Source organism: Ranitomeya imitator, chromosome 1, assembly GCF_032444005.1.
Source record: "Ranitomeya imitator isolate aRanImi1 chromosome 1, aRanImi1.pri, whole genome shotgun sequence".
NCBI lineage: Eukaryota > Metazoa > Chordata > Amphibia > Anura > Dendrobatidae > Ranitomeya > Ranitomeya imitator.
Genome location: NC_091282.1, coordinates 541,503,265 through 541,575,353, shown reverse-complemented (window position 1 = coordinate 541,575,353; position 72,089 = coordinate 541,503,265).

Sequence of the window (72,089 nt, the reverse complement as noted above, 5' to 3'; positions counted from 1 at the left end):
ACGTCGCGGCTTGTGATTGGTCGCGTGAGCGGTCACGTGACCGCTCAGCGACCAATCACAAGCCGCGACGTCATCGAAGGCCCTTTACGCGCTCATTCTTCGGAACGAAAGCAAGGCGGTTGCAGCGGTGACGACCAGGGCACGTCAGAGGGTAAGTATATCAATATTTTTTATTTTTATTCTTTATTTTACACATTAATCTTAATCCCGATACCGATTCCCGATATCACAAAAATATCGAAACTCGGTATCGGAATTCCGATACCGCAAATATCGGCCGATACCCGATACTTGCGGTATCGGAATGCTCAACACTAATCATGAGCGCACTGATGCTAGAGCGAATAACGAGCAGTGACGAGCATGCTCTCTCATCAATAGCACTCAGATAACTTTGACAAAGGTTTCAGGCCTTAATTAGCCTGTTAGGATTATTGCTTGTTCACTACCATTGTTGGAAAAAAAACTCAGCCTCCTCAGAGGGAAGAGGCCACTAATTGACTGCAGGGCTCACGTGACATAACAATGTCACATGATTGCTGAGACACAAGGTGCCAATGTCACAGGAACGCAACTGCCACCACAAGTAAGTATAGGTGTTATTATTTTATATGGGGAAAACATCAAGATTCAAGATTCAATCTTGAAAACATACTGATTTAGAAGGGGTTGTCCTAGTAGTGGAAAACCCCTTTAAATTAATATTATACTTGCCAATTCTCCCAAAATGCAGAGGGGAGTCCAAGTATAAGAGGAGCTCTCGGTGCCTAGGACAGCACTAACTATAAATATAGCCCTGAGTATATGGAACATAAACTCTCAAATTAAAGCTTGTGGTTTTTAGAGAGTTTCTGCTTCAAAAATCCTAGAAAAAAACTCAGTGTGAACATACTCTAAGAAAAAGAGACAAGAAAGTGACACTATAGATCAAGAATTTCAGGGTGCTTCTTAATGTATTTCTCAGCTTTCTCAGTAAGTAAAGTAAAAGGGTGAAAAAAAGCATTGTTTGATCTCAATAATTTTATATAAAAGCCTCAGATATTAAATCATCAATGTTATGTCATTCTAGGAAATGAGGTTATTTTTATTCTTCACTTAGCACATGGCCAGCTGCTATTATTTTATGTGCCATTTGCTTAATGTGAACATATGGGCAGCCATATTTATAATATAAAAATATGTTGTTTTTCCTTAACCACTTTGGGACTAGGTGGACTACTTATGCTTAAATGGTTGGTTTTCTTATGGATTTTTTTTTCAATAATTGAATAGGAAACAGATATATTCATATCATTAAAGGTGTAGCACCTATCTTTCAGAGAGAAACCCTATTACTGTTTTGAGACACAAAGTAGGCACTAGTACTATATACTAGGCTCTAAATTTGTACTGGGACATATCAAACTTTGACTACACCTCTGCTCCTATTTGCTCTTCAGTGATGCACTTCACTCACAGGCATAGACCTCTCTACTCCCTTCTGTTGTGACAGTCGTCACCCTCCATATCAGCAATACTGGTGATCTCTTGTTCTATCTCCTCCACCAGGAAAAACTACACTCATGGAAGTACAGGCTCGAGATTTTAACATGCTGCGCTGTGACCCTATCTAAAGCACTCTGGTAGTGCATATTAAAAAGCAAGTGCTACTCACCCCTACTTGCTCGCAACCTATGAAACTGGTATTTTTCTCCTCTTCTTCCTGCCTAAACTGTCTTGATGTGTCTTATCTCCATCAATGGTGAGGAGGAATATTTTATGCTCTGTGGCCGACTCATTTTTAACCTTCACAAATGTCTATTTGTGAGAACATACTGTAATTGATAACTATAATGTGAGGCCATACTTTGGTTGATGAGGTTCCAAAAAAAAAAGTTAAAAAGGCCCGTTCTATCAGCAATAATCTTAGAATGATATCACAGACTAGTTCTGTACTATGTTAAATCTCTCTTTCTATAGATTGTATATTGTCATCCTTTACAATTGTAAGGGCTCCACCCTTGTACAATCATTTTAAAAAATCATGATTTAACATTTAGAATAGACACACTGTGGTGATATATATATATATATATATATATATATATATATATATATATGTGTGTATATGTGTGTAGGGACATATGTCTAGGGTTATATGTGTGACTAGTGAAAATGTAACATCTGTCCTGAAGGCAAGTCGCACCTAGGTGTTAATAGGTACTTCCTTGGGACTAGTAGAAATTCTGTCTCCATATCCCACCAGGAGGTCTGGCTAACGCCAAGAAGAAAGGAACACTTGACACCCAGGGGAGAGGCTAATTGCGGCTTGAGGGTTAGCTATCCCTGGGAACCATCTCACAAGTGTCTCCAGAGGAAAATAATATATATTCATTAGTAGAGCGGCTGTGGCCCAATCAAACAGACCGCAATTATGATATTAACCTGGGAGGCCGGTCTAGAAACCTGACCACAGACCAAAGTTATAAATTTAGGCTGCAGACAGAGAATTGTGTTCACATGTGAGGGCAGCCTGAGAAGCTGGTGTGATCCAATCTACATTCTTCCTTCCCTCAGGGAGCAGAAAGCAACTATCAGTTAGGTAATTTCTGTAAGTTTTCTCCTGTTTATTTTGACACTGTTTTGCATAAGTTGTATGTCTTTTTATTATCATATTTTTATACCTTTTTCTTAATGTAAGCATTGAACTTTTTGTTCTTAAAGTATAAAACTTTAACAAGTTGAACCTTGAATGTTCTAAAAGAATCCATAACCTAAAGGTGTGTGAGCCTTATGAGTGATACACATATTTTTATTAGTATTATTATTAGTCCAGGACTCATCGCTTGTGTATTCGATGAGTGGTGGCAGCGCGTATGAGCGGGTGTGTGGCCTGGGCCGGTGTGTGATTTATGCTCCCATTACGGCATAGGACAGAGGTTGAATGCTGGACTGAGAGTGGGGAGATAGATTAACCCTTGCAGGCACAACCCCAAGTCACGTGTGAGAGCAGGCACTGTTATGACCTGGTGGTTAGGAGCACCCGACCTGATAGTTAAACTCATACAGGACGAGCTCTGGGATGTGGGAGCTCTGCTAATCCTATCGCACACACTAGAAATAGCCGTGGAGCGCTCCTGACGCTCCCTAGGCGCCTCGTCACAGCCTAAGAGCTAGCTAGCCCTAGAGAAGAAAATAAAGCCTACCTTGCCTCAGAGAAATTCCCCAAAGGAATAGGCAGCCCCCCACATGTAATGACTGTGAGTAAAGATGAAAGTCACAAACGCAGAAATGAGATAGGTTTCAGCAAAGGGAGGCACGACTTACTAAATAGACAGAGGATAGGAAAGGAATCTTTGCGGTCAGCACAAAAACCTACAAAAGACCACGCAGAGTGTGCAAAAGGGTCCTCCGCACCGACTCACAGTGCGGGGGTGCCACCCTGCATCCCAGAGCTTCCAGCTAGCAAGACAAAATCAACATAACCAGCTGGACAAAGAAACAAGGACAATAATAACAATCAGGAACTTAGCTTCTGCAGGAGAAGACAGGACACCAGACAGATCCAGGAGCGAACTGAACCAATGCTAAAACATTGACAGCTGGCATGGAGAAACGACCTGAGTGGAGTTAAATAGAGAAGCCAACCAAAGGATAAACCACGTCACCTGTGTAAGGAACCTCAGAAGCAGCAGCTCCACTCACAGCCACCAGAGGGAGCCCACGGACCGAACTCACCGAAGTACCATTCATGACCACAGGAGGGAGCTCGACAACAGAATTCACAACAAGGCACATGACGAATAAGTGACACCACGGAGAAGGGATCTGTGACAATTGGTGGCGAGCGGTGGGATAGAATTATTTCTAGAGCATTAGTGCATGGTTTAAGCAATTATTCCCTGTACTAAAAAATTGGTATCCTTGCGAGGAGTGCACCAGTTCTTCAAGGTTCAACTCAGTGCATTCTTAGACATACTTGCAAACAGTTTTCCCTCCCAGTTTTTCTTTTCTATCTTTTATTTGGAAAAGGCTGTTCATCGATATGGCAGCCCAGAACAAGAAGCAGAACAAAGAAGCTCTGACCGACCTCTGTGAGCAGAGAGGAATAGAGACAGCCGACAGATCCAGGGAGCTGCTGATACGCGCCCTGGTCAAGCAGGACATAGAGCAAAGTGCTGGAACATCTGGGCAAGGAGAGAGCCCACCTCAGAGAGACCCAGCAATGCCAGCTCTTGCACTGGAGATGCCTGATGGAAATGTCAGCAATGCCAGTGCTGAGGAGCCTATGGACTGTACTTTGCAAATGGACTTACAATGGCTGGGAAAAAGTGATCCCAATCTGCGCATGCAGCTGATTCTACAGTACCGACAGGCTGCGGCTGCAGAACACCGGGACCGGGCTGAGAGAGAGGCTGCAGAACACCGGGACCGACAGGCTGAGAAAGAGGCTGCAGAACGCCGGGAGGAGAGAGCTTTCCAGCTTCAGATAGCTCAACTAGAATGGGGTATCAGACCTCAGATAACCCCCTCCCAGGACACAAATCTAAGGAGGCCACGTCTTGAAAACTGATGGAGAAGGATACGGACTTAAATACTTTCCTTCGGGGATTTGAAAAAACCTGCAGGCAGTACCATCTACCCCGTGAGCAGTGGGCACAGTATCTAACCCCAGGGTTGAGTGGCCTCCCACCAGAGCTAGATGCGAACTATGAGGCCATAAAAGAGGCCCTGAAATACAACCTGACACCAGAAGTGTATCGTAGAAAGTTCCGGAACCTACAACGTGGATCAACTGACAGCTATGCGGATGTTGTGAGCACCTTGAGGACCACATTCCACCAATGGATTAGGAGACTTTCTGTTAACAGTTTTGAGGACGTAACGGATCTTATGGTCAAGGATCAATTTCTTCACATGTGCCCCACGGATGTACGACAATTTGTGTGTGATCGGGAGCCACAAACTGCGGATCAGGCTGCAAGGATTGCAGACTGCTATGTGGCTAACAGGATGCCTGAAGTGTGGAAGCCATTGGGATTCAGCTGGAGGGGAGGTAAGCCAAACGGGGACCCTTCTCCCTCTGCCGGCCGCTTACCAGCGCTGTCCAAGCCCACCTTCTAGGGGCCCCGGGAAATAGACATTCTCTAGGCGATGCACGTCGGTGCTTCTCCTGCAACAAAGTGGGACATGTTAGCGCTGTCTGCCCTGATAGGGAGAAACGCCCAACTACCACCACAAAGCCGTCTGTGCCCCCACCGTCTGTCCTCTTTGTAGCCGTCTCTGATGCGAGGGCAAATGAGAACTGTCAATCTGTCACTGTTTCTACTAGGCACTGCTCCTGAAAGCCAGTTTCCTACTCCACACTGATGAGGGGCAAAAACCCCGAAACAGCTGTCTGTGGATGGATACCATGCTTTGCATAGGTGGTTTTCCTTTATTGGATGTTTTCCTTTATTGGATGCTGCCCTTCCCTTGGTTGTTCCTTCCCGGGGAAAGGCCTGGCTATTCACAGCCTGCGTTGAGAAACACGTGATGGTGTCTCTGCAGCTCCTCTACATGAATCTGTCACTGTTAGCAATAAAGTCACCATTGGTCTGAGACACTGGGGCAGAGGTGACCCTGGTGCATCCAGCCATGATAACCCCTGCCGATATCATACTAGGAAAGACTATGTCTATAATCGGGATTGGAGGGGTCAGGCCTGCCGTGCCCATGGCCCGTGTGTACCTGGACTGGGGAGCAGGGAAAGGACTGAGAGAAGTGGGAGTATCAGAGGCTATTCTCACCAATGTGTTGCTAGGCACGGACCTGGGGAGGATGGTGTCCCACTATGTTCCTCCCTTGCAAGTAAATGATGCAGAGAAGGTGGAAGAAAGAGACCCACCTGAGATCCCGTGCGAAGAGGGAAAATGTCCCAATGCACAGGACTGTAATTATGTGGCAGCTGTGACCCGGAGTCAGGCTGCGGCTCAGACTCAGGCCCAGAGATTAGAGGATGAGTCTCAGACAGAACTGCGAGAACAGGAGGCCCATACTGTGGTCCCGGAGCCTCCATACATGGCAGACCCACCAAGGTCCCTGATAACAGACACTGAAAACTTAGCTTCAGACCAGGGCCTGGCAGTCACACTAGGCCAGGGCCTGCAGGCTGACCGTCAGAGCTTCCAGCAGGCCCTGCAGACAGATGTCAGTCTGGAGGAGCTCAGATGTCTTGCAGACCGACCCCCTGCTGCTTCTGACAAAGAGAGAGTATACTGGGACCAGGGCAGACTGTATACAGAGACTATCCCCACAGATACTACAGAATCTTGGGACTATGAATGGCGGCTGATCGTCCCTTATCCATTTAGGGAACAATTATTGAGAATTGCCCATGGAATTCCTTTGGCCGGACACCTTGGAATACAAAAGACTAAAGCTCGCCTGACTCATAACTTCTATTGGCCCAAGATGGGGACAGATATTGCCAATTACTGCTGATCGTGCGTAGTTTGTCAGAGAGTTGGAAAGTCTGGGAATATACAGAAAGCTTCATTGATACCACTGCCTGTGATCGATGAACCTTTCTAGCGAGTGGCTGTGGATATCATAGGGCCACTTGCAATCCCTAGCAGCTCTGGTAAAAAGTACATCCTCACAGTGGTGGACTATGCTACACGATACCCGGAAGCTGTGGCACAATCCTCCATCTGAGTAGACAAAGTGGCGGATGCTTTACTGACTGTGCTCTCTCGTGTGGGTTTCCCCAGGGAAATGTTGACCGATCAGGGAACCCAGTTCATGTCTGATCTGATGGAAAGCCTCTGTGAAAGAATACAAGTACAGCATTTTGTGGCCAGCACCTATCATCCCCAAACCAACGGACTCTGCGAGCGTTTTAATGGAACGCTAAAGCAAATGCTCAAAATGTTGGTGGAGACTGAAGGGAGAGACTGGGAGCGGTACCTCCCCCATCTGCTGTTTGCCTACAGAGAGGTACCCCAGGCGTCTACTGGATTCTCCCCCTTTGAACTGGTTTATGGGAGGAGGGTCAGGGGGTCACTTGATTTGATTAAGGACTCTTGGGAGAACTACTGGAGTCTCAGTGGTCGAATATGTACTGCGTCTCAGAGAGAGAATGCAAAAACTGAGCATCCTGCACGGTGGCGCAGTGGATAGCACTACAGCCTTGCAGTGCTGGAGTCCTGGGTTCAATCCCCACTAAGGACAACATCTGCAAAGAGTTTGTATGTTCTCTCCGTGTTTGCGTGAGTTTCCTCCGGGTACTGCGGTTTCCTCCCACATTCCAAAGACATACTGATAGGGAATTTAGATTGTGAGCCCCAACAGGGACAGTGACAATAATGTGTGCAACCTGTAAAGCGCTGCTTAATATGTTAGCGCTATATAAAAATAAAGATTATTATTATTATCCTGGCCCATGAGAACGTGACCCAGGCCCAAATCAACCAGAAGGTCTGGTATGACCATAATGCCAGACTAAGGGCCTATGAGGAAGGGCAGAAGGTTTGGGTGTTGGTCCCTATGTTACAGAATAAATTGCAGGCCACATGGGAGGGACCATATACTGTACATAAGCGGCTGAATGATGTTAATTATGTGGTGACACTAGATGAGCATGCAAAGCGTCAGAAAGTGTTTCATGTGAAATATGTTGAAGGCACATCGTGCCGGGGAGGCCTGTGTCTTACCTGTCTGTAGCCTGCCTGAAGAGGGGGAGGCTGATCTGTTACTGGATGTGGAGTCCCTGGAGTCAGCAGAGTTTAACCCTGAGCTATCCCACAGTCAGAGGTCTGAGCTGATGGGGGCGCTCAGCGAGTTCACTGAAGTCTTCACAGGGGAGCCTGGGAGGACACACTTAGCAGTTCACCATGTGGACACTGGTACTAATTCCCCAGTACGGGTCTGCATACCGTGTGTCAGCAGAGGTGAAGGCACACATGAGGGAACAGGTAGAGGAGATGCTGAAACTCAAGGTGATACAAAAATCCCAGAGTGCCTGGGCCTCGCCTGTGGTTCTTGTCCCAAAAAAGGACCGTACTACCTGGTTCTGTGTAGACTACAGGAAATTAAATGTACTGACTACATGTGAGGTCTACCCTATGCCGAGGATAGATGAGCTGTTAGAGCAGCTAGCTAAAGCATCGTACCTTACCATCATGGACCTGAGTAGGGGATACTGGCAGATACCCCTGACCAGAGAAGCTCAGGAGAGGTCTGCCTTTATAACGCCATTCGAGCTGTTTGAGTTTCTGGTGATGTCCTTTGGTATGAAGAATGCCCCTGCGACCTTCCAGAGGTTGGTCCATCACTTATTGGAAGGATGTGATGGTTTTGCCATCACTTATCTTGATGATATAGCCATCTTTAGTGATTCTTGGGAGGAACACCTCGTACATCTCTTTCAGGTGTTGCAAAAGCTTAAAACTGCAGGTCTTACTGTTAAGCCAGGGAAGTGTCAGGTAGACATGCGGGAACTACAATGCCTAGGACATCAGGTGGGTGGAGGACTGCTAAAACCTGAGCCATGGAAGGTAGAAGCCATTACAGCCTGGGCCACCCCACGAACAAAGAAGCAGGTACTGTCCTTCCTGGGTACGGCTGGCTACTATAGGAGGTTTGTACCAAACTACAGTGCTCTAGCCAAACCGTTAACTGATCTGACCAGGAAGAGACTTCCTAAAATTGTCTCCTGGAGTCCTCAGTGTGAGGAATAATTTTCTGCCCTAAAGTCGGCATTGGTTAGTTCACCCGTCCTGCAGGCCCCAGATTTCACTCGCCGGTTTGTAGTGCAGACAGATGTCAGCACCTTTGGGCTAGGTGCAGTTCTCAGCCAGGTGAACCAACAAGGAGAGGAACACCCAATTCTGTACCTAAGCAGGAAACTCCTGCCCAGAGAAGTGGCTTATGCCACCATTGAAAAAGAATGTTTGGCAATTGTGTGGGCTCTGCAGAAGCTGCAACCATACCTCTATGGGTGCAACTTCAGCGTGATCACAGATCATAACCCATTGAGTTGGCTCAACAGAGTAGTTGGAGACAATGGGAAATTGCTTAGATGGAGTTTGATACTCCAGCAATATGATTTCATAATTCAGCACAAGAAGGGAGTTGATCATGGCAATGCCGATGGCCTGTCTCGCCAAAATGGAGCAGAACCAGACACTTGCTCAGGAGCTGACCTGGAAGTCAACCCCATGCACGTTCATAAGGCGGGAGGTGTGGTGAAATATGTGTATATATATCTAAATGTGTGTAGGGACATACAGTTAGGGCCAGAAATATTTGGACAGTGACACAATTTTCGCGAGTTGGGCTCTGCATGCCACCACATTGGATTTGAAATGAAACCTCTACAACAGAATTCAAGAGCAGATTGTAACGTTTAATTTGAAGGGTTGAACAAAAATATCTGATAGAAAATGTAGGAATTGTACACATTTCTTTACAAACACTCCACATTTTAGGAGGTCAAAAGTATTTGGACAAATAAACATAACCCAAACAAAATATTTTTATTTTCAATATTTTGTTGCAAATCCTTTGGAGGCAATCACTGCCTTAAGTCTGGAACCCATGGACATCACCAAACGCTGGGTTTCCTCCTTCTTAATGCTTTGCCAGGCCTTTACAGCCGCAGCCTTCAGGTCTTGCTTGTTTGTGGGTCTTTCCGTCTTAAGTCTGGATTTGAGCAAGTGAAATGCATGCTCAATTGGGTTTAGATCTGGAGATTGACTTGGCCATTGCAGAATGTTCCACTTTTTGGCACTCATGAACTCCTGGGTAGCTTTGGATGTATGCTTGGGGTCATTGTTCATCTGTACTATGAAGCGCCGTCCAATCAACTTTGCAGCATTTGGCTGAATCTGGGCTGAAAGTATATCCCGGTACACTTCAGAATTCATCCGGCTACTCTTGTCTGCTCTTATGTCATCAATAAACACAAGTGACCCAGTGCCATTGAAAGCCATGCATGCCCATGCCATCACGTTGCCTCCACCATGTTTTACAGAGGATGTGGTGTGCCTTGGATCATGTGCCGTTCCCTTTCTTCTCCAAACTTTTTTCTTCCCATCATTCTGGTACAGGTTGATCTTTGTCTCATCTGTCCATAGAATACTTTTCCAGAACTGAGCTGGCTTCTTGAGGTGTTTTTCTGCAAATTTAACTCTGGCCTGTCTATTTTTGGTATTGATGAATGGTTTGCATCTAGATGTGAACCCTTTGTATTTGCTGTCATGGAGTCTTCTCTTTACTGTTGACTTAGAGACAGATACACCTACTTCACTGAGAGTGTTCTGGACTTCAGTTGATGTTGTGAACGGGTTCTTCTTCACCAAATTAAGTATGCGGCGATCATCCACCACTGTTGTCATCCGTGGACGCCCAGGCCTTTTTGAGTTCCCAAGCTCACCAGTCAATTCCTTTTTTCTCAGAATGTACCCAACTGTTGATTTTGCTACTCGAAGCATGTCTGCTATCTCTCTGATGGATTTTTTCTTTTTTTTCAGCCTCAGGATGTTCTGCTTCACCTCAATTGAGAGTTCCTTTGACCGCATGTTGTCTGCTCACAGCAACAGCTTCCAAATGCAAAACCACACACCTGGAATCCACCCCTGACCTTTTAACTACTTCATTGATTACAGGTTAACGATAGAGACGCCTTCAGAGTTAATTGCAGCCCTTAGAGTCCATTGTCCAATTACTTTTGGTCCCTTGAAAAAGAGGACGCTATGCATTACAGAGCTATGATTCTTAAACCCTTTCTCCGATTTGGATGTGGAAACTATCATATTGCAGCTGGGAGTGTGCACTTTCAGCCCATATTATATATATAATTGTATTTCTGAACATGTTTTTGTAAACAGCTAAAATAACAAAACTTGTGTCACTGTCCAAATATTTCTGGCCCTAACTGTATGTCTAGGGTTATATGTGTGACTAGTAATAATGTAACATCTGTCCTGAAGGCAAGTTGCACCTAGGTGTTAATAGGTACTTCCTTGGGACTAGTAGAAATTCTGTCTCCATATCCCACCAGGAGGTCTGGCTAACGCCAAGAAGAAAAGAACACTTGACACCCCCTAGTGCTTGGAGGGGAGAGGCTAATTGCGGCTTGAGGGTTAGCTATCCCTGGGAACCATCTCAGAAGTGTCTCCAGAGGAAAATAATATATATTCATTAGTAGAACGGCCGTGGCCCAATCAAACAGACCGCATTTATGATATTAACCTGGGAGGCTGGTCTAGAAACCTGACCTCAGACCAAAGTTATAAATTTAGGCTGCAGACAGAGAATTGTGTTCACATGTGAGGGCAGCCTGAGATGCTGGTGTGATCCAATCTACATTCTTCCTTCCCTCAGGGAGCAGAAAGCAACTACCAGTTAGGTAATTTCTGTAAGTTTTCTCCTGTTTATTTTGACACTGTTTTGCATAAGTTGTATGTCTTTTCATTATCATATTTTTATACCTTTTTCTTATTGTAAGCATTGAACTTTTTGTTATTAAAGTATAAAACTTTAACAAGTTGAACCTTGAATGTTCTAAAAGAATCCATAGCCTAAAGGTGTGTGAGCCTTATGAGTGATAGACATATTTTTATTAATAGTACTATTATTAGTCAGGTACTCATCGCCAGTGTATTCGATGAGTGGTGGCAACGCGTATGAGCGGGTGTGTGGCCTGGGTCGGTGTGTGATTTATGCTCCCATTACAGCATAGGACAGAGGTTGAATGCTGGACTGAGAGTGGGGAGATAGATTAACCCTTGCAGGAACAACCCCAAGTCACGTGTGAGAGCAGGCACGTGACAAATAAGTGACACCACGGAGAAGGGATCCGTGACACACACGCATTAGAATTATTCAGAAGTTATGTTGAGCGATATCTTCCGATATTCGGAAATATCGGGATCGGATTGTATCGGCCGTTATACAAAAAATATCGGATATCGCCGATACCGATACCCAGGGCTGCCACTAGAAATTTCGGGGCCCCATACTGGCAAAATTTTCGGGGCCCCCTTGAAACTCCGCCCAGGCTCCACCCCAGCCCCGCCTCCAGGCTCCACCCCTCGAACTGTCCACAGTACCACTGCTCTCTCTTGGAAAATCTCCACTTCTCACCTATCACACATTGACAGTTCCCATCACCAGATCACACATATAGCCGGCAGCTTTTGTTTTGGCCAAAAGATTTTTTAAGCCGCCACCATAACACGGTAGACACTTTTGGCCGGGCCCTACTCTACTGTAACCTACTAAATATTTGTTAAAATATCCAATACAATTTAGGTATATTTTTATTTATTTTTCAATTTTTAAAATGACCTATAATATCACATACAAGGAACAAATACCGCTACACCATGACCAGATGACATATTACCACCACAGTGATCGAATAATATCACATACAAGGAACAAATACCGCAACACCATGTCCAGACCACATATTACCACCACATAGTGACTTAATACTACAATTCTGATCAGTAATTAAAAAAAAACCACAATACTATCACCAGCAGTGCCATTATACACAGGAGATCTGTAATTAGTATGCAGTGTCTGTGTACAGGTAATACAGTGATCACCGGTGACATTACACACAGGAGCTCTGTATATAATGTATAGGTAATACACTGATCACTGGTGACATTGTACACAGGACCTCTGTATATAGTTTACAGTGTATAGTGTCAGTGTATAGGTAACACTGACTCACCAGTGATGTCTCTAGGTGAAGTCCTTCATCTTTCATCCAGCACAGACCGCCATCACTTCATCCAGCCAGGACTCGTCTCTGCAGGAAATAAAACAGTTATCTCGAGTTCCGCTTGTAGAACACATTACTTAACCCCTTCAAGACCCAGCCTATTTTGACCTTAAAGACCTTGCCGTTTTTTGCAATTCTGACCAGTGTCCCTTTATGAGGTAATAACTCAGGAACGCTTCAACGGATCCTAGCGGTTCTGAGATTGTTTTTTCGTGACATATTGGGCTTCATGTTAGTGGTAAATTTAGGTCAATAAATTCTGCATTTATTTGTGATAAACACGGAAATTTGGCGAAAATTTTGAAAATTTCGCAATTTTCACATTTTGAATTTTTATTCTGTTAAACCAGAGAGATATGTGACACAAAATAGTTAATAAATAACATTTCCCACATGTTTACTTTACATCAGCACAATTTTGGAAACAAAATTTTTTTTTGTTAGGAAGTTATAAGGGTTAAAATTTGACCAGCGATTTGTCATTTTTACAACGAAATTTACAAAACCATTTTTTTTAGGGACCACCTCACATTTGAAGTCAGTTTGAGGGGTCTATATGGCTGAAAATACCCAAAAGTGACACCATTCTAAAAACTGCACCCCTCAAGGTACTCAAAACCACATTCAAGAAGTTTATTAACCCTTCAGGTGCTTCACAGCAGCAGAAGCAACATGGAAGGAAAAAATGAACATTTAACTTTTTAGTCACAAAAATTATCTTTTAGCAACAATTTTTTTATTTTCCCAATGGTAAAAGGAGAAACTGAACCACGAAAGTTGTTGTCCAATTTGTCCTGAGTACGCTGATACCTCATATGTGGGGGTAAACCACTGTTTGGGCGCACGGCAGGGCTTGGAAGGGAAGGAGCGCCATTTGACTTTTTGAATCAAAAATTGGCTCCACTCTTTAGCGGACACCATGTCACGTTTGGAGAGCCCCCGTGTGCCTAAAAATTGGAGCTCCCCCACAAGTGACCCCATTTTGGAAACTAGACGCCCCAAGGAACTTATCTAGATGCATAGTGAGCACTTTGAACCCCCAGGTGCTTCACAAATTGATCCGTAAAAATGAAAAAGTACTTTTTTTTCACAAAAAAATTCTTTTAGCCTCAATTTTTTCATTTTCACATGGGCAACAGGATAAAATGGATCCTAAAATGTGTTGGGCAATTTCTCCTGAGTACACCAATACCTCACATGTGGGGGTAAACCACTGTTTGGGCACATGGTAAGGCTCGGAAGGGAAGGAGCGCCATTTGACTTTTTGAATGAAAAATTATTTCCATCGTTAGCGGACACCATGTCGCGTTTGGATAGCTCCTGTGTGCCTAAACATTGGCGCTCCCCCACAAGTGACCCCATTTTGGAAACTAGACCCCCAAAGGAACATATTTAGATGCCTAGTGAGCACTTTAAACCCTCAGGTGCTTCACAAATTGATCTGTAAAAATGAAAAAGTACTTTTTTTTCACAAAAAAATTATTTTCGCCTCAATTTTTTCATTTTCACATGGGCAGTAGGATAAAATGGATCATAAAATTTGTTGGGCAATTTCTCCCGAGTACGCCGATACCTCATATGTGGGGGTAAACCACTGTTTGGGCACACGGCAGGGCTCGGAAGGGAGGCGCGCCATTTGACTTTTTGAATGGAAAATTAGCTCCAATTGTTAGCGGACACCATGTCGCGTTTGGAGAGCCCCCTGTGTGCCTAAACATTGGAGCTCCCCCACAAGTGACCCCATTTTGGAAACTAGACCCCCCAAGGAACTTATCTAGATGCATATTGAGCACTTTAAACCCCCAGGTGCTTCACAGAAGTTTATAATGCAGAGCCAAGAAAATAAAAAATAATTTTTCTTTCATCAAAAATGATTTTTTAGCCTGGAATTTCCTATTTTGCCAAGGATAATGGGAGAAATTGGACCCCAAATATTGTTGTCCAGTTTGTCCTGAGTACGCTGATACCCCATATGTGGGGGTAAACCACTGTTTGGGCGCACGGCAGGGCTCGGAAGGGATGGCACGCCATTTGGCTTTTTAAATGGAAAATTAGCTCCAATCATTAGCGGACACCATGTCACGTTTGGAGAGCCCCTGTGTGCTTAAACATTGGAGATCCCCCAGAAATGACACCATTTTGGAAACTAGACCCCCAAAGGAACTAATCTAGATGTGTGGTGAGGACTTTGAACCCCCAAGTGCTTCACAGAAGTTTATAACGCAGAGCCATGAAAATAAAAAAAAAAATTATTTTCTCAAAAATGATCTTTTAGCCTGCAATTTTTTATTTTCCCAAGGGTTACAGGAGAAATTGGACCCCAAAAGTTGTTGTCCAGTTTCTCCTCAGTACGCTGATACCCCATATGTGGGGGTAAACCACTGTTTGGGCACACGTCGGGGCTCAGAAGGGAAGTAGTGACTTTTGAAATGCAGACTTTGATGGAATGGTCTGCGGGTGTCACGTTGCGTTTGCAGAGCCCCTGGTGTGCCTAAACAGTAGAGACCCCCCACAAGTGACCCCATTTTAGAAACTAGACCCCCCAAGGAACTTATCTAGATATGTGGTGAGCACTTTGAACCCCCAAGTGCTTCACAGACGTTTACAACGCAGAGCCGTGAAAATAAAAAATCATTTTTCTTTCCTCAAAAATTATGTTTTAGCAAGCATTTTTTTAGATTCACAAGGGTAACAGGAGAAATTGGACCCCAGTAATTGTTGCGCAGTTTGTCCTGAGTATGCTGGTACCCCATATGTGGGGGTAAACCACTGTTTGGGCACACGTCAGGGCTCGGAAGTGAGGGAGCACCATTTGACTTTTTGAATACGAGATTGGCTGGAATCAATGGTGGCGCCATGTTGCGTTTGGAGACCCCTGATGTGCCTAAACAGTGGTAACCCCTCAATTCTAACTCCAACACTAACCCCAACACACCCCTAACCCTAATCCCAACTGTAGCCATAATCCTAATCACAACCCTAACCCCAACACACCCCTAACCACAACACTAACCCCAACACACCCCTAACCCTAACCACAACCCTAATTCCAACCCTAACCCTAAGGCTATGTGCCCACGTTGCGGATTCGTGTGAGATATTTCCGCACCATTTTTGAAAAATCTGCGGGTAAAAGGCACTGTGTTTTACCTGCGGATTTTCCGCGGATTTCCAGTGTTTTTTGTGCGGATTTCACCTGCGGATTCCTATTGAGGAACAGGTGTAAAACGCTGCGGAATCCGCACAAAGAATTGACATGCTGCGGAAAATACAACGCAGCGTTCCCGCGCGGTATTTTCCGCACCATGGGCACAGCGGATTTGGTTTTTCATATGTTTACATGGTACTGTAAACCTGATGGAACACTGCTGCGAATCCGCAGCCAAATCCGCACCGTGTGCACATAGCCTAATTCTAAAGGTATGTGCACACGCTGCGGATCCGCAGCAGTTTCCCATGAGTGTACAGTTCAATGTAAACCTATGGGAAACAAAAATCGCTGTACACATGCTGCGGAAAAACTGCACGGAAACGCAGCGGTTTACATTCCGCAGCATGTCACTTCTTTGTGCGGATTCCGCAGCGGTTTTACAACTGCTCCAATAGAAAATCGCAATTGTAAAACCGCAGTGAAATGCGCAGAAAAAAACGCGGTAAATCCGCCATAAATCCGCAGCGGTTTAGCACTGCGGATTTATCAAATCCGCAGCGGAAAAATCCGCAGAGGACCAGAATACGTGTGCACATTCCTAACCCTAACCCTAGCCCTAACCCTAGCCCTAACCCTACCCCTACCCCTACCCCTAACCCTAACCCTACCTCTAACCCTAACCCTACCCCTAACCCTAACCCTACCCCTACCCCTAGCCCTAACCTTAACCCTAACCCTACCCCTAACCCTAACCCTACCCCTAACCCTAACCCTATTCTAACATTAGTGGAAAAAAAAAATTTCTTTATTTTTTTATTGTCCCTACCTATGGGGGTGACAAAGGGGGGGGGGGGGTCATTTATTATTTTTTTTATTTTGATCACTGAGATAGATTATATCTCAGTGATCAAAATGCACTTTGGAACGAATCTGCCGGCCGGCAGATTCGGCGGGCGCACTGCGCATGCGCCCGCCATATTGGAAGATGGCGGCGCCCGGGAGAAGACGGACGGGACCACGGCTGGATCGGTAAGTATGATAGGGTGGGGGGGGACCACGGGGGGGGGGGGGATCGGAGCACGGGGGGGGAATCGGAGCGCGGGAGGGGTGGAACGGAGCGCGGGGGGCGTGGAACGGAGCACGGGGGGGCTGGAATGGAGCACGGGGGGGTGGAACGGAGCACGGGGGGGTGGATCGGAGTGCAGGGGGGGTGATTGGAGCACGGGGGGGTGATTGGAGCACGGGGGGAGCGGACACGAGCACGGGGGGGAGCGGAGCACTGGACGGAGGGGAGCCGGAGCAGTGTACCGGCCAGATCGGGGGGGTGGGGGGGCGATCGGAGGGGTGGGGTGGGGGCACACTAGTATTTCCAGCCATGGCCGATGATATTTCAGCATCGGCCATGGCTGGATTGTAATATTTCACCCGTTATAATGGGTGAAATATTACAAATCGCTCTGATTGGCAGTTTCACTTTCAACAGCCAATCAGAGCGATCGTAGCCACGAGGGGGTGAAGCCACCCCTCCTGGGCTAAACTACCACTCCCCCTGTCCCTGCAGATCGGGTGAAATGGGAGTTAACCCTTTCACCCGATCTGCAGGGACGCGATCTTTCCATGACGCCGCATAGGCGTCATGGGTCGGAATGGCACCGACTTTCATGACGCCTACGTGGCGTCAAAGGTCGGGAAGGGGTTAATTTTCCCAACTTCTACATTACACCACATGAAGAAGGCAACATAGTATCACTCTACACAGTAACAGGACCTCCCCCCCATTTAAAACAGTATACTCAAAAAATAAAATAAATACATCACTGCAATAATAATATCCCTTAATTAGCCCCTATGGTAATATTCGCCATCCTAGCCACCGTGTGTCTCATTCCAGGCTCCAGCCATATGTTCTCCCATCCTGCCCTCATGGGCATCCATTCTGCCCCATATGATCTCCCCATCCTGCCCCATCTGTCTCCATCGTATCCATCCTGCCCCATCTGTTTCCAATCCTGCCCCATCTGTTTCCAATCCTGCCCCGTCTGTGTCCAATCCTGCCCCATCTGTGTCCAGCACTCTGCCCCAGTCTGTGTGCAATCCTGCCCCATCTCTGTCCAGCACTCTGCCCCATCTCTGTCCAGCACTCTGCCCCATCTCTGTCCAGCACTCTGCCCCATCTCTGTCCAGCACTCTGCCCCATCTCTGTCCAGCACTCTGCGCCATCTCTGTCCAGCACTCTGCCCCATCTCTGTCCAGCACTCTGCCCCATCTCTGTCCAGCAATCTGCCCCATCTCTGTCCAGCACTCTGCCCCATCTCTGTCCAGCACTCTGCCCCATCTCTGTCCAGCACTCTGCCCCATCTCTGTCCAGCACTCTGCCCCATCTCTGTCCAGCACTCTGCCCCATCTCTGTCCAGCAGTCTGCCCCATCTCTGTCCAGCACTCTGCCCCATCTCTGTCCAGCACTCTGCCCCATCTCTGTCCAGTAGGGATGAGCGAAACGGGTCGTTCATTTTCAAAAGTCGCCGACTTTTGGCAAAGTCGGGTTTCATGAAACCCGATCCGACCCCTGTGCGGAGTCGGCCATGCGGTACGCGACTTTCGCGCCAAAGTCGCGTTTCAATGACACGAAAAGCGCCATTTCTTAGCCAATGAAGGTAAACGCAGAGTGTGGGCAGCGTGATGACATAGGTCCTGGTCCCCACCATCTTAGAGAAGGGCATTGCAGTGATTGGCTTGCTGTCCGCGGCGTCACAGGGGCTATAAAGGGGCGTTCCCGCCGACGCCATGTTACTGCTGCTGATCTGAGCTTAGGGAGAGGTTGCTGCCGCTTCGTCAGAAGCAGGGATAGCGTTAGGCAGGGTCCATTAACCACCAAACCGCTTGTGCTGTAGCGATTTCCACTGCCCAACACCACCTTCGGTGTGCAGGGACAGTGGAAGCTACATTTTTTTTTTCCCCCTCAGCGCTGTAGCTCATTGGGCTGCCCTAGAAGGCTCCCTGATAGCTGCATTGCTGTGTGTACGCCGCTGTGCAAACCAACTGCTTTTTTCAAAGCACAAATCCTCTTGTTCCTTCCTTTCTGCACAGCTATCTTTTTTGTTTGTCCACACTTTTTATTTAATTTGTGCATCAGTACACTCCTTATTGCTGCCTGCCATACCTGGCTGAGATTACTGCAGGGAGATAGTAATTGTTGGACACTCCCTGTTTTTTTTTTTTTTTTTTTTTTTGTGGGAGATTAAGATTGACATTTCTGCTAGAGTGCCATCCCTGTGTGTGCCATCTCTCACTCAGTGGGCCATAGAAAGCCTATTTATTTTTTTGCTTGATTTGGGTTATAAAATCTACCTGAAAAAATCACTACATCAATCAGTGGGAGAAAAATATTGGCCTCAGGGCTTGTGTGCCACTCTTGACTCCTGTGTGTGCCATCTCTCAGTCAGTGGGCCATAGAAAGCCTATTTATTTTTTTGCTTGATTTGGGTTCTAAAATCTACCTGAAAAAATCACTACATCAATCAGTGGGAGAAAAATATTGGCCTCAGGGCTTGTGTGCCACTCTTGACTCCTGTGTGTGCCATCTCTCAGTCAGTGGGCCATAGAAAGCCTATTTATTTTTTTGCTTGATTTGGGTTCTAAATTCTACCTGAAAAAATCAATAAATCAATCAGTGGGAGATTAATATTGGCCTTTGGGCTTGTGTGCCAGTCCTAAGCGTGCCATCTCTCTCTCTCAGATAGTGGGCCATAGAAAGCCTATTTATTATTTTTTTTTATTGGGTTTATAAATTTTCCCTGGAACAAAAAAAAAAAGTGGGAGATTAATATTGGCCTCTGGGCTTGTGTGCCAGTCCTGAGCGTGCCATCTCTCTCACAAATAGTGGGCCATAGAAAGCCTATCTATTTTTTTTTTTTTGGTTTTATAAATTCTCCCTGAAAAAAAAGAGGGAGATTAATATTGGCCTTTGGGCTTGTGTGCCAGTCCTAAGCGTGCCATCTCTCTCTCTCAGATAGTGGGCCATAGAAAGCCTATTTATTTATTTTTTTATTGGGTTTATAAATTTTCCCTGAAAAAAAAAAAAAAGTGGGAGATTAATATTGGCCTCTGGGCTTGTGTGCCAGTCCTGAGCGTGCCATCTCTCTCACAAATAGTGGGCCATAGAAAGCCTATTTATGTTTTTGGTTGATTTGGGTTCTAAATTCTACCTGAAAAAATCAATAAATCAATCAGTGGGAGATAAATATTGGCCTCTGGGCTTGTGTGCCACTCCTGACTCCTGTGTGCGTCATCTCTCACTCAGTGGGCCATAGAAAGCCTTTTTTTGTTTTATTTGTTTTCTAAATTCTCCCTGAAAAAATCATTTTATTTTATTTGGTTTCTAAATTCATCCTGAAAAAATCATTTTATTCTATTTTTTTTTTCCTAAAGTCTCCCTGAAAAAAAAAAAAAAAAAAATCAGTGGAAGATTAATATTGCCCTTTCTGCTTGTGTGCCAGTCTTGACTCCTGGGTGTGCCATCTCTCTCTCTCTCTCCAATTGTGGGCCATAGAAAGCCTATTATTTTTTTAGCTTGATTTGGGTTCCAAAATCTACCTGAAAAAATCACTACATCAATCAGTGGGAGATAAATATTGGCCTCTGGGCTTGTGTGCCACTCCTGACTCCTGTGTGCGTCATCTCTCACTCAGTGGGCCATAGAAAGCCTTTTTTTGTTTTATTTGTTTTCTAAATTCTCCCTGAAAAAAATCATTTTATTTTATTTGGTTTCTAAATTCTTCCTGAAAAAAATCATTTTATTCTATTTTTTTTTCCTAAAGTCTCCCTGAAAAAAACAAAAAAACAAATCAGTGGGAGATTAATATTGCCCTTTCTGCTTGTGTGCCAGTCTTGACTCCTGGGTGTGCCATCTCTCTCTCTCTCTCCAATTGTGGGCCATAGAAAGCCTATTATTTTTTTAGCTTGATTTGGGTTCCAAAATCTACCTGAAAAAATCACTACATCAATCAGTGGGAGATAAATATTGGCCTCTGGGATTGTGTGCCACTCCTGACTCCTGTGTGCATCATCTCTCACTCAGTGGGCCATAGAAAGCCTTTTTTTGTTTTATTTGTTTTCTAAATTCTCCCTGAAAAAATCATTTTATTTTATTTGGTTTCTAAATTCTTCCTGAAAAAAATCATTTTATTCTATTATTTTTTTTTCCTAAAGTCTCCCTGAAAAACAAATAAAACAAATCAGTGGGAGATTAATATTGCCCTTTCTGCTTGTGTGCCAGTCTTGACTCCTGGGTGTGCCATCTCTCTCTCTCTCTCCAATTGTGGGCCATAGAAAGCCTATTATTTTTTTAGCTTGATTTGGGTTCCAAAATCTACCTGAAAAAATCACTACATCAATCAGTGGGAGATAAATATTGGCCTCTGGGCTTGTGTGCCACTCCTGACTCCTGTGTGCGTCATCTCTCACTCAGTGGGCCATAGAAAGCCTTTTTTTGTTTTATTTGTTTTCTAAATTCTCCCTGAAAAAATCATTTTATTTTATTTGGTTTCTAAATTCTTCCTGAAAAAAATCATTGTATTCTATTATTTTTTTTTCCTAAAGTCTCCCTGAAAAAAAAAAAAAAAAATCAGTGGGAGATTAATATTGCCCTTTCTGTTTGTGTGCCAGTCTTGACTCCTGGGTGTGCCATCTCTCTCTCCAATTGTGGGCCATAGAAAGCCTAATATTTTTTTAGCTTGATTTGGGTTCCAAAATCTACCTGAAAAAATCACTACATCAATCAGTGGGAGATAAATATTGGCCTCTGGGCTTGTGTGCCACTCCTGACTCGTGTGCGTCATCTCTCACTCAGTGGGCCATAGAAAGCCTTTTTTTGTTTTATTTGTTTTCTAAATTCTCCCTGAAAAAATCATTTTATTTTATTTGGTTTCTAAATTCTTCCTGAAAAAATCATTTTATTCTATTATTTTTTTTTTCCTAAAGTCTCCCTGAAAAAAAAAAAAAAAATCAGTGGGAGATTAATATTTACATTTGTGCTTCAGTGACAGTCCAGCGTGTGTGGCATCTCTCTCATTTGTTGCCACCAACAACAGAGTGTGTAACATTGTGCCTGATTTTCGTTGTGGTCTCACTCACCTGTAAAGGGGTAGCTAAATCATACTGAAGTTATAGCTCACCGTGTAAGTTGTGTGACAGCAACAAATACCGTTAGTTTGTTTACGTTTTTAAAACAATGAGGAAGTCTGGTGGAAGAGGTCGTGGCCGGGGGCGTTCATTGTCAGCTGGTAATGAGGGTAGTGGTAGTGGTGGAGCATCAGCTGGTCGTGGGAAAAAAAATATTGCACCTAAGTCTGGAGCTGTGGAGCCAGGTTCGTCGTCTGGCTACACAAGGCCTCGAACGCTCCCTTTTCTGGGAGTAGGAAAACTGCTTTTAAAGCCGGAGCAGCAAGAGCAAGTTTTGGCTTATCTTGCTGACTCAGCCTCTAGCTCTTTTGCCTCCTCTCGTGAAACTGGTAAATGTCAAAGCAGCGCGTCGTTAGTGGATGTTCACGGTCAGGGACAAGTCGCTTCCTTGTCCTCTTCAGCAAAAACAACAACAGAGAAGAATGCAGCAGGCGACACAACGGGTTACTCCATGGAGCTCTTTACACATACCGTCCCTGGCTTAGAAAGTGAAGCAGTTAACAGTCCATGCCCATTACAAGTTGAATCTGACATGGAGTGCACTGATGCACAGCCACAGCCAGACTACTATGCTGGTCCTTTGACTCAGACCACAACATTGCCCTCGCAGGGTAATGATCAAGAATCAGACCCTGATGAGACTATGTTGCCCCATCACGAACGCTATACCACCGACCGACACGGTGACACAGACGAAGTTGCACACGAGCTACAAGAAGAGGTAATAGATGACCCAGTTCTTGACCCCGATTGGCAGCCATTGGGGGAACAGGGTGCAGGCGGCAGCAGTTCTGAAGCGGAGGAGGAGGGGCCGCAGCAGGCATCAACATCGCAACAGGTTCCATCTGCCGGGCCCGTATCTTGCCCAAAACGCGTGGCAAAGCCAAAACCTGTTGGAGGACAGCGTGGCCATCCGGTTAAAGCTCAGTCTGCAATGCCTGAAAAGGTATCCGATGCTAGAAAGAGTGCAGTCTGGCATTTTTTTAAACAACATCCAATTGATCAGCGCAAAGTCATCTGTCAAAAATGTTCAACTACCTTAAGCAGAGGACAGAATCTGAAAAGTCTCAATACAAGTTGCATGCATAGACATTTAACCACCATGCATTTGCAAGCCTGGACTAACTACCAAACGTCCCTTAAGGTTGTAGCACCCTCGGCCAATGAAGCTAGTCAGCAACGCAACATCCCTTCCGGCAGTGTAGGGCCACCATTTTCCGCACCACCTGCAGTATCTGTGCAGGTATCTTTGCCAGGCCAAAGCAGTCAGGGTCAGGGAATCACCAGTTTCGTAGTAGGAAACACTGCATCTAGGGCACCGGCGGCAACAATACCATCTCCCACCGTCTCTCAGTCTGCCATGTCCACCGGCACCCCCGCTAGTTCCACGATCTCCAGCTCTCCAGTCCAGCTCACCCTACATGAGACTATGGTTAGAAAAAGGAAGTACTTAGCCTCGCATCCGCGTACACAGGGTTTGAACGCCCACATAGCTAGACTAATCTCGTTAGAGATGATGCCCTACCGGTTAGTTGAAAGCGAAGCTTTCAAAGCCTTGATGGACTACGCTGTACCACGCTACGAGCTACCCAGTCGACACTTTTTTTCCAGAAAAGCCATCCCAGCCCTCCACCAGCATGTTAAAGAGCGCATCGTCCATGCACTCAGGCAATCTGTGAGCACAAAGGTGCACCTGACAACAGATGCATGGACCAGTAGGCATGGCCAGGGACGTTACGTGTCCATCACGGCACACTGGGTGAATGTTGTGGATGCAGGGTCCACAGGGGACAGCAAGTTTGGGACAGTTCTGCCTAGCCCACGGTCTAGGAAACAGTTGGCTGTAGCCGTTCGCACCCCCTCCTCCTCCTCTTCGTCCTCCTGCAGAAGCGAGAGCTCGTCCACAGACCGCAGTCGCACAACCACTCCATCCGCAGCTGCCACTGTTGCACACCAGGTCTCCCATTATGGGGCAGCTACTGGCAAACGTCAGCAGGCTGTATTGGCTATGAAGTGTTTGGGCGACAACAGACACACCGCGGAAGTTCTGTCCGAGTTCTTGCAGAAAGAAACGCAGTCGTGGCTGGGCACTGTAGATCTTGAGGCAGGCAAGGTAGTGAGTGATAACGGAAGGAATTTCATGGCTGCCATCTCCCTTTCCCAACTGAAACACATTCCTTGCCTGGCTCACACCTTAAACCTGGTGGTGCAGTGCTTCCTGAAAAGTTATCCGGGGTTATCCGACCTGCTCCTCAAAGTGCGTGGACTTTGCTCACATATCCGCCGTTCACCCGTACACTCCAGCCGTATGCAGACCTATCAGCATTCTTTGAACCTTCCCCAGCATCGCCTAATCATAGACGTTGCAACAAGGTGGAACTCAACACTGCACATGCTTCAGAGACTGTGCGAACAGAGGCGGGCTGTTATGTTTTTGTGGGAGGATACACATACACGGGCAGGCAGTAGGATGGCAGACATGGAGTTGTCAGGTGTGCAGTGGTCGAAGATTCAAGACATGTGTCAAGTTCTTCAGTGTTTTGAGGAATGCACACGGCTGGTTAGTGCAGACAACGCCATAATAAGCATGAGCATCCCCCTAATGCGTCTGCTGATGCAAAGTTTGACGCACATAAAGGATCAGGCGTCTGCAGCTGAGGAAGAGGAAAACCTTGATGACAGTCAGCCATTGTCTGGCCAGGGCAGTCTACAGGACGAGTTAGCGGGCGAAGAGGAGGAGGAGGACGAGGAGGATGATGGGGATGATTATATTTTTAATGAGGAAGCTTTTCCGGGGCCACTGGAAATTGGTGGCGCAGCAAGGCCGGGTTCTGGTTTTTGGAGGGACACAAGTGACGTGGATTTGCCTGAAACTGCCCCTCAACCAAGCACAACCGCAGATTTGAGAACTGGAACTTTGGCCCACATGGCGGATTATGCCTTACGTATCCTCAAAAGGGACACACGCATAACTAAAATGATGAACGATGACGATTACTGGTTGGCCTGCCTCCTTGATCCTCGCTATAAAGGCAAATTGCAAAATATAATGCCACATGAGAACTTGGAACTAATATTAGCAACCAAACAATCAACTCTTGTTGACCGTTTGCTTCTGGCATTCCCTGCACACAGCGCCCGTGATCGTTCTCACACGAGCTGCAGGGGCCAGCAGACCAGAGGAGTTAGAGGGGCAGAAATCAGAAGTGGCGTTGGCCAGAGGGGTTTTCTGACCAGGTTGTGGAGTGATTTTGCTATGACCGCAGACAGGACAGGTACTGCAGCATCAATTCAAAGTGACAGGAGACAACATTTGTCCAGTATGGTTACAAACTATTTTTCATCCCTTATTGATGTTCTCCCTCAACCGTCATTCCCATTTGATTACTGGGCATCCAAATTACACACCTGGCCAGAATTGGCAGAATATGCATTGCAGGAGCTTGCTTGCCCGGCAGCTAGTGTCCTATCAGAAAGAGTATTCAGTGCTGCAGGTTCAATACTAACAGAAAAAAGGACTCGTCTGGCTACCCAAAATGTAGATGATCTAACCTTCATTAAAATGAACGACAACTGGATTTCGAAATCTTTTGCCCCACCTTGCCCGGCTGACACCTAGCTTTCCTATGAAAAGGTCTTGCCTGTGGACTATTCTGAATGCCTTTTCCAATCTCGTAATTTTCTGCACCTGATTGTCCAGCATACGACATGTTTACACCTCACTAAATGGCCAAACTCCCCACACGGGGCCGTGGTATCGACACTTGGCGACAGCACCCGTGAGAGTGCTGTTTGTCTGAAGAGGTGGGTGTGCCCGCTTTTGGTCGACAGCACTGCCACTGGGTCCCTCCTAGTACAATAAAGTGTCTCTGGCGGTGGTGGTGCGCACCCAACGTCAGACACACCGTTGTAATATGAGGGGCCCTGGGCCTGTACCGCCGGCCACAAGACAGTTCCCCCCCCCAGCTCAAACAGTGCTCTACCACTTGCAAAATTATCTCACAGCTCCACCAATGTTTAGTCTATGCGCTGACATCCTTCAATGCCTGCCACTGACAATACCATTGTATTGACATTTTTGTTATGTTAGGCCTTCGAAGCCTGTCTGCGGTCACTCCTTCCACTATGCCTCCACTGACCACACCACTGCTGCCCGTGTACCCCTGGAACCAATTTAAAATTGCCTACAGCCAGCCCAATTTTTTTATTTTAGGCCTTTGATGCCTGTCTGCGGTCCGTTCTTTCTACTACTACTACACTGACCAGGCCACTGCTGCCCGTGTACCCCTGGAACCAATTTAAAATTGCCTACAGCCAGCCCAATTTTTTTATTTTAGGCCTTCGAGGCCTGTCTGCGGTCACTCCTTCCACTAGGCCTCCACTGACCACACCACTGCTGCCCGTGTACCCCTGGAACCAATTTAAAATTGCCTACAGCCATGTGTTATTATTTTAGGCCTTTGATGCCTGTCTGCGGTCACTCCTTCCACTAGGCCTCCACTGACCACACCACTGCTGCCCGTGTACCCCTGGAACCAATTAGAAATTGCCTACAGCCAGCCCAATTTTTTTATTTTAGGCCTTCGATGCCTGTTTGCGGTCCATTCTTTCTACTACTACTACACTGACCAGGCCACTGCTGCCCGTGTACCCTTGGAACCAATTTAAAACTGCCTACAGCCAGCCCAATTTTTTTATTTTAGGCCTTCGAGGCCTGTCTGCGGTCACTCCTTCCACTAGGCCTCCACTGACCACACCACTGCTGCCCGTGTTTCCCTGGAACCAATTTAAAATTGCCAACAGCAATGTGTTATTATTGTTAGGCCTTCGATGCCTGTCTGCGGTCACTCCTTCCACTAGGCCTCCACTGACCACACCACTGCTGCCCGTATACCCCTGGAACCAATTTAAAATTGCCTACAGCCAGCCCAATTTTTTTATTTTAGGCCTTCGATGCCTGTCTGCGGTCCGTTCTTTCTACTACTACTATACTGACCAGGCCACTGCTGCCCGTGTTCCCCTGGAACCAATTTAAAATTGCCAACAGCAATGTGTTATTATGTTAGGCCTTCGATGCCTGTTTGCGGTCACTCCTTCCAATAGTTCTCCACTGACCAGACCAATGCTGGCCGTGTACCCCTGGAACCCAGCTGAAAGTGCATGTAGCCTCCTTTTTTTCTTTGTTTTATATTTAGAAAGCCCAGATGAACTACGCTGTGCAACGGTTCAAGCTACCCAGTCGACATTTCTTTTGCGAGAAAAGCCATCCCAGCCCTCCACCGGCATGAAAAAGTCTGCATTGTCATAGCACTCAGGCAATCAAACAGTAGAAAGGTGCACCTGACAAGAGACGCATGGACCAGTAGGCATGTCCACAAAAAGTTACGTGTCCATTACGGCGCACTGGGTTAATGTGTTGGATGCATGGTCCACAGGGGACAGCCTACAAAGTCTGTCTGCAGTCCCTAATTCCAATTTTCCTCTGCTGACCACACCACTGCTGCCCGTGTACCCCTGGAACCAATTTTACAGTGTCTACAGCCTAATTTTGTTATGTTAGGCCTACTACGCCTGTCTGCGGTCCCTCCTTCCAATACTCGTCCACTGACCACACCACTGCTGCCCGTGGACCCCTGGAACCTATTTTTAATTGCATCGAGCATCCTTTTTTAATAGTAGGCGTACAAAGTCTGTCTGCGGTCCACTATTGAAATTGTCCTCCACTGCCCAGAGCACTGCTGCTTGTGTACCCCTGTAACTTTTTTAAGCTGCAGTGAGCCACATTTTTGGGTTAAGTCCTACTACCTGTGTCTGTCTGCGCCACTCAATTCAGCTGTGTTCCTTTGAAAAAAGCTGAGCGTCAATAGTCTTGTATTCAGCCTCTAGGAATTTTAAAACGGCATTGGGGGTACAACTTTGGTAGGGCCTACTAACGGTGTCTGCCTCCCCAAGGTGTGCCCCAGGTTTCCTCGCCATTGCTTCGATCTTAATGCTCTCGTTTAGTAGTTGTTGGAAACTACACTGCATTAGGCCTACAAATTGGGTATGGGGTGTAGAGAGATGGTGTGTTCCACTCCAAGGTGTTCTCCAGGTTACCTTTCCTGAGCTCCGATCTTCCGGCTCTCGTTTAGTAGTTCTTGGAAACTACACTGCATTAGGCCTACAAATTGGGTATGGGGTGTAGAGAGATGGTGTGTTCCACTCCAAGGTGTTCTCCAGGTTGCCTTTCCTGAGCTCCGATCTTCCGGCTCTCGTTTAGTAGTTCTTGGAAACTACACTGCATTAGGCCTACAAATTGGGTATGGGGTGTAGAGAGATGGTGTGTTCCACTCCAAGGTGTTCTCCAGGTTGCCTTTCCTGAGCTTCGATCTTCCGGCTCTCGTTTAGTAGTTCTTGGAAACTACACTGCAGTAGGCCTACAAATTGGGTATGGGGTGTAGAGAGATGGTGTGTTCCACTCCAAGGTGTTCTCCAGGTTGCCTTTCCTGAGCTTCGATCTTCCGGCTCTCGTTTAGTAGTTCTTGGAAACTACACTGCATTAGGCCTACAAATTGGGTATGGGGTGTAGAGAGATGGTGTGTTCCACTCCAAGTTGTTCTCCAGGTTGCCTTTCCTGAGCTTCGATCTTCCGGCTCTCGTTTAGTAGTTCTTGGAAACTACACTGCATTAGGCCTACAAATTGGGTATGGGGTGTAGAGAGATGGTGTGTTCCACTCCAAGGTGTTCTCCAGGTTGCCTTTCCTGAGCTTCGATCTTCCGGCTCTCGTTTAGTAGTTCTTGGAAACTACACTGCATTAGGCCTACAAATTGGGTATGGGGTGTAGAGAGATGGTGTGTTCCACTCCAAGGTGTTCTCCAGGTTGCCTTTCCTGAGCTTCGATCTTCCGGCTCTCGTTTAGTAGTTCTTGGAAAGTACACTGCGTTAGGCCTACAAATTGGGTATGGGGTGTAGAGAGATGGTGTGTTCCACTCCAAGGTGTTCTCCAGGTTGCCTTTCCTGAGCTTCGATCTTCCGGCTCTCGTTTAGTAGTTGTTGGAAACTACGCTGCATTAGGCCTACAAATTGGGTATGGGGTGTAGAGAGATGGTGTGTTCCACTCCAAGGTGTTCCCCAGGTTTCCTCGCCAATGCTTCGATCTTCATGCTCTCGTTTAGTAGTTGTTGGAAACTACGCTGCATTAGGCCTACAAATTGGGTATGGGGTGTAGAGAGATGGTGTGTTCCACTCCAAGGTGTTCTCCAGGTTGCCTTTCCTGAGCTTCGATCTTCCGGCTCTCGTTTAGTAGTTCTTGGAAACTACACTGCATTAGGCCTACAAATTGGGTATGGGGAGTAGAGAGATGGTGTGTTCCACTTCAAGGTGTTCTCCAGGTTGCCTTTCCTGAGCTTCGATTTTCCGGCTCTCGTTTAGTAGTTCTTGGAAACTACACTGCATTAGGCCTACAAATTGGGTATGGGGTGTAGAGAGATGGTGTGTTCCACTCCAAGGTGTTCTCCAGGTTGCCTTTCCTGAGCTTCGATCTTCCGGCTCTCGTTTAGTAGTTGTTGGAAACTACGCTGCATTAGGCCTAAAAATTGGGTATGGGGAGTAGAGAGATGGTGTGTTCCACTTCAAGGTGTTCTCCAGGTTGCCTTTCCTGAGCTTCGATTTTCCGGCTCTCGTTTAGTAGTTCTTGGAAACTACACTGCATTAGGCCTACAAATTGGGTATGGGGTGTAGAGAGATGGTGTGTTCCACTCCAAGGTGTTCTCCAGGTTGCCTTTCCTGAGCTTCGATCTTCCGGCTCTCGTTTAGTAGTTGTTGGAAACTACGCTGCATTAGGCCTAAAAATTGGGTATGGGGTGTAGAGAGATGGTGTGTTCCACTCCAAGGTGTTCCCCAGGTTTCCTCGCCAATGCTTCGATCTTCATGCTCTCGTTTAGTAGTTGTTGGAAACTACGCTGCATTAGGCCTAAAAATTGGGTATGGGGTGTAGAGAGATGGTGTGTTCCACTCCAAGGTGTTCTCCAGGTTGCCTTTCCTGAGCTTTGATCTTCCGGCTCTCGTTTAGTAGTTCTTGGAAACTGCACTGCATTAGGCCTACAAATTGGTTATGGGGTGTAGAGAGATGGTGTGTTCCACTCCAAGGTGTTCTCCAGGTTGCCTTTCCTGAGCTTCGATCTTCCGGCTCTCGTTTAGTAGTTGTTGGAAACTACGCTGCATTAGGCCTACAAATTGGGTATGGGGTGTAGAGAGATGGTTTGTTCCACTCCACGGTGTTCCCCAGGTTTCCTCGCCAATGCTTCGATCTTCATGCTCTCGTTTAGTAGTTGTTGGAAACTACGCTGCATTAGGCCTACAAATTGGGTATGGGGTGTAGAGAGATGGTGTGTTCCACTCCAAGGTGTTCCCCAGGTTTCCTCGCCAATGCTTCGATCTTCATGCTCTCGTTTAGTAGTTGTTGGAAACTACGCTGCATTAGGCCTACAAATTGGGTATGGGGTGTAGAGAGATGGTGTGTTCCACTCCAAGGTGTTCTCCAGGTTGCCTTTCCTGAGCTTCGATCTTCCGGCTCTCGTTTAGCAGTTCTTGGAAACTACACTGCATTAGGCCTAAAAATTGGGTATGGGGTGTAGAGAGATGGTGTGTTCCACTCCAAGGTGTTCTCCAGGTTGCCTTTCCTGAGCTTCGATCTTCCGGCTCTCGTTTAGTAGTTCTTGGAAACTACACTGCATTAGGCCTACAAATTGGGTATGGGGTGTAGAGAGATGGTGTGTTCCACTCCAAGGTGTTCTCCAGGTTGCCTTTCCTGAGCTTCGATCTTCCGGCTCTCGTTTAGTAGTTCTTGGAAACTAAACTGCATTAGGCCTACAAATTGGGTATGGGGTGTAGAGAGATGGTGTGTTCCACTCCAAGGTGTTCTCCAGGTTGCCTTTCCTGAGCTTCGATCTTCTGGCTCTCGTTTAGTAGTTGTTGGAAGCTACACTGCATTAGGCCTACAAATTGGGTATGGGGTGTAGAGAGATGGTGTGTTCCACTCCAAGGTGTTCTCCAGGTTGCCTTTCCTGAGCTTCGATCTTCCGGCTCTCGTTTAGTAGTTCTTGGAAACTACACTGCATTAGGCCTACAAATTGGGTATGGGGTGTAGAGAGATGGTGTGTTCCACTCCAAGGTGTTCCCCAGGTTTCCTCGCCAATGCTTCGATCTTCATGCTCTCGTTTAGTAGTTGTTGGAAACTACACTGCATTAGGCCTACAAATTGGGTATGGGGTGTAGAGAGATGGTGTGTTCCACTCCAAGGTGTTCTCCAGGTTGCCTTTCCTGAGCTTCGATCTTCCGGCTCTCGTTTAGTAGTTCTTGGAAACTACACTGCATTAGGCCTACAAATTGGGTATGGGGTGTAGAGAGATGGTGTGTTCCACTCCAAGGTGTTCTCCAGGTTGCCTTTCCTGAGCTTCGATCTTCCGGCTCTCGTTTAGTAGTTCTTGGAAACTACACTGCATTAGGCCTACAAATTGGGTATGGGGTGTAGAGAGATGGTGTGTTCCACTCCAAGGTGTTCTCCAGGTTGCCTTTGCTGAGCTTCGATCTTCCGGCTCTCGTTTAGTAGTTCTTGGAAACTACACTGCATTAGGCCTACAAATTGGGTATGGGGTGTAGAGAGATGGTGTGTTCCACTCCAAGGTGTTCCCCAGGTTTCCTCGCCAATGCTTCGATCTTCATGCTCTCGTTTAGTAGTTGTTGGAAACTACGCTGCATTAGGCCTACAAATTGGGTATGGGGTGTAGAGAGATGGTGTGTTCCACTCCAAGGTGTTCTCCAGGTTGCCTTTCCTGAGCTTTGATCTTCCGGCTCTCGTTTAGTAGTTCTTGGAAACTACACTGCATTAGGCCTGCAAATTGGTTATGGGGTGTAGAGAGATGGTGTGTTCCACTCCAAGGTGTTCTCCAGGTTGCCTTTCCTGAGCTTCGATCTTCCGGCTCTCGTTTAGTAGTTATTGGAAACTACGCTGCATTAGGCCTACAAATTGGGTATGGGGTGTAGAGAGATGGTGTGTTCCACTCCAAAGTGTTCTCCAGGTTGCCTTTCCTGAGCTTCGATCTTCCGGCTCTCGTTTAGTAGTTCTTGGAAACTACACTGCATTAGGCCTACAAATTGGGTATGGGGTGTAGAGAGATGGTGTGTTCCACTCCAAGGTGTTCTCCAGGTTGCCTTTCCTGAGCTTCGATCTTCCGGCTCTCGTTTAGTAGCTGTTGGAAACTACGCTGCATTAGGCCTAAAAATTGGGTATGGGGTGTAGAGAGATGGTGTGTTCCACTCCAAGGTGTTCCCCAGGTTTCCTCGCCAATGCTTCGATCTTCATGCTCTCGTTTAGTAGTTGTTGGAAACTACGCTGCATTAGGCCTACAAATTGGGTATGGGGTGTAGAGAGATGGTGTGTTCCACTCCAAGGTGTTCTCCAGGTTGCCTTTCCTGAGCTATGATCTTCCGGCTCTCGTTTAGTAGTTCTTGGAAACTACACTGCATTAGGCCTACAAATTGGTTATGGGGTGTAGAGAGATGGTGTGTTCCACTCCAAGGTGTTCTCCAGGTTGCCTTTCCTGAGCTTCGATCTTCCGGCTCTCGTTTAGTAGTTGTTGGAAACTACGCTGCATTAGGCCTACAAATTGGGTATGGGGTGTAGAGAGATGGTGTGTTCCACTCCAAGGTGTTCTCCAGGTTGCCTTTCCTGAGCTTCGATCTTCCGGCTCTCGTTTAGCAGTTCTTGGAAACTACACTGCATTAGGCCTACAAATTGGGTATGGGGTGTAGAGAGATGGTGTGTTCCACTCCAAGGTGTTCCCCAGGTTTCCTCGCCAATGCTTCGATCTTCATGCTCTCGTTTAGTAGTTGTTGGAAACTACGCTGCATTAGGCCTACAAATTGGGTATGGGGTGTAGAGAGATGGTGTGTTCCACTCCAAGGTGTTCTCCAGGTTGCCTTTCCTGAGCTTCGATCTTCCGGCTCTCGTTTAGCAGTTCTTGGAAACTACACTGCATTAGGCCTAAAAATTGGGTATGGGGTGTAGAGAGATGGTGTGTTCCACTCCAAGGTGTTCTCCAGGTTGCCTTTCCTGAGCTTCGATCTTCCGGCTCTCGTTTAGTAGTTCTTGGAAACTACACTGCATTAGGCTTACAAATTGGGTATGGGGTGTAGAGAGATGGTGTGTTCCACTCCAAGGTGTTCTCCAGGTTGCCTTTCCTGAGCTTCGATCTTCCGGCTCTCGTTTAGTAGTTCTTGGAAACTACACTGCATTAGGCCTACAAATTGGGTATGGGGTGTAGAGAGATGGTGTGTTCCACTCCAAGGTGTTCTCCAGGTTGCCTTTCCTGAGCTTCGATCTTCTGGCTCTCGTTTAGTAGTTGTTGGAAACTACACTGCATTAGGCCTACAAATTGGGTATGGGGTGTAGAGAGATGGTGTGTTCCACTCCAAGGTGTTCTCCAGGTTGCCTTTCCTGAGCTTCGATCTTCCGGCTCTCGTTTAGTAGTTCTTGGAAACTACACTGCATTAGGCCTACAAATTGGGTATGGGGTGTAGAGAGATGGTGTGTTCCACTCCAAGGTGTTCCCCAGGTTTCCTCGCCAATGCTTCGATCTTCATGCTCTCGTTTAGTAGTTGTTGGAAACTACACTGCATTAGGCCTACAAATTGGGTATGGGGTGTAGAGAGATGGTGTGTTCCACTCCAAGGTGTTCTCCAGGTTGCCTTTCCTGAGCTTCGATCTTCCGGCTCTCGTTTAGTAGTTCTTGGAAACTGCACTGCATTAGGCCTACAAATTGGGTATGGGGTGTAGAGAGATGGTGTGTTCCACTCCAAGGTGTTCTCCAGGTTGCCTTTCCTGAGCTTCGATCTTCCGGCTCTCGTTTAGTAGTTCTTGGAAACTACACTGCATTAGGCCTACAAATTGGGTATGGGGTGTAGAGAGATGGTGTGTTCCACTCCAAGGTGATCTCCAGGTTGCCTTTCCTGAACTTCTATCTTCAGGCTCTCATTAAATTGTGGTTAAACGGAACAACTGCATTTGGCGTACTAGTTGGTTTGGGGCCTACTATCGGTGTCTGCCACTCCTTGCTTTTCTCCTGGTTTCCTGTCCTGAAATTCCATTTTCAGGCTCTCGTTAAGTAGTTGTTAATGTTAGACTGCATTTGGCCTACTAGTTGGGTTGGGGCCTACTATAAGGTGTCTGCCACTCCTTGCTGTTCTCCTCCACTGAACAAAGCTGTGCCGCCTGTTTACTACGGTTGCCAATTTTGAACTGCATTTCGACTACTTACTGATTTGGGCCTACTCTCTGTGTCAGCCTCTCATTCCAGTTGTCCTCCACTGCAATGCCCCCTGGTTAGTCCTGTGTTACCAATTTTGAACTGCATTTAGCCAACTTTATTCTTTGGGCCTATATCTGTGTTTCCTCCTCATCCTGCCCATTGCCCAGCCAGTGATAGATGAGTCTGCTGGTACATTGACCCATAACGCAAAATTCCCCGTGCACGCTACACAGCAAGATTGTGACCCTGCTGAAAGTCAGGTTCCTCTTCCCGCATACCATACCACCTTACACGGGGACAAAGAGGAAGGTGCAGATGAAAGTGCAGGTTCCTTCATCAGGTGGGGGGAGGAATACTAGTTGGCGACGTCACTGGCACAGGGCCTCTCATAGTACGCAAAAGTGTTGCTGCCGGTGGGAGGCGCCCCCGCCATGCAAACACACCGCTGTACTTTGAGGGGCCCTGTGCCAGTGCCAATGCCAACGAGTGGGCCCCCCCTGCTTGCTCAGGATCACAGCACTTGCAAAGTTGAAATACTTACCTCTCCCTGCTCCACTGCCGTGACGTGGTCCAGATTTACTGGGCCCACTAATTACTTGAACCAGCCCTACCCCCCACAACTTTAGCCAAATGACCCCCAATTTCAAATGCCTTCCAATTATTATAAGGTAAATTACGATTGACAAGCTTCTTTAACAAGAATGGATGTTTTTGCCATTAAAATGGGCAGTGTAGGTGTTTTCCTGGCCTCCACTCACTGCCGACTATGCTCCCCCATTGACTTGCATTGGGTTTCGTGTTTCGGGCGATACCCGACTTTTCGCGATAATCGGCCGATTCCACTCGACTCGACTTCTAAGATAGTCGGGTTTCGCGAAACACGGCTCGACTCTAAAAAGGTCAAGGTCGCTCAACCCTACTGTCCAGCACTCTGCCCCATCTCTGTCCAGCACTCTGCCCCATCTCTGTCCAGCACTCTGCCCCATCTCTGTCCAGCACTCTGCCCCATCTCTGTCCAGCACTCTGCCCCATCTCTGTCCAGCACTCTGCCCCATCTCTGTTCAGCACTCTGCCCCATCTCTGTCCAGCACTCTGCCCCATCTCTGTCCAGCACTCTGCCCCATCTCTGTCCAGCACTCTGCCCCATCTCTGTTCAGCACTCTGCCCAGCACTCTGCCCCCCCGTGTCCAGCTTTACTGCCCCCCGGCCCCCACCCTGTGTCCAGCTTTACTGCCCCCCGGCCCCCACCCTGTGTCCAGCTTTACTGCACCCGGGCCCCCACCCTGTGTCCAGCTTTACTGCCCCCCGGCCCCCACCCTGTGTCCAGCTTGACTGCCCCCTGGCCCCCACCCTGTGTCCAGCTTTACTGCCCCCCGGCCCCCACCATGTGTCCAGCTTGACTGCCCCCGGGCCCCCACCCTGTGTCCAGCTTTACTGCCCCCCGGCCCCCACCCTGTGTCCAGCTTGACTGCCCCCGGCCCCCACCCTGTGTCCAGCTTTACTGCCCCCCGGCCCCCACCATGTGTCCAGCTTTACTGCCCCTGGGCCCCCACCCTGTGTCCAGCTTTACTGCCCCCCGGCCCCCACCCTGTGTCCAGCTTTACTGCCCCCCGGCCCCCACCCTGTGTCCAGCTTTACTGCCCCCCGGCCCCCACCCTGTGTCCAGCTTTACTGCCCCCGGGCCCCCACCCTGTGTCCAGCTTTACTGCCCCCCGGCCCCCACCCTGTGTCCAGCTTTACTGCCCCCCGGCCCCCACCCTGTGTCCAGCTTTACTGCCCCCCGGCCCCCACCCTGTGTCCAGCTTCACTGCCCTGGGCCCCCACCCTGTGTCCAGCTTTACTGCCCCCCGGCCCCCACCCTGTGTCCAGCTTTACTGCCCCCGGCCCCCACCCTGTGTCCAGCTTTACTGCCCCCTGGCCCCCACCCTGTGTCCAGCTTTACTGCCCCCCGGCCCCCACCCTGTGTCCAGCTTTACTGCCCCCGGGCCCCCACCCTGTGTCCAGCTTTACTGCCCTCCGGCCCCCACCCTGTGTCCAGCTTTACTGCCCCCCGGCCCCCACCCTGTGTCCAGCTTTACTGCCCTGGGCCACCCCCCCCCCCTCCCCCCCGCATCGCCGCTCTCAAAAAAACAAAAAAGTTCTACTTACCTGCCGCGCTCCTCTCTCCACGCAGCTGCACCGTGCACTCGCCGGCGACTGACGTCAGACGCCGGCGACCTGCACGCTGCGGCTGGTGGCTGTTAACTATTGACGTGCGGGCGCAGGCCCACACGTCAATAGCGTACAGCTGTAGCGCCGGCCGCCGCTAAGGGCCCGGTTCTGCCTGCGGCTGCCGGTAGGGGCCCGGTGAGCAGGTAAGAGGGGGCCCGATGCGGGCCCCCTCTGCTCACCGGGCCCCATACGCCAGTCACGGCTGTAGTGCCCTGATGGCGGCCCTGCCGATACCCAATACCAATGCAGGTCAATGGGACACAAATATCGGAATTAAAATAAGCCCTTTCTTTTCATGTACATCCTGTTCTGGAGGGGGGAAGAGTGTGGGCGGTGCATGGGCGGAGACTGCGTGTCTGTGTGGGACCATGGAGGGTCGGTGCGGGCCTGCCGGGGGTCTGTATGGGCCTCTCGGGGGTCTGTGTGGCCTTCCGGGGGTCTGTGCGGGCCTCCCAGGGGTCTGTGCGGCCTGCCTTGGGTATGTGCGGCCTGCCGGGGGTCTGTACGGGCCTCTCGGGGGTCTGTGCGGCCTGCCGGGAGTCTTTGTTTGTGTGCAGGCATCGTCCGATGGGACTACAAGTCCCATCGGGCTATGCCTGCTACAATGGCAGTGATTGACACATTAGCCAATGATGGGACAGCAGTAGTCCCATCATCTGGCTAATGTGTTGAATGTAAAAAAAAACACACAAAAACCTACATACTACATACATATTACATACATGCAAACTACATACATACTCCATACATACTACATACATACATACTGCATACATACATACATACTACATACAACATACATACTAGATACATATGACATACATACAACATACTACATACATACTACATACTACATACATACATACATACTACATACATAGTACATTCATACATACTACATACATACTGCATACATACATGCTACATACATACTACATACATACTGCATGCTACATACATACTTCATACATGCTACATACATTCTACATACATACTACATGCATACTACATACATGCTACATACATACAACATACTACATACATGCTACATAAATACTACATACAATACATTCATACATTGCATAAAATACATACATACAGTACATAAAACATAGAGTACATACTCACCATTACTTGTCATGATCCACGAAGCCAGTGTCATATGTAAAAAAGATTAAAATAACAAACAACCAATATACTCCCTGATCCGCAGAAATCCACGAGTGTCCCACGACGATCTCCCGTGGAGAACGGCAGCATCCGCTGATGCAACCACTCTCTAGGGGCTCCAGGAATACAATGACAGGAGGAAGGTATCCTTCCGCACTGTATTCCTCCGTCGCTGTAAAAAAAAATAGTCCCTAGTCTCACTTTTGGCATTGCTGTGTGAGAAATTTTCCCACGCAGCAATTGCCATAAAGTGAGACTTTGAACTCTAGTAACCCCTCAGTGATGCACTGCAGGAGCCATTGTCTCCTGTCAGTATGTCACTGAGGGTCCTATAGAGCAGTGACATCACCCGATGTCACTGTTCTATAGGGGAGATCATCATGGGACACTCGTTATTAATTGGAATGCGTCAGACAGGGAGTATACGGTTTATTATTTTACGTTTTTTCCAGGCGCTGAAGTATGGTAAGTATGGTTAAATGAAGAATATTAAAATACTTTTTTTCTGGCTGTGTCTTTATTTTTTTTAAACTCTTTCACTACTGTAGGATTAATAAGTTGTCCATAACGATACAGGACAGACACACCAGGCATGTACCCTCCAGATTAAGTGCCTAATACAACTGTATGAGAAAAAAACGGATTCGGCGGAAAAAAAGGATCCTGCAAATGTGCACGCAGGATGTGTTTTTAACCCATAGACTTGTATTAGCGACGGATCGCGACGGATGGCCACGTCGTGCACAAATTTCACAACGTGCGTCGGCCCGACGCATAGCGACGGACAAGTACCGATGCAATGTGAAAGAGGCCTTAATGGGCGTTTAATTTAAAAAAACATACGGGAAAAAGCGACGTGGGCTCCCACACAATTTTCCGCGTCAGAGGGGGATAGCCGATGGCTGGGGGCCAATATTTGTAGCTTGCTATGAATATCAGCCCGCAGCTGTCTGCGTAGCCTTTACTGGCTATTAAAATAAGGGGACCCCAAAATAAATGACGTGGGGTACCCCTATATTTTATAGCCAGAAAGGCTACGCAGACAGCTGCAGGCTGATATTCATAGCCTATAAGATGCGCCCCTCTCTTCCCACTCACATGTAGCGGAGGGATATGGGGTAATAAGGGGTTAATGTCACCTTGCTATTGTAAGGTGACAATAAGCCGGTTTAATAATGGAGAGGCGTCAATAAGACGCCTATCCATTATTAATCCAATACTAGTAAAGGGTTAATAAAACACACACATTAGGAAAAAAGTATTTTAATATTCTTAATTTAATCATACTTACCATACTTCAGCGCCTGCAAAAAACGCAAAATAATAAATCGTATACTCCCTGTCCTCCATAGTCCAATTAATAACGAGTGTCCCACGACGATCTCCCCTATAGAACAGTGACATCGGGTGATGTCACTGCTCTATAGGACCTTCAGTGACACACACAGCAATGCCAAAAGTGAGACTAGGGACTATTTTTTTTACAGCGGCGGAGGAATACAGTGCGGAAGGATACTTTCCTCCCATCATTGTATTCCTGGAGCCCCTAGAGAGCGTTCGCATCAACTGATGCTGCTGTTCTCCACGGAAGATCGTCGTGGGACACTCGTGGATTTCTGCGGATCAGGGACTATATTGGTTGTTTGTTATTTTAATCTTTTTTATAGATGACACTGGCTTCGGGATCAAAATTACAAGTAATGGTGAGTATGTTCTCTGTTATAAGTACTGTATGTCTGTATGTACATATTGTATGTAATGTATGAATGTATTGTATGTAGTATGTATGTAGTATGTATGTAGCATGTATATAATATGTTGTATGTATGTAGTATGTATGTATGTATGTAGTATGTAGTATGTATGTACTAGGTATGTAGTATGTGTGTAGTATGCATGTAGTATGTATGTATTATGTATGTAGCATGTATGCAGCATGTATGTAGTATGCATGTATGTATGTAGTATGTATGTAGCATGTGTGTAGTATGTATGTAGTATGTATGTAGTATGTTATATGTATGTAGTATGTATGTAGTATGTATGTATGTAGTATGTATGTAGCAAGTATATATGTATGTAGTATGTATGTATTGTATGTAGTATGTATGTAGCAAGTATATATGTATGTAGTATATATGTACTGTATGTAGTATGTATGTAGTATGTTGTATGTATGTATGTAGTATGTATGTAGTATGTATGTTGTCTGTAGTATGTATGTAGTATGTAGTATGTATGTAGCATGTATGTAGTATGTAGTATGTAGTATGTACGTAATATGTATGTAGTATGTATGCATGTAGTATGCTGTATGTATGTAGTATGTATGTAGCATGTATGTAGCATGTATGTAGTATGTAGTTTGTATGTATTGTATTATTATTATTATTATTTATTTATATAGCACCATTAATTTAATGGTGCTGTACATGAGAAAGGGGTTACATACATAGTTATATATATCGTTTACAGTAAACAAGTTTACAGTGACAGACTGGTACAGAGGGTAGAGGACCCTGTCCTTGCGGACTTACATTCTATGGGATAGTGGGGAAGAGGCAGAAGGTAGGGGTGAGGCGATGGCGAGGCGGCGGCTCTGGCGATGGCGAGGCGGCGGCTCTGGCGATGGCGAGGCAGCGGCTATGGCGAGGCGGCGGCTCTGGCGATGGCGAGGCGGCAGAATGGTTATTGCAGGCTGTAGGCTTTCTTGAAGAGATGGGTTTTCAGGTTCCGTCTGAAGGATCCGAGGGTGGTGGATAGTCGGACGTGTTGAGGCATGGAATTCCAGAGGATGGGGGATATTCGGGAGAAATCTTGGAGGCGGTTGTGTGAGGACCGAATAAGTGTGGAGGAGAGTAGGAGGTCTTGGGAGAATCGGAGATTATGTGAGGGAAGATATTGGGAGATTAGTTCAGAGATATAGGGAGGGGACAGGTTGTGGATGGCTTTGTAGATCAGTGTTAGTAGTTTGAACTGGATTCGTTGGGGAATTGGGAGCTAGTGGAGGGATTTGCAGAGGGGAGAAGCAGGGGAGTAGCGAAGAGAGAGGTGGATTAGCCGGGCAGCAGATTTGAGGACAGACTGTAGTGGTTGCAGTAGTCGAGGCGGGAGATGATGAGGGCATGCACAAGAGTTTTGGTAGATTGTGGGCTGAGGAAGGAACGGATTCTGGCAATATTTTTGAGTTGGAGGCGACAGGAGGTGGCAAGAGTTTGGATGTGCGGTTTGAAGGACAGGGCAGGGTCGAGAGTTACCCCGAGGCAGCGGATTTCAGGTGCTGGAGAGAGCATGATGCCGTTTACCATAATAGATAGGTCAGGTAGGGGGGATACGTGAGATGGGGGAAAGATGGTGAGTTCGGTTTTGTCTACATTGAGTTTTAGGAAGCGAGAGGTGAAGAAGGAGGATATGGCTGACAGACACTTCAGGATTCTGGACAACAGAAAGGTGACATCCGGGCCAGAGAGGTAGATCTGAGTGTCGTCCGCATACAGGTGGTACTGGAAGCCATGGGACTTTATGAGTTGTCCTAGGCCAAGGGTATAGATGGAAAAAAGTAGGGGCCCTAGGACAGAGCCTTGAGGGACTCAAACAGAGAGAGGGCGGGATGAGGAGGTGGTGTGGGAGTGGGAAACGCTAAATGTGTGGTCGGAAAGGTATGAGGCAATCCAGGACAGGGCAAGGTCTTTGATGCCAAGGGAAGAAAGAATCTGTAGCAGCATGCAGTGATCGACTGTGTTGAAAGCAGAGGACAGGTCGAGAAGGAGGAGGATGGAGAACTGTCTGTTAGCTTTGGCTGTAAGTCATTAGTAATTTTTGTCAGGGCAGTTTCGGTGGAGTGGTGGGGCGGAAGCCAGATTGGAAGTTGGCAAGGAGAGAGATGAGAGGTGGGAGGAAATTTGAGCATGGACATGCTGCTCAAGGAGTTTTGAAGCAAACGGGAGCTGGGCAGTAGCTGGGCATAGCAGTTGGGTCAAGGTTAGTTTTTTTGAGGATGGGTGTGATGGTGGCATGTTTGAAGGCAGAGGGGAAGGTACCAGAAAATAGCGATAGGTTGAAGAGATGGGTTAGGGCTGGAATGAGTATGTTAGTGAGGTTGGGGAGCAGGTGGGTGGGGATGGGGTCAAGTGCACAGGTGGTGAGGTGCGATTTGGAAAAGATGCAAGTAAGCTCTCCTTCAGTGATGTTGGAGAGGGAGGTTATTAGGGAAGGGCAGAGGTCTGGTATATGGAGTGGTTGGGGTCGTGGAACAGTTAGGATTTGCCTTGTTTGGTCGATCTTGTTTTTGAAGAAGGTAGCAAAGTCCTCGGAAGAGATGAGGGGAGTTAGAGGTGGCAGTGGTGGGCGGAGGAGGGAGGTAAATGTGCTAAATAGTAGTTTTGGGTTGTAGGATAGTGAAGATACAAGGTTAGTGAAATAGGTCTGTTTAGTGGAGGTGAGGGCTAATTTGAAGTCAAATGTAGCTTGTTTGAAAGCAGTGAAGTTGTCTGGCAGGCGTGTTTTCTTCCAATGCCACTCCGCAACCCTGGATGCCTGTCGAAGTTTTTTTGTGAGATTGTTATGCCAAGGTTGCCTATTGGTTCATCGCACTGTGCCATGCATGAGAGGGGCGACTGAGTCTATGGCTGATGTGAGGGTGGAGTTATAGAAAGCGGTGGCACTGTCCGTGTCATGGAGTGAAGATATGGAGGAAACGGGTAGGAGAGAGTCTGAGAGTCTGTGGATGTCTAGATGTGCGAGGTTTCTGCGAGGATGTAGTAATGGCTGGACATAGGGGGCAGGTGAGGAGGACAAGGATGAGAAGGTGAGTAGATGGTGGTCAGATGGGGGAAGGGAGTGGTTGTGAGATTAGATAAGGGACAGAGGCGGGTGAAGATGAGGTCTAGTGTATGTCCGTCTGTGTGGGTGGCTGTGGAGGACCACTGAGTGAGTCCAAAGGATGAAGTAAGGGCCAGTAGCTTGGAGGCTGCTGGCTGGCGGGTGTCAGTAGGTATATTAAAGTCGCCCATGATGATGGTGGGGATGTCAGCAGAGAGAAAGTGAAGGAGCCAGGTGGAGAATTGGTCGATGAAGGCAGTGACTGAGCCCGGTGGTCGGTATATGACAGCCATTTGGAGATTAGAGGGAGCGTAGAAACAGACAGAGTGAATCTCAAAAGAAGGGAGGATAAGGGAGGGTGGGGATTGGATAGGGTTGAAGGAACAGTTTTTAGAAAGGATACCCACTCCTCCACCATGTCTGTTGCCAGAGCGAGGAGTGTGGGTAAATTGGAGGCCGCCGTAGGGCTGCAGGTGAGGCCGTGTCAGGGGTCGTCAGCCAGGTCTCAGTGAGGGCCAGGAAGGAAAGGTTGCAGGAAGTAAAGAGATCGTGGATCACGTGGAGCTTGTTGCATATAGAGCAGGCATTCCAAAGTGCCCCAAAGAGAGGAAGCAGGGGGGTGGGGGTCAGTGGCACAGATTTTAAGTGTGAGGAGTTGCAATAGTTTTCATAGTGTGAGAAGGATAGGGGTGAGGATTCGAGATGATTGAGGTGGGGGGCAGGATTGGGGGATGTGTCACTAGCAGTGAGAATAAGCAGAGAAAGAAGCAGGTGGGTGAAGGAGAGTGTTGTGAATTCTGCTTGTGGGTTCCCTCCGGTGGTTGTAGGTGGTAATGCAGTTGTCCCTGGGTTGCAGTCCTGGTCAGTAGGGTTGAGCGAAACGGGTCGGCCATTTTCAGAAGTCGCCGACTATTGGCAAAGTCGGGTTTCATGAAACCCGACCCGACCCCTGTGTGGGGTTGGCCATGAAGTCGGCGATCTTCTGAATCTGGTATCGGAATTCCGATGCCGAGTTCCGATATGTTTGCAATATCGGAAATCGGTATCGGAATCCATATTTAAGTGTTAAATAAAGAATTAAAATAAAAAATATCGCTATACTCACCCTCTGACGCGCCCTGGTACTAACCGGCAGCCTTTCTTCCTTCGAATCAGCGCTTGCAGGACCTTGCGGTGACGTCGCGGCTTGTGATTGGTCGCGCGACCGCCCATGTGACCGCTCGCGCGACCAATCACAAGCCGCGACGTCACCGCAAGGTCCTGGAAGCGCTGATTCTTAGGAAGGAAGGCTGCCGGAAAGAAGCAGGGCGCGTCCGAGGGTGAGTATATACCTAATAGGAATATACTCACCCTCGGACGCGCCCTGCTTCTTTCCGGCAGCCTTCCTTCCTAAGAATCAGCGCTTCCAGGACCTTGCGGTGACGTCGCGGCTTGTGATTGGTCGCGCGAGCGGTCACATGGGCGGTCGCGCGACCAATCACAAGCCGCGACGTCACCGCAAGGTCCTGCAAGCGCTGATTCGAAGGAAGGAAGGTTCCCGGTTAGTACCAGGGCGCGTCCGAGGATGAGTATAGCGATATTTTTTATTTTAATTCTTTATTTTACACTTAAATATGGATCGCAGGGCCTGAAGGAGAGTATACTCTCCTTCAGACCCTGGGAACCATTGGAAACCCAATGCAATGCATTGGGTTTCGAGTTTCGGCCGACCCCGACTTTTTTATAGGATCGGCCGATTTTACTCGACTCGACTTTTGAAAAAGTTGGGTTTCGTGAAACCTGACCCGATCCTATAAAAGTAAAAGTCGCTCAACCCTACTGGTCAGGTGTGTCTACTGATTGCATTTCTGACTGGGGTATTTAGGTGTGCAGGATTCATTAGTCCTTGCCAGTTGTCCATGGTTTTGGGAGGATTTGGATCTCTGTCTTGTTCCTCCTGCCTTGCTGCTAAATCAGCTAAAGATAAGTGGTTGGTTTTTGTTTCTTGAGCACACATGCTGTGTGCTTTATAATTCTGTGCTATTCATTAGTTTTTTCTTGTTCAGCTTAGATTGTGTCAGTATTTTCTCAGTCTTGTTGGATTTTCAGGAGTTGCAGATACACATTCCATGTCTTTAGTTAGATTGTGGAAATTTTTGTATTATCTGCTGTGGATATTTTTGGAAGGGTTTTAATACTGACCGCTTAGTATTCTGTCCTATCCTTTCCTATTTAGCTAGAGTGGCCTCTTTTGCTAAATCCTGTTTTCTGCCTGCGTGTGTCTTTCCTCTACTACTGCCTATCCTTTGGGGTTCTGCTCTGAGGCAAGGTAGAATTCCTATTTCCATCTATAGGGGTATTTAGTCCTCCGGCTGTGTCGAGGTGTCTAGGATTTGTTAGGCACACCCCACGGCTACTTCTAGTTGCGGTGTCAGTTGAGGATTTGCGGTCAGTATAGTTTCCACCTACTCCAGAGAAAGTTTCATGTGGCTCCAAGGTCACCAGATCATAACAGTACAACTGGCCAATAATGAGTTAAATGCATCTCAGAAGAAGGGAAGAAAGGTGTTGAGCCATTTTTTTTTCTGCAGTCTGTTTTTTTTTTGCCTCTTTTTCTCTGGGTGACTGAGGAGTCTTATGCTAGCATGAATGTTCAGGAATTAGCTTCTCGTGTAGACCAGCTTGCTGCTAGTGTACAGGGTATTTCTGATTATATTGTTCAGACTCCTGTTTTAGAGCCGAAGATTCCTACTCCTGATTTGTTTTCAGGTGACAGGTCCAAACTTTTGAGTTTTAAAAACAACTGTAAACTGTTTTTTGCTCTGAGACCTCGATCCTCCGGTGATTCCATTCAGCAGGTTAAAATCATCATCTCCCTGCTGCGTGGCGATCCACAGGATTGGGCATTTTCCCTGGAATTTGGGAATCCAGCTTTGCTTAATGTAGACTCCTTTTTTCAGGCTTTAGGATTATTATATGATGAACCAAATTCTGTGGATCAAGCGGAGAAAACCTTGTTGGCCCTGTCTCAGGGTCAGGAAGCGGCAGAATTGTATTGTCAGAAATTTAGAAAATGGTCTGTGTTGACTAAATGGAATGATGATGCTTTGGCGGCAATTTTCAGAAAGGGTCTTTCTGAATCCGTTAAAGATGTTATGGTGGGGTTTCCCACGCCTTTCGGTCTGAGTGATTCTATGTCTCTGGCCATTCAGATTGACCGGCGCTTGCGGGAGCGCAGAACCGTGCGCGCCGTGGCGTTGTCCTCAGAGCAGATTCCTGAGCCAATACAGTGTGATAGGATTCTGTCTAGAACGGAACGACAAGGATTCAGATGTCAGAATAGGTTGTGGTATTATTGTGGCGACGCTTCTCATGTCATTTCAGTCTGCCCTAAACGGACAAAGAGGATCGCTAGTTCATTTACTATCAGTACTGTACAACCTAAATTTCTGTTATCTGTGTCCTTGATCTGCTCATTGTCATCATTTTCTGTTATGGCGTTTGTGGATTCAGGCGCCGCCTTGAACTTAATGGACTTTGAGTTTGCCAGGCGTTGTGGTTTTCCCTTGCAGCCTTTGCAGAACCCTATTCCTTTAAGGGGCATTGATGCTACACCTTTGGATAAAAATAAGCCCCAGTTTTGGACACAGGTGACCATGCGCATGGCACCAGCCCATCAGGAAGATTGTTGATTTCTGGTGTTGCATAATTTGCATGATGCTGTCGTGCTGGGTTTTCCGTGGTTGCAGGTACATAATCCTGTGTTGGATTGGAAGTCTATGTCTGTGACTAGTTGGGGTTGTCAGGGGGTTCATAATGATGTTCCTTTGATGTCAATCTCTTTTTCCTCTTCTGAAATTCCAGAGTTTTTATCTGATTTTCAGGATGTATTCGATGAGCCCAAGTTCAGTTCCCTTCCACCGCACAGGGACTGTGATTGTGCTATTGACTTGATTCCAGGCTGTAAGTTTCCTAAGGGCCGACTTTTCAACCTGTCTGTGCCTGAACATACCGCCATGCGGAATTATATTAAGGAGTCTTTGGAAAAGGGGCATATTCGGCCATCTTCTTCACCGTTGGGAGCGGGATTTTTTTGTTGTTGCTAAGAAGGATGGCTCCTTGAGACCCTGTATTGATTATCGCCTCTTGAATAAGATCACGGTCAAGTATCAATACCCTTTACCTTTGCTTTCCGATTTGTTTGCTAGGATTAAGGGGGCTAGTTGGTTTTCGAAGATTGACCTTTGGGGGGCATATAATCTTGTTCGTATTAAGCAGGGTGATGAATGGAAAACTGCGTTTAATACGCCCGAAGGCCATTTTGAATACCTTGTGATGCCATTCGGGCTCACTAATGCTCCATCTGTTTTTCAGTCCTTCATGCATGATATCTTCCGGACTTATCTTGATAAGTTCTTGATTGTATATTTGGACGATATTTTGATTTTTTTCCGATGATTGGGAGTCTCATGTGGAACAGGTCAGGATGGTATTTCAGATCCTTCGTGACAATGCTTTGTTTGTGAAGGGGTCTAAGTGTCTCTTTGGGGTGCAGAAGGTTTCTTTTTTGGGCTTCATTTTTTTCTCCCTCATCTATGGAGATGGATCCGGTTAAGGTTCAGGCCATTCATGATTGGATTCAACCCACATCCTTGAAGAGCCTTCAGAAATTTTTGGGTATTGCTAATTTTTATCACCGTTTCATTGCTAACTTCTCCAGCGTGGTTAAACCCTTGACCGATTTGACGAAGAAAGGTGCTGATGTGGTGAATTGGTCCTCTGCGGCTGTCTCTGCCTTTCAGGAGCTTAAGCACCGATTTACTTCTGCTGGTGTTGCGCCAACCAGATGTTTCTCTTCCGTTTCAGGTTGAGATTGACGCTTCTGAGATTGGGGCAGGGGCCGTTTTGTCTCAGAGGGATTCTGTTGGTACCTTGATGAAACCGTGTGCCTTCTTTTCCCGTAAGTTTTCGCCTGCTGAACGCAATTATGATGTCGGCAATCAGGAGTTGTTGGCTATGAAGTGGGCGTTTGAGGAGTGGCGACATTGGCATGAGGGAGCTAAGCACCGTATTGTGGTCTTGACCGATCATAAGAATTTGATTTACCTCGAGTCTGCCAAACGGCTGAATCCTAGACAGGCTCGTTGGTCCTTGTTTTTTTCCTGTTTTGATTTCGTGGTTTCGTATCTTCGAGGTTCTAAGAATATTAAGGCTGATGCCCTCTCTAGGAGTTTTGTGCCTGATTCTCCTGAGGTACTTGAACCAGTCGGCATTCTGAAAGAAGGGGTGGTCCTTTCTGCCATTTCCCCTGATTTACGACGGGTTCTTCGGGAATTTCAGGCTGATAGACCTGACCACTGTCCAGTGGGGAAACTGTTTGTTCCTGACAGATGGATTAGTAGAGTGATTTCTGAGGTTCACTGTTCTGTGTTGGCTGGTCATCCTGGTATTTTTGGTACCAGAGATTTGGTTGGTAGGTCCTTTTGGTGGCCTTCTTTGTCACGTGATGTGCGTTCTTTTGTGCAGTCCTGTGGGACTTGTGCGCGGGCCAAGCCTTGTTGTTCCCGTGCTAGTGGGTTGCTTTTGCCATTGCCGGTCCCTGAGAGGCCCTGGACGCATATTTCTATGGATTTTATTTCTGATCTTCCAGTTTCCCAGAGGATGTCGGTTATCTGGGTTGTTTGTGACCGGTTCTCTGAGATGGTTCATTTGGTGCCTTTGCCTAAATTGCCTTCCTCTTCAGATTTGGTTCCGTTGTTTTTTCAGCATGTGGTTCGTTTGCATGGTATTCCGGAGAATATTGTGTCCGACAGAGGTTCCCAGTTTGTTTCTAGGTTTTGGCGGGCCTTTTGTGCTAGGTTGGGCATTGATTTGTCTTTTTCTTCTGCATTTCATCCTCAGACAAATGGCCAGACCGAGCGAACTAATCAGACTTTGGAGACTTATTTGAGATGCTTTGGGTCTGCTGATCAGGATGATTGGGTGGCCTTTTTGCCATTGGCCGAGTTTGCCCTTAATAATTGGGCTAGTTCTGCTACCTTGGTTTCGTCTTTCTTTTGTAATTTTGGTTTTCATCCTCGTTTTTCTTCTGGGCAGGTTGAGCCTTCTGACTGTCCTGGTGTGGATTCTGTGGTTGACAGGTTGCAGCAGATTTGGGCTCATGTGGTGGACAATTTGGTGTTGTCTCAGGAGGAGGCTCAACGTTTTGCTAAAAGTCGTCGGTGTGTTGGTTCCCGGCTTCGGGTTGGGGATCTGGTCTGGTTGTCTTCCCGTCATGTTCCTATGAAGGTTTCTTCCCCTAAGTTTAAGCCTCGGTTTATTGGTCCTTATAGGATTTCTGAGATTATTAATCCGGTGTCTTTTCGATTGGCACTTCCTGCCTCTTTTGCTATCCATAATGTCTTCCATAGATCTTTATTGTGGAAATATGTGGTGCCCGTTGTTCCCTCTGTTGATCCTCCGACCCTGTGTTGGTTGATGGGGAGTTGGAGTATGTGGTTGAGAAGATTTTGGATTCTCGATTTTCAAGGCGGAGGCTTCAGTACCTTGTCAAATGGAAGGGTTATGGCCAGGAGGATAATTCTTGGGTTTTTGCCTCTGATGTCCATGCTGCTGATTTGGTCCGTGCCTTTCATCTGGCTCGTCCTGATCGGCCTGGGGGCTCTGGTGAGGGTTCGGTGACCCCTCCTCAAGTGGGGGTACGGTTGTGAATTCTGCTTGTGGGTTCCCTTCGGTGGTTGTAGGTGGTAATGCAGTTGTCCCTGGGTTGCAGTCCTGGTCAGGTGTGTCTACTGATTGCAGTTCTGACTGGGGTATTTAGGTGTGCAGGATTCATTAGTCCTTGCCAGTTGTCCATGGTTTTGGGAGGATTTGGATCTCTGTCTTGTTCCTCCTGCCTTGCTGCTAAATCAGCTAAAGATAAGTGGTTGGTTTTTGTTTCTTAGGCACACATGCTGTGTGCTTTATAATTATGTGCTATTCATTAGTTTTTTCTTGTCCAGCTTAGATTGTGTCAGTATTTTCTCAGTTTTGTTGGATTCTCAGGAGTTGCAGATATACGTTCCACGTCTTTAGTTAGATTGTGGAAATTTTTGTATTATCTGCTGTGGATATTTTTGGAAGGGTTTTAACTTTCCTATTTAGCTAGAGTGGCCTCTTTTGCTAAATCCTGTTTTCTGCCTGCGTGTGTCTTTCCTCTACTACTCACAGTCAATATTCGTGGGGGCTGCCTATCCTTTGGGGTTCTGCTCTGAGGCAAGGTAGAATTCCTATTTCCATCTATAGGGGTATTTAGTCCTCCGGCTGTGTCGAGGTGTCTAGGATTTGTTAGGCACACCCCACGGCTACTTCTAGTTGTGGTGTCAGTTCAGGATTTGCGGTCAGTATAGTTTCCACCTACTTCAGAGAAAGTTTCATGTGGCTCCAAGGTCACCGGATCATAACAGGAGAGTGATTGGCTTATATTATGTTTTGGTGGTAGAGGTCTGAGGTTAGCGAGCAGGTCTGCAGATGAAGCAAGGTGGGGGGGTAAGAGAGAGGGGGAGACAGTTATGTGGTTTGAGGGTGCGAGGGTATGGGGTTAGTGGAGGAGAGTGAGGATTAGTGCAGCAAAAATGGTGGGGGAAATGTGAGCATGGTTAAAGAGCAGGGGAGAAAAAAAAGGCAAGTAAATTTAGAAGACAGTGATTAGTCTTACCGTCTGGCCGATTTCTGGACTATTTCTGGTATATTTCAGATCATACACTTAAAATATGTCACTTGAAATTATGTCACATCTTACTAAAGTCAGATCTGACCCGCTGCATGCAACTTATACCATTCAAATGTCCAAGAAATGAAGCCAGATGAGATAGGGAGGAGAGGAAGGAAGTGGAGGAGGACAGTCCACAGCAGGGGACAATTAGCAGATTGCAGTTAATACAACATTTGACTACCAAAAATGAAAACAGAGGCAGGATAAGATCAAAAGATGGGGCTAGGTGTGAGGAGCACAGACATGTCAATATGCAGTCAGAAAATTTTCAGAATGATTTAGGAATTAAGTCAGTGAAAAAGAAGCAAAGTACCACTTAGAACAGAGGGAGAGAAGTACATAGGATTCAGGGGTGCAGTGGCTATTCCAGAGTGGAGATGGTTGTAGATTGTAGATATATCACCGCCCACCATTCCAGGAGTAAGCAGCACTAAACATGAGCTCCTGAACTTTCATCACTTTATACCTTGTAATGAGGAAACTTTAGGACACAACCTGGAAAAACTCATCCCTGTGGATTACAGAAGTGAGCTGGACTGAGCCGGACTAAAGATCTTTATGAAAAATAAGGAAAAATAAGTTTTAAAGGACAAAACAAGAATCTCCTGGTGGACAGACAGCAGGCAGCACCAGGTCTGGCATCCAGAGGACAGCACCCTCAGGTAGGACCATCCTCAGCCTCATCACACTCGTAGACTTGCTAGAACTTACAACTATCAGAAATAAGGATTAGAATTCTAAAAATGGAAAATGTACGTTTGGATCAAAACAAGCAGAACAAAGTAAATGCAGATAGCAGAGAGTCGGGGACACAAGCCAGCAGGAGTCAGAAGGGCAGAAGAGCATTCGAGAAAAGAAAGCCATAAAAACTGCCATAATTAGAGACAACCCAGAAACCCTCTATGCTGACTTTACATCTAGTGAGGAAGATAAAAGAAAAACCAATAATAATCTATAATAATCTTTATTTTTATATAGCGCTAACATATTCCGCAGCGCTTTACAGTTTGCACACATTATCATCACTGTCCCCTTTGGGGCTCACAATCTAGAATTCCTATCAGTATGTCTTTGGAATGTGGGAGGAAACCGGAGTGCCCGGAGGAAACCCACGCAAACACGGAGAGAACATACAAACTCTTTGCAGATGTTGTCCTGGGTGGGATTAGAACCCAGGACTCCAGCGCTGCAAGGCTGCAGTGCTAACCAATGTGTTATTCTTCATAGAACATCTCCTGGCCTGGCAAACCGCCCTGTGCAAACAACATACCGTTCCCTGAAAAATGCCCATAGGAAAATTGCCCACATGAAAAATGCCCACATGAAAAATGCCCACACAGAAAATTGCCCACACGGAAAATTGCCCACACTGAAAATTGCCCACATGGAAAATTGCCCACATGGAAAATTGCCAATTGCAGCATCACAACATTTCACATCTATGATAATTGAGGTGAAAGGTGAGGATGTTCACATGATGTGTGATCAACTTGTGATTACAGCTGACCTAGTGCAAAACTGCAAACATGCTGAAGATCTGTGGTTTGTAGCAGTCTGTCATTATCAGCACTAGAGTCTGCTCTCATCTCTCACTGATTCTGCCTTACTCCTCCAACCAGTCCAGAACAGCAGCACAATGCATGCAGAAACAGCAGCAGTATGATCCAGAGGAACCATCACTGCTATCAGTACCCACCAAAGAATCATTGTATTATATGTGGAGTTACATGGGACTGCAGGTCAGATCTAATACATTATCATCTCAGTGGGTGCCCATCAAAAGCAGGGTGCTGCTGGCTGAGATAGATGATCCTGGAAGCCCAGAAGGCACCGCAGAAAGGTGAGATTCTGTCAGAATCTTTCAGAGGAGCGGAAGTGTCATAGCAGCTCCGCTCTCCCATTGACCTCAGTGCCAGTGATTCTAGGGCCTGCACTTCCTTCCCTGTCCACTTATGACTACCAAGAGTAAGAGTGAACAGACCCTACCTAGTTATGTATCATACACATACAGTGAGGCAAAAAAGTATTTAGTCAGTCAGCAATAGTGCAAGTTCCACCACTTAAAAAGATGAGAGGCGTCTGTAATTTACATCATAGGTAGACCTCAACTATGGGAGACAAACTGAGAAAAAAAAATCCAGAAAATCACATTGTCTGTTTTTTTAACAATTTATTTGCATATTATGGTGGAAAATAAGTATTTGGTCAGAAACAAACAATCAAGATTTCTGGCTCTCACAGACCTGTAACTTCTTCTTTAAGAGTCTCCTCTTTCCTCCACTCATTACCTGTAGTAATGGCACCTGTTTAAACTTGTTATCAGTATAAAAAGACACCTGTGCACACCCTCAAACAGTCTGACTCCAAACTCCACTATGGTGAAGACCAAAGAGCTGTCAATGGACACCAGAAACAAAATTGTAGCCCTGCACCAGGCTGGGAAGACTGAATCTGCAATAGCCAACCAGCTTGGAGTGAAGAAATCAACAGTGGGAGCAATAATTAGAAAATGGAAGACATACAAGACCACTGATAATCTCCTTCGATCTGGGGCTCCACGCAAAATCCCACCCGGTGGGGTCAGAATGATCACAAGAACGGTGAGCAAAAATCCCAGAACCATGCGGGGGGACCTAGTGAATGAACTGCAGAGAGCTGGGACCAATGTAACAAGGCCTACCATAAGTAACACACTACGCCACCATGGACTCAGATCCTGCAGTGCCAGACGTGTCCCACTGCTTAAGCCATTACATGTCCGGGCCCGTCTGAAGTTTGCTAGAGAGCATTTGGATGATCCAGAGGAGTTTTGGGAGAATGTCCTATGGTCTGATGAAACCAAACTGGAACTGTTTGGTAGAAACACAACTTGTCGTGTTTGGAGGAAAAAGAATACTGAGTTGCATCCATCAAACACCATACCTACTGTAAAGCATGGTGGTGGAAACATCATGCTTTGGGGCTGTTTCTCTGCAAAGGGGCCAGGACGACTGATCCGGGTACATGAAAGAATGAATGGGGCCATGTATCGTGAGATTTTGAGTGCAAACCTCCTTCTATCAGCAAGGGCATTGAAGATGAAACGTGGCTGGGTCTTTCAACATGACAATGATCCAAAGCACACCGCCAGGGCAACGAAGGAGTGGCTTCGTAAGAAGCATTTCAAGGTCCTGGAGTGGCCTAGCCAGTCTCCAGATCTCAACCCTATAGAAAACCTTTGGAGGGAGTTGAAAGTCCGTGTTGCCAAGCGAAAAGCCAAAAATATCACTGCTCTAGAGGAGATCTGCATGGAGGAATGGGCCAACATACCAACAACAGTGTGTGGCAACCTTGTGAAGACTTACAGAAAACGTTTGACCTCTGTCATTGCCAACAAAGGATATATTACCAAGTATTGAGATGAAATTTTGTTTCTGACCAAATACTTATTTTCCACCATAATATGCAAATAAATTGTTAAAAAAACAGACAATGTGATTTTCTGGATTTTTTTTTCTCAGTTTGTCTCCCATAGTTGAGTTCTACCTATGATGTAAATTACAGACGCCTCTCATCTTTTTAAGTGGTGGAACTTGCACTATTGCTGACTGACTAAATACTTTTTTGCCCCACTGTATACTGCAGGTGCAGGCAGGCATAGGATGGAAGGAAATGCAGAGTGGATTTGAATAAGGGTCTCTAGGCCCAGACACACCACAATGAGAGTGGAATTATTGTTAGCACAGTGGAATGACAAGAACAGAATCCGTACTCTGGGACTAGGGATGAGTGAACCGAACCTGTAGAACCTGGAGAAGTAAACTGGGCCCGGAGACCTTTGTTGAAATCCATTCAGCATTTTCTTTGCTGCCTGTGTTGTGCTGTATTGTATTTCAATGGAGACCATGGAAGTCAAGGACAATCACCCGACAGCTAATTATTTGTAGGTGTGCAGTGATTGTTTAACCCCTTAGTGACAGAGCCAATTTGGTACTTAATGACCAGGCCAATTTTTGCAATTCTGACCACTGTCACTTTATGAGGTTATAACTCTGGAACGCTTCAACGGATCCCGCTGATTCTGAGATTGTTTTTTCGTGACATATTGTACTTCATGTTAGTGGTAACATTTCTTCGATATTTCTTGCGATTATTTATGAAAAAAACGGAAATATGGCGAAAATTTTTAAAATTTTGCAGTTTTCAAACTTTGTATTTTTATGCCCTTAAATCAGAGAGATATGTCATAAAAAATAGTTAATAAATAACATTTCCCACATGTCTACTTTACATCAGCACAATTTTGGAAACAAAATTTTTTTTTGTTAGGGAGTTATAAGGGTTAAAATTTGACCAGCAATTTCTCATTTTTACAACACCATTTTTTTTTAGGGACCACATCACATTTGAAGTCATTTTGAGGGGTCTATATGATAGAAAATAATGAAGTGTGACACCATTCTAAAAACTACACCCCTCAAGGTTCTCAAAACCACATTCAAGAAGTTTATTAACCCTTTACGTGCTTCACAGGAACTGAAACAATGTGGAAGGAAAAAATGAACATTTAACTTTTTTTTGCAAACATCTTAATTCAGAACCATTTTTTTTATTTTCACAAGTGTAAAAACAGAAATGTAACCATAAATTTTGTTATGCAATTTCTCCTGAATACGCCAATACCCCATATGTGGGGGTAAACCACTGTTAGGGCGCACAGCAGAACTTAGAAGTGAAGGAGCGCCGTTTGACTTTTTCAATGCAGAATTGGCTGGAATTGAGATCGGACACCATGTCACATTTAGAGAGCCCCTGATGTACCTAAACAGTGGAAACTCCCCACAAGTGACACCATTTTGGAAACTAGACCCCTTAAGGAACTTATCTAGATGTGTGGTGAGCACTTTGAACCCCCAAGTGCTTCACAGAAGTTTATAACGTAGAGCCGTGAAAATAAAAAATCGCTTTTGTTTACACAAAAATGATCTTTTTGCCCACAAATTCTTATTTTCACAAGGGTAACAGGAGAAATTAGACCACAAAAGTTGTTGTGCAATTTCTCCTGAGTACGCTGATACCCAATATGTGGGGGTAAACAACTGTTAGGGCGCACCGCAGAGCTTGGAAGAGAAGGAGTGCCGTTTTACTTTTTCAATGTAGAATTGGCTGGAATTGAGATTGGACGCCATGTCGCGTTTGGAGAGCCCCTGATGTGCCTAAACAGTGGAAACCCCCCACAAGTGACACCATTTTGGAAACTAGACCCCTTAAGGAACTTATCTAGATGTGTGGCGAGCACTTTGAACCCCCATGTGCTTCACAGAAGTTTATAACGTAGAGCCGTGAAAAAAAAAAATCGCATTTTTTCTACAAAAATGATCTTTTTGCCCACAAATTTTTATTTTCACAAGGGTAACAGGAGAAATTAGACCACAAAAGTTGTTGTGCAATTTCTCCTGAGTACGTCGATACCCAATATGTGGGGGTAAACCACTGTTTGGGCGCACCGCAGAGCTTGGAAGAGAAAGAGTGCCGTTTTACTTTTTCAATGTAGAATTGGCTGGAATTGAGATCGGACGCCATGTCGCGTTTGGAGAGCCCTTGATGTGCCTAAACAGTAGAAATCCCCCACAAGTGACCCCATTTTGGAAACTAGACCCCCCATGGAACTTATCTAGATGTGTGGTGAGAACCTTGTGTTAGGACTGGCGGAACGCACCAAGACAGGTGACGAAGATGCGTTCGCAGTCCGGGGTCCACCGTGCAGGTGAGAACCTGCTGCTAGCAATTTGCAGACTCTATAGCGGTACACTAAAGTAAACACGCGTGGGTTAAACCTCACCCAGCGTGAGGAAAGCGATCCTGTTAATTCACAGGACCGCAATACCGCACTAGAGAGCGAGCAAGTGGCCAGCGGACTTAACCCCAGAAGGGATTGAAGCCCGATTAGGCCCTTGCTGGCACAACACCGCAACTGGGTGTGTAGAGAACCTTCAGAAATATAAGCGCACAAGTGCGCGAGCGATGCCGCACTAACGGACGCCACTAACCACCCAGACTTGGGTATGGAAAGCGCAAGGCAGGCGCACGGCGCCGTACTGGCAGGCACAGCTACAGGACGCTGTGATGTGTGTTTAGTGTAGTAGGCTAAGTCGAGCGCTAGATAGCAGCCGTACACCTTCCGCGAACAGACATTCAATAGGGAAGGGGTAACCAAGAACGACTTGCACTCACACATACACACATATCAATTGTAAGACAATACTAGCGCATGGCCGTGCGGTCATGCGCAGTTTATATAGCTGCAGCACAGGAAATGGCTACAGAACTTTTGCCCTTCTAGGACCTGCCAAGAGGACCAATGGAATGTGCCGCAGAGCCTGAGCACATGACCCTCGATCTCCAACGGGAGATCTTGCCCTGGGCATGCTCAGTGTGTGCAGATAAGAACTTAGTCCCAGAGAAGTCCGCTCGCTGCTGACCAGAATAGGCTTCAAAGGCAGAAGCTGGAGAAGCAGCAATAACTCTTCTCACAGAGTCAGACTGAGCGAGACGCTGGGATCGACGTCCCTGCTGAGCAGACTCCACTGCGGCTGGAGGGGAATGGGAGACCGCAGCGGAGACGGATCGAGATTCCCCCTGTGCAGCAGAGGAAACTCGACTCCTAACATTACCCCCCCTCCTAGGGCCCCCCCCTCCTTGGGCCTCGCTACGCTCGAAGGCAGCAATGAGCTGTGGGGCCCGAATGTTTTCAGCAGGCTCCCAAGACCTGTCCTCTGGACCATAACCCTTCCAATCCACCAAATAAAACTTTTTGCCGCGTACCACCTTGCACCCCAAAATAGCGTTCACCTCGTAATCGTCCGTAGACGAACCCGATGTCCCGGCAGATGACTCGGAAAACCGGGACATGTATACGGGTTTCAAGAGGAACACATGAAAGGTGTCGGTGATACCCAAGCGTGGAGGAAGAGCCAGGCGGTAGACCACGGGATTAACCTGCTCGAGGACCTTGAATGGGCCCAAGTAGCGAGGAGCAAACTTAGTGGACTCAACTCGCAGCCTGATGTTACGGGCGGAGAGCCACACCAAGTCGCCAGGAGCAAAGGCCGGGGCAGGGCGCCGATGTGCATCGGCGGAGGACCTCATTCTCTCCTTCGAGGCCCGAATGGCATCCTGAGTGCGGTCCCAAATGTCCCGTGCCTCCACTGCCCAGTCTGCCACCCTGGAGTCAGCAGAGGACACGGGCATAGGCACAGGAACCCGCGGATGCTGGCCGTAATTAAGGAGGAAAGGAGTCTGACCGGTGGAATCGGCTACAGCGTTATTAAGGGCGAACTCTGCCCATGGTAATAAAGATGCCCAGTCATCCTGCCTGGCAGAAACAAAATGTCGCAGATATGTGACCAGAGTCTGATTGGCCCTCTCTACCAACCCATTCGTCTCGGGATGATATGCGGAAGAGAGATTTAACTCAATGCTGAGAAGACGACAAAGCTCTCTCCAGAACTGAGACGCAAACTGGGGACCCCGGTCACTGACAATTTTGTCTGGCATGCCGTGTAGGCGGAAGATGTGTCTTATGAACAACGCTGCCAAGGCCCGTGCAGAAGGTAACCGTGGGAGCGGCACCAAGTGCACCATTTTCGAGAAATGATCGGTAATTACCCAAATGACGGTACAGCCGCGAGACTTGGGCAAACCCACTACAAAGTCCATCCCGACCATCTCCCAGGGCCTGTCTGCCACCGGCAAGGGATAGAGTAACCCAGACGGCCGTTGTCGAGGAGACTTATTTTTGGCGCATGAGACACACGCCAGAACGTAATCCCTGACATCTCGCAGCATATGCGGCCACCAGTACGTCCTCGCCAGCAGCTCAGATGTCCTTTTAGTCCCAAAGTGTCCACCCACCCTGGAGGAATGAGCCCAAGAGAGAACCTCCGGTCGCAAATTTATGGGCACAAAAGTCTTGCCTGGAGGCACAGACTCAAGCGACACCGGAGCCACGGTTCTCAAGCTCTCAGAAGGAACAATAAGCCGAGGCTCTCCTTCCTCCTCCTCAGATGACACAACAGAGCGAGAAAGAGCATCAGCTCGAATGTTCTTCTCCCCAGCGACATAATGGAGGGTGAAGTGGAATCGGGAGAAGAATAAGGACCATCTGGCCTGGCGAGAATTTAGCCTCTGGGCTGTTTGCAAATATAGCAAATTTTTATGGTCTGTAAATACTTGAAAGGGAAAACGAGCCCCCTCCAAGAGATGTCTCCACTCAGAGAAAGCCAATTTCATCGCTAGCAACTCCCTGTCCCCGATGGAATAATTCCTCTCCGCTGGTGTGAAGGTCTTGGAGAAGAAAAAGCACGGATGCTTCCGACCTTGAGCATCCTTCTGGAAGAGGACTGCTCCAGCACCAACGGAAGAGGCATCCACCTCCATTATAAACGGCTTATCGACATCGGGACGATGTAGGATGGGAGCGCTAGCAAAATGAGACTTAGTAGAAGAAAAGGCCCTGGAGACCTCTTCAGACCACACTTTGGGATTTGCTCCCTTCTTGGTGAGGGCTACCAAGGGAGCTACCAAAGTTGAGAAATGGGGGATGAACTGGCGGTAATAATTAATGAACCCCATAAAGCGCTGCACCGCTTTAAGTGAATGGGGTTCTTGCCAGTCCATCACAGCCTGTAGTTTGGCAGGATCCATAGCCAATCCTTGGGCAGAGATGATATAGCCCAAGAAAGGTAAAGACTCCTGCTCAAACACACACTTCTCCAACTTTGCGTAAAGAGAGTTTGCCCGTAAGAGGTCGAAGACTCTGCCAACATCTCTCCGGTGGGAGTCAATATCTGGAGAGAAGATGAGAATATCATCCAGATAGACTACGACCGAGGTGGAAAGCATATCCCGGAAGATGTCGTTGACAAAGTCTTGGAAAACGGCTGGGGCATTACAGAGCCCGAAGGGCATCACCAGATACTCATAATGCCCATCTCTGGTGTTAAACGCCGTCTTCCATTCGTCCCCCTCACGAATGCGAATCAGGTTATAAGCTCCCCGCAGGTCTAATTTGGTAAATACCTTAGCTCCCCGTAGCCTATCAAAAAGCTCAGAAATCAGGGGCAGCGGGTACTTATTTTTAACGGTGATGGCGTTAAGACCCCTGTAGTCTATGCAAGGACGCAACTCTCCATTCTTCTTCTGTACGAAGAAGAACCCTGCCCCAGCTGGTGACACTGACTTCCTAATAAATCCTCTTGCCAAATTCTCCTGGATGTATTGGGACATAGCCTCCGTTTCCGGGAGAGAGAGGGGATAGACACGTCCCCGAGGAGGTTCTGCTCCAGGCAAGAGATCTATAGGACAGTCATAGGGACGGTGAGGCGGAAGGGTCTCCGCGGCTTTTTTGGAAAAGACGTCTGCATAAGACCAATAGTGTTTGGGGAGAGTAGAGAGATCTGCGGGTATCTCAGTGGTGGAAACCTGAACGCACTCTTTCACACATCTGCCCTTACAGGATTCACTCCAACCCAATATCCTCCCAGAGGTCCACTCAATATGTGGGGAGTGGAAACGAAGCCAGGGCATTCCCAGCAGAATCTCATCCATTCCCTCGGGAAGGACAAGAAGGGAAATAGTCTCCTGGTGGGATGGGGACATGGCTAACGTGAAAGGGACAGTCTGATGTGTGATCTGTAATGGAAGTGTCGACCCATTCACCACTCTCACGGTTACTGGTTTGGCTAGCATAGCCAGAGGTATTGCGTGGCGCTGAGCAAAAGCAGAAGACATAAAATTTCCCTCTGCTCCTGAATCCACACAAAGCTCTACTGTAAGAGTGGATGTGCCTAACAGGATTGTCCCTTTAAAGGACAATTTTGAGGAAAATGCCGCGGTGTCCAGTGAACCTCCTCCAATGGACACTAGACGCGATCGTTTTCCCGACCGCCGTGGACATTTATTAGCGAAATGTCCCGGTTGCTGGCAATTTTTACATAGCACAGGTACTCGAGCGGTCTGAGACCTAGATCCCGCTCGAGAAACCTCCATGGCCTCATGGGAGTCGGACGCCATAACAGGAGATTCTAGAGGTTTGGCAAAGATGGGAGCCAGCCGAAACCTCTGCCTACACTGGGTCCGCTCCAACCTCCGCTCGTTAAAACGGAGATCGATGCGGGTAGCTAGAGTAATAAGCTCCTCCAGTGTGGCGGGAATCTCCCTGGTGGCCAAGGCGTCCTTCACATGATCTGCCAGTCCTTTCCAGAACACCGGAATAAGGACTTTATCCGGCCATTCCAGCTCAGAAGCTAGAGTCCGGAATAGGATGGCAAACTGGCTGACCATGGACGAAGCCTGAGTAATTGCCAACAATTGGAGCGCGGTATCGTGGGTGACACGAGGTCCCAGAAAGACCTGCCTCAGAGCGTCCAGGAAGATAGGAGCACTCTGCACCACACGATCACCACGTTCCCAAAGCGGCGTTGCCCACTCCAACGCCCTGCCCGACAAGAGAGATATAATGAATCCCACTTTCGCCCGTTCCGTAGGAAAACGTGCAGCCAGCAGCTCGAGATGTATGGAGCACTGGCTCACGAATCCCCGACATGGCTTACTGTCACCAGCAAACTTGTCTGGAAGCGGGAGACGGGATAAGGTCGGAGCAGGGGTGGCAGCGGACAAACTGGCTGCAGCTGCACTTGCAGCCTGAACAGCGACAGCAGTAACGTCCACAGCTGAGGTTGTGCGCTCGAGAGCCGCCAACCTACCCTCCAGCTGCTGGATGTACTGCTGTAGACGCTGACCGTCTGCCATTTACTAGCCAGACCCTGGCGCTAGTATTATGTTAGGACTGGCGGAACGCACCAAGACAGGTGACGAAGATGCGTTCGCAGTCCGGGGTCCACCGTGCAGGTGAGAACCTGCTGCTAGCAATTTGCAGACTCTATAGCGGTACACTAAAGTAAACACGCGTGGGTTAAACCTCACCCAGCGTGAGGAAAGCGATCCTGTTAATTCACAGGACCGCAATACCGCACTAGAGAGCGAGCAAGTGGCCAGCGGACTTAACCCCAGAAGGGATTGAAGCCCGATTAGGCCCTTGCTGGCACAACACCGCAACTGGGTGTGTAGAGAACCTTCAGAAATATAAGCGCACAAGTGCGCGAGCGATGCCGCACTAACGGACGCCACTAACCACCCAGACTTGGGTATGGAAAGCGCAAGGCAGGCGCACGGCGCCGTACTGGCAGGCACAGCTACAGGACGCTGTGATGTGTGTTTAGTGTAGTAGGCTAAGTCGAGCGCTAGATAGCAGCCGTACACCTTCCGCGAACAGACATTCAATAGGGAAGGGGTAACCAAGAACGACTTGCACTCACACATACACACATATCAATTGTAAGACAATACTAGCGCATGGCCGTGCGGTCATGCGCAGTTTATATAGCTGCAGCACAGGAAATGGCTACAGAACTTTTGCCCTTCTAGGACCTGCCAAGAGGACCAATGGAATGTGCCGCAGAGCCTGAGCACATGACCCTCGATCTCCAACGGGAGATCTTGCCCTGGGCATGCTCAGTGTGTGCAGATAAGAACTTAGTCCCAGAGAAGTCCGCTCGCTGCTGACCAGAATAGGCTTCAAAGGCAGAAGCTGGAGAAGCAGCAATAACTCTTCTCACAGAGTCAGACTGAGCGAGACGCTGGGATCGACGTCCCTGCTGAGCAGACTCCACTGCGGCTGGAGGGGAATGGGAGACCGCAGCGGAGACGGATCGAGATTCCCCCTGTGCAGCAGAGGAAACTCGACTCCTAACACCTTGAATGCCCAAGTGCTTCACAGAAGTTTATAATGCAGAGCCGTGAAAATAAAAAATATTTTTTTTTCCACAAAAAAGATTTTTTAGCCACCAAATTTTTATTTTCACAAGGGTAACAAGAGAAACTGGACCCCAAAAGTTGTTGTCCAATTTGTCCTGAGTATGCTGGTACCCCATATGTGGGGGTAAACCACTGTTTGGGCGCACGGCAGAGCTCGGAAGGAAGGAGTGCCGTTTTGGAATGCAGACTTTGATAGAATGGTCTGCGGGTATTATGTTGCGTTTGCAGAGCCCCTGATGTACCTAACCAGTAGAAACCCTCCACAAGTGACCCCATTTTGGAAACTAGACCCCCCAAGGAACTTATCTAGATGTGTGGTGAGAACTTTGAATGCCCAAGTGCTTCACAGAAGTTTAGAATGCAGAGTTGTGAAAATAAAAAATATTTTTTTTTTCACAAAAAAGATTTTGTAGCCCCCAAGTTTTTATTTTCACAAGGGTAACAAGAGAAATTGGACCCCAGAAGTTGTTGTCCAATTTATCCCGAGTACGCTGATGCCCCATATGTGGGGGTAACCCACTGTTTGGGCGCACGGCAGAGCTCAGAAGGGAGGGAGCACCATTTGACTTTTTGAGCGCAAAATTGGCTGTCGTGTTTGGAGACCCCCTGATGTACCTAAACAGTGGAAACCCCCCAATTCTAGCTCCAACCCTAACCCCAACACACCCCTAACCCTAATCCCAACCTCATCCATAATCCTAATCACTAACCCTAACCATAATCACAACCCTTACCCCAAAACAACCCTAATGTCAACCCTAACCATAACCCTAATCAAAACCCTAAATCCAACACACCCCTAATCCTAATCTCAACCCTAACCTCAAACCTAACCCTAATCCCAATACACCCCTAATCACAACCCTAACCTTAACCCTAATCCCAAACCTAACCCTAATCCCAAGCGTAACCCTAATGCCAACCCTAACCCTAATACGAACCCTAATCCAAACCCTAACCCTAATCCCAGCTCTAACCCTAACTTTAGCCCCAACCCTAGCCCTAACTTTAGCCCCAACCCTAACCCTAGCCCTAGGGCTACTTTCACACTTGCGTCGTTTGGCATTCCGTCGCAATCCGTCGTTTTGGACAAGAAACGGATCCTGCAAATGTGCCCGCAGGATGCGTTTTTTGCCCATAGACTTGTATTGCTGACGGATCGTGACGGATGGCCACACGTCGCGTCCGTCGTGCACTGGATCAGTTGTGTTTTGGCGGAGCGTCGGCACAAAAAAACGTTCAATGAAACGTTTTTTTGTACGTCGCATCCGCCATTTCTGACCGCGCATGCGCATTCTAACCCTAACCCTACCCCTAACCCTACCCCTAACCCTAACCCTACCCCTAACCCTAACCTAACCCTACCCCTAACCCTACCCCTAACCTAACCCTACCCCTAACCTAACCCTACCCCTAACCCTACCCCTAACCCTACCCCTAACCTAACCCTAACCTAACCCTAACCCTACCCCTAACCCTACCCCTAACCCTAACCCTAACCCTACCCCTAACCCTAACCTAACCCTACCCCTAACCCTACCCCTAACCTAACCCTACCCCTAACCCTACCCCTAACCTAACCCTAACCCTACCCCTAACCCTACCCCTAACCCTAACCTAACCCTACCCCTAACCCTAACCTAACCCTACCCCTAACCCTACCCCTAACCTAACCCTACCCCTAACCCTAACCCTACTCCTAACCCTACCCCTAACCCTACCCCTAATTTTAGCCCCAACTGCTGTTCTCCTGCCGGCCGGCAGATGGAGACAGATGGCAGGCGCACTGGGCATGCGTCCGCCATGTTCTCCTGCCGGCGGCCAGGAGGAGCAGCAAGAGGATCCAGGGACCTAGGTGAGTATGCTAGGGTCCCCGAATCCCCCTATTTCTCTGTCCTCTGATGTGCGATCACATCAGAGGACAGAGAATTACACTTTACTTTTTTTTTTTTTTTGCGGTCGCCGGTAAACAGTTAATTACCGGCGATCGCAAAACAGGGGTCGGTAATACCGACCCCGATCGTGCTCTTTGGGGTCTCGGCTACCCCCGGCAGCCGAGACCCCAAAGATTCTCCAGGTGCCGGCCGGCGGGCGCACTGCGCATGCGCCCGCCATTTTGAAGATGGCGGCGCCCACCGGGAGACACGAGGAGCATCGGGGGAGCTAGGTGAGTATTGGGGGGCCTCCTGGGACCCCTTTTCTCTGTCCTCCGATGTGCGATCACATCGGAGGACAGAGAAATTAAAAAGAGATCGCTTTTTTTTTTTTTTTTTTTTTTTTTTGCGATCGCCGGTAAACGGTTAATTACCGGCGATCGCAAATGCGGGGTGGGTTAAAAACCCCCCGAATCATGTTCTCTGGGGTCTCGGCTACCCTCGGCAGCCGAGACCCCGGAGAAAATCGGCCTCTGGGGGGCGCTAAGGACTTTTTCCACAGCGCCGTTAATTAACGGCGCTGTGGTTTAAGTACCCTTAGCGGCCGCCGTTAAAAGGCGTATCGGCGGTCGCTAAGGGGTTAATAAACTTGTTATTGTTGTTATTAGAACTCCTTAATAAACTGTTCTTAATAAACTTGTAGGTAGTTTTTTATGTGGGCAATTTTCGCAGACATTCATCTGTGCTGCAGAGCTTCTTACCTATAATTCTATACTATTCTCTTTTCTGCAGAGCATCTCACTTATACCTGCATACTATCCCCCTGTCCTTCAGAGCATTTAACCTATATCTCTTTGCTAATCTCTGTCCTGCAAAGCATCTCACCTATAATTCTATATTATTCTTCTGCCCTGCAGAGCATCTCATGTATACCTGCATACTATCCCCCTGTCCTGCAGAGCATTTAACATATATCTCTTTGCTATTCTCTGTCCTGCAGAGCATCTCACCTATAATTCTATATTATTCTTCTGCCCTGCAGAGCATCTCACGTACACCTACATACTATCCCCCTGTCCTGCAGAGCATTTAACCTATATCTCTTTGCTATTCTCTGTCCTGCAGAGCATCTCACCTATAATTCTATATTATTCTTCTGCCCTGCAGAGCATCTCACGTATACCTGCATACTATCCCCCTGTCCTGCAGAGCATTTAACCTATATCTCTTTGCTATTCTCTGTTCTGCAGAGCATCTCACCTATAATTCTATATTATTCTTCTGCCCTGCAGAGCATCTCACGTATACCTGCATACTATCCCCCTGTCCTGCGGAGCATTTAACCTATATCTCTTTGCTATTCTCTGTTCTGCAGAGCATCTCACCTATAATTCTATATTATTCTTCTGCCCTGCAGAGCATCTCACGTATACCTGCATACTATCTCCCTGTCCTGCAGAGCATTTAACCTATATCTCTTTGCTATTCTCTGTCCTGCAGAGCATCTCACCTATAATTCTATATTATTCTTCTGCCCTGCAGAGCATCTCACGTATACCTGCATACTATCCCCCTGTCCTGCAGAGAATTTAACCTATATCTCTTTGCTATTCTCTGTCCTGCAGAGCATCTCACCTATTGTCACGGATCCCATCTCCGTGGTGTCACTTATTCGTCACGGGCCTGCTCTCACACGTGACTTGGGGTTGTGCCTGCAAGGGTTAATCTATCTCCCCACTCTCAGTCCAGCATTCAAACTCTGTCCTATGATGTAATGGGAGCATAAATCACACACCGACCCAGGCCACACACCCGCTCATACGCGCTGCCACCACTCATCGAATACACAGGCGATGAGTCCTGGAACTAATAATACTAATAAAAATATGTCTATCACTCATAAGGCTCACACACCTTTTGGCTATGGATTCTTTTAAAACATTCAAGGTTCAACTTGTTAAAGTTTTATACTTTAATAGCAAAAAGTTCAATGCTTACAATAAGAAAAAGGTATAAAAATACGATAATAAAAAGACATACAACTTATGCAAACAATGTCAAAATAAACAGGAGAAAACTTACATAAATTATCTAACTGGTAGTTGCTTTCTGCTCCCTGAGGGAAGGAAGAAGGTAGATTGGATCACATCAGCTTCTCAGGCTGCCCCCATCATGTGAACACAATTCTCTGTCTGCAGCCTAAATTTATAACTTTGGTCTGAGGTCAGGTTTCTAGACCGGCCTCCCAGGTTAAAATCATAATTGCGGTCTGTTTGATTGGGAATGGCCGCTCTACTAATGAATATATATTATTTTCCTCTGGAGACACGTGTGAGATGATTCCCAGGGATAGCTTCCCTCAGGCCGCAATTTAGCATCTCCCCTCCAAGACCTAGAAGGTGCCAAATGTTGCTTTTCTTTTCGGCCCTAGCTAGGCCTCCTGGTGAGATCTGGAGACAGAATTTCTACTATTCCCAAAGAAGTACCTATTAACACCTAGGTGCGACTTGCCTTCAGGACAGATGTTACATTATCACCAGTCACACATATAACCCTAGACATATGTCACTACACATATTTATATATATATATATTTATATTTCACCACACCTATAATTCTATATTATTCTTCTGCCCTGCAGAGCATCTCACGTATTCCTGCATACTATCCCCCTGTCCTGCAGAGCATTTAACCTATATCTCATTGCTATTCTCTGTCCTGCAGAGCATCTCACCTATAATTATTTATTATTCTCCTGCCCTGCAGAGCATCTCATGTATACATGCATATACTATCCCCCTGTCCTACAGAGCATATCATGGATCTGAAACTTTGTGATGCTGCAATTGGCAATTTTCCGTGTGGGCAATTTTCCGTCTGGGCAATTTTCCATGTGGGCAATTTTCCTGTGGGCATTTTTCCTGTGGGCATTTTTCTGGTCACCGAGACTTTGTACAGTTTAAGGAAGAACATCTGAGAAACACTGGTAACAGAAATGCTAATGACCCATCAATTAATGAGATAAACAAACTGAAATGTGAATACAGGTCGGCTCTGCAGGAAATAAGAGCAGTAATGTGTGAACTGCAGCAGGAAAATGCCAGACTGAGGCAGGGGATAGAAAAACTGAAACCACCGACCCCTGGACATCTGAGCCAGGAGGGGGCTATGGATATGAGGAGTGCCAAGGACATGACCTTCACTGACTAGGGTTGAGCGACCTTGACCTTTTTAGAGTCGAGTCGTGTTTCGCGAAACCCGACTATCTTAGAAGTCGAGTCGAGTGGAATCGGCCAATTATCGCGAAAAGTCGGGTATCGCCCGAAACACGAAACCCAATGCAAGTCAATGGGGGAGCATAGTCGGCAGTGAGTGGAGGCCAGGAAAACACCTACACTGCCCATTTTAATGGCAAAAACATCCATTCTTGTTACAGAAGCTTGTCAATCGTAATTTACCGTATAATAATTGGAAGGCATTTGAAATTGGGGGTCATTTGGCTAAAGTTGTGGGGGGTAGGGCTGGTTCAAGTAATTAGTGGGCCCAGGAAATCTGGAACACGTCACGGCAGTGGAGCAGGGAGAGGTAAGTATTTCAACTTTGCAAGTGCTGAGATCCTGAGCAAGCAGGGGGGGGCCACTCGTTGGCATTGGCACTGGCACAGGGCCCCTCAAAGTACAGCGGTGTGTTTGCACGGCGGGGGCGCCTCCCACCGGCAGCAACACTTTTGCGTACTATGAGAGGCCCTGTGCCAGTGATGTCGCCAACTAGTATTCCTCCCCCCACCTGATGAAGGAACCTGCACTTTCATCTGCACCTTCCTCTTTGTCCCAGTGTAAGGTGGTATGGTACGCGGGAAGAGGAACCTGACTTTCAGCAGGGTCACAATCTTGCTGTGTAGCGTGCACAGGGAATTTTGCGTTATGGGTCAATGTACCAGCAGACTCATCTATCACTGGCTGGGCAATGGGCAGGATGAGGAGGAAACACAGATATAGGCCCAAAGAATAAAGTGGGCTAAATGCAGTTCAAAATTGGTAACACAGGACTAACCAGGGGGCATTGCAGTAGAGGACAACTGGAATGAGAGGCTGACACAGAGAGTAAGCCCAAATCAGTAAGTAGTCGAAATGCAGTTCAAAATTGGCAACCGTAGTAAACAGGCGGCACAGCTTTGTTCAGTGGAGGAGAACAGCAAGGAGTGGCAGACACCGATAGTAGGCCCCAACCCAACTAGTAGGCCAAATGCAGTCTAACATTAACAACTACTTAACGAGAGCCTGAAAATGGAATTTCAGGACAGGAAACCAGGAGAACAGCAAGGAGCGGCAGACACTGTTAGTAGGCCCCAAACCAACTAGTACGCCAAATGCAGTTGTTCCATTTAACCACTATTTAACAAGAGCCTGAAGATAGAAGCTCAGGAAAGGCAACCTGGAGAACACCTTGGAGTGGAACACACCGTCTCTACACCCCATACCCAATTTGTAGGCCTAATGCAGTGTAGTTTCCAACAACTACTAAACGAGAGCATTAAGATCGAAGCAATGGCGAGGAAACCTGGGGAACACCTTGGAGTGGAACACACCATCTCTCTACACCCCATACCCATTTTGTAGGCCTAATGCAGTGTAGTTTCCAACAACTACTAAACGAGAGCCTGAAGATAGAAGCTCAGGAAAGGCAACCTGGAGAACACCTTGGAGTGGAACACACCGTCTCTACACCCCATACCCAATTTGTAGGCCTAATGCAGTGTAGTTTCCAACAACTACTAAACGAGAGCATTAAGATCGAAGCAATGGCGAGGAAACCTGGGGAACACCTTGGAGTGGAACACACCATCTCTCTACACCCCATACCCATTTTGTAGGCCTAATGCAGTGTAGTTTCCAACAACTACTAAACGAGAGCCTGAAGATAGAAGCTCAGGAAAGGCAACCTGGAGAACACCTTGGAGTGGAACACACCGTCTCTACACCCCATACCCAATTTGTAGGCCTAATGCAGTGTAGTTTCCAACAACTACTAAACGAGAGCATTAAGATCGAAGCAATGGCGAGGAAACCTGGGGAACACCTTGGAGTGGAACACACCATCTCTCTACACCCCATACCCATTTTGTAGGCCTAATGCAGTGTAGTTTCCAACAACTACTAAACGAGAGCCTGAAGATAGAAGCTCAGGAAAGGCAACCTGGAGAACACCTTGGAGTGGAACACACCGTCTCTACACCCCATACCCAATTTGTAGGCCTAATGCAGTGTAGTTTCCAACAACTACTAAACGAGAGCATTAAGATCGAAGCAATGGCGAGGAAACCTGGGGAACACCTTGGAGTGGAACACACCATCTCTCTACACCCCATACCCATTTTGTAGGCCTAATGCAGTGTAGTTTTCTACAACTACTAAACGAGAGTCGGAAGACCGAAGCAATGTGGACGAAACCTGGGGAACACCGTGGAGTGTAACACACCATCTCTCTACACCCCATACCCAATTTGTAGGCCTAATGCAGTGTAGTTTTCTACAACTACTAAACGAGAGCCGGAAGACCGAAGCAATATGGACGAAACCTGGGGCACACCTTGGGGCGGCAGACAACGTTAGTAGGCCCTACCAAAGTTGTACCCCCAATGCAGTTTTTAAATTCCTAGAGGCTGAAAACAAGACTATTGACGCTCAGCTTTTTTCAAAGGAACACAGCTGAATTGAGTGGCGCAGACAGACACAGGTAGTAGGCCTTAAACCAAAAATGTGGCTCACTGCAGCTTAAAAAAGGTTACAGGGGTACACAGGCAGCATTGCTCTGGGCAGTGGAGGACAATTTCAATAGTGGACCGCAGACAGACTTTGTACGCCTACTATTAAAAAAAGGATGCTCTATGCAATAAAAAATAGGTTCCAGGGGTACACGGGCAGCAGTGGTCTGGTCAGTGTAGGAGTAGTAGAAAGAAGGGACCGCAGACAGGCTTCGAAGGCCTAACATAACAAAATAGGGCTGTTGGCAATTTAAAATTGGTTCCAGGGGTACACGGGCAGCAGTAGAATGGTCAGTGGAGGCCTAGTGGAAGGAGGGACCGCAGACAGGCTTCGAAGGCCTAACATAAAAAAAATTGGGCTGGCTGTGGGCAATTTAAAATTGGTTCCAGGGGTGCACCGGCAGCAGTAGAATGGTCAGTGGAGGCCTTGTGGAAGGAGGGACCGCAGACAGGCTTCGAAGGCCTAACATAAAAAAATTGGGCTGTAGGTAATTTAAAATTGGTTCCAGGGGTACACGGGCAGCAATGGTCTGGTCAGTGTAGTAGTAGTAGAAAGAAGGGACCGCAGACAGGCTTCGAAGGCCTAACATAACAAAATAGGGCTGTTGGCAATTTAAAATTGGTTCCAGGGGTATACGGGCAGCAGTAGAATGGTCAGTGGAGGCCTAGTGGAAGGAGGGACCGCAGACAGGCTTCGAAGGCCTAACATAAAAAAATTGGGCTGTAGGCAATTTAAAATTGGTTCCAGGGGTTCACGGGCAGCAATGGTCTGGTCAGTGTATTAGTAGTAGAAAGAAAGGACCGCAGACAGGCTTCGAAGGCCTAACATAAAAAAAATTGGGCTGCAGGCAATTTAAAATTGGTTCCAGGGGTACACGGGCAGCAGCAGAATGGTCAGTGGAGGCCTAGTGGAAGGAGGGACCGCAGACAGGCTTCGAAGGCCTAACATAAAAAAATTGGGCTGTAGGCAATTTAAAATTGGTTCCAGGGGTACACGGGCAGCAGTAGAATGGTCAGTGGAGGCCTAGTGGAAGGAGGGACCGCAGACAGGCTTCGAAGGCCTAACATAAAAAAATTGGGCTGTAGGCAATTTAAAATTGGTTCCAGGGGTTCACGGGCAGCAATGGTCTGGTCAGTGTAGTAGTAGTAGAAAGAAGGGACCGCAGACAGGCTTCGAAGGCCTAACATAAAAAAATTGGGCTGCAGGCAATTTAAAATTGGTTCCAGGGGTACACGGGCAGCAGTAGAATGGTCACTGGAGGACTAGTGGAAAGAAGGGACCGCAGACAGGCTTCGAAGGCCTAACATAATAAAATTGGGCTGTAGGCAATTTAAAATTGGTTCCAGGGGTACACGGGCAGCAATGGTCTGGTCAGTGTAGTAGTAGTAGAAAGAAGGGACCGCAGACAGGCTTCGAAGGCCTAACATAACAAAATAGGGCTGTTGGCAATTTAAAATTGGTTCCAGGGGTATACGGGCAGCAGTAGAATGGTCAGTGGAGGCCTAGTGGAAGGAGGGACCGCAGACAGGCTTCGAAGGCCTACCATAAAAAAATAGGGCTGTTGGCAATTTAAAATTGGTTCCAGGGGTACACGGGCAGCAGTGGTCTGGTCAGTGGAGGTCTAGTGGAAGGAGGGACCGCAGACAGGCTTCGAAGGCCTAACATAATAAAATTGGACAGGCTGTAGGCACTTTATAATTGGTTCCAGGAGTACACGGGCAGCAGTAGACAGGTCAGTGTAGTAGTAGTTGAAAGAACGGGCCGCAGACAGGCTTCGAAGGCCTAACATAATAAAATGGGCTGGCTGTAGGCAATTTAAAATTGGTTCCAGGGGTAGACGGGCAGCAGTGGTCTGGTCAGCGGAGGCCGATTGTAATGAGTGTTAGTAGTCCAAAACAATAAATAAATGTGAATGTCTCGCATTAAAACAAAACGAAAACACTAAAGGGTGCAACCGTGCAATCATTAGGTTCAGGGGTGGGATCCTCTGCGTAGTTTCAGACCTACTAATTTAGCGCAAAGTATTTACTGTGGTAAATAGAGGACACTGCCCCTGACTATGTTAAGTACCATCATACATGTCAACACAATGGTATTGTCAGTGGCAGGAATGGAAGGATGTCAGCGCTTAGACTAAACATTGGTGGAAGTGTGAGAGATAACTGTGGAAGTGGTAGAGCAATGTTTGACCTGGGGTTGGGTGAACTCTCTTGTGGCCGGCGGTACAGGCCCAGGGCCCCTCATGTTACAACAGTGTGTCTGACGTTGGGTGCGCACTAC